This window comes from Physcomitrium patens, chromosome 17, assembly GCF_059467195.1.
Source record: "Physcomitrium patens ecotype Gransden chromosome 17, ASM5946719v1, whole genome shotgun sequence".
NCBI lineage: Eukaryota > Viridiplantae > Streptophyta > Bryopsida > Funariales > Funariaceae > Physcomitrium > Physcomitrium patens.
In genome coordinates, this window is record NC_143426.1 from 4395188 (window position 1) to 4467276 (window position 72089).

General features: G+C 34.3%; 6 protein-coding genes across 11 annotated transcripts in view; 3 read left to right on the top strand and 3 right to left on the bottom strand.

Moving 5' to 3' along the window:
- LOC112294547 (uncharacterized) overlaps positions 1 to 5890 on the top strand; it is a 9489-nt gene extending 3599 nt beyond the window's left edge. For 4 of the 5 annotated variants that reach the window (XM_024545107.3, XM_024545105.3, XM_024545108.3 and 1 more), the window contains exons 9-16: positions 213 to 417; positions 637 to 1346; positions 1759 to 2238; positions 2494 to 3054; positions 3526 to 3742; positions 4235 to 4500; positions 4729 to 4971; positions 5161 to 5890. In XM_024545107.3, coding sequence (XP_024400875.1) covers positions 213 to 417; positions 637 to 1346; positions 1759 to 2238; positions 2494 to 3054; positions 3526 to 3742; positions 4235 to 4500; positions 4729 to 4971; positions 5161 to 5262 — 2784 coding nt within the window. In that variant the 3' untranslated portion in view covers positions 5263 to 5890. Of the gene's footprint in view, positions 1 to 212; positions 418 to 636; positions 1347 to 1758; positions 2239 to 2493; positions 3055 to 3525; positions 3960 to 4234; positions 4501 to 4728; positions 4972 to 5160 lie in introns of all 5 variants that reach the window. The other variant, XR_016498130.1, reaches the window with a different exon arrangement.
- A 4793-nt stretch (positions 5891 to 10683) lies between these two features.
- On the top strand, positions 10684 to 15863 carry LOC112294732 (putative protein S-acyltransferase 22). Its single transcript, XM_024545498.3, has 10 exons — positions 10684 to 11629; positions 11912 to 12025; positions 12185 to 12505; positions 12773 to 12841; positions 12967 to 13038; positions 13139 to 13267; positions 13494 to 13574; positions 13741 to 13935; positions 14108 to 15032; positions 15140 to 15863. The coding sequence occupies exons 1-10, from the start codon at positions 11588 to 11590 to the stop codon at positions 15481 to 15483; spliced, it is 2292 nt and encodes a 763-aa protein (XP_024401266.1). The 5' UTR covers positions 10684 to 11587; the 3' UTR covers positions 15484 to 15863.
- A 6316-nt stretch (positions 15864 to 22179) lies between these two features.
- On the top strand, positions 22180 to 24174 carry LOC112294033 (uncharacterized). The gene is made up of 5 exons (XM_024544125.3): positions 22180 to 22707; positions 23244 to 23358; positions 23583 to 23664; positions 23759 to 23810; positions 24041 to 24174. The coding sequence occupies exons 1-5, from the start codon at positions 22282 to 22284 to the stop codon at positions 24101 to 24103; spliced, it is 738 nt and encodes a 245-aa protein (XP_024399893.1). The 5' UTR covers positions 22180 to 22281; the 3' UTR covers positions 24104 to 24174.
- A 2065-nt stretch (positions 24175 to 26239) lies between these two features.
- On the bottom strand, positions 26240 to 30573 carry LOC112294795 (developmentally-regulated G protein 3). Its single transcript, XM_024545637.3, has 10 exons — positions 30419 to 30573; positions 29847 to 29900; positions 29369 to 29542; positions 28917 to 28988; positions 28668 to 28727; positions 28379 to 28488; positions 27925 to 28224; positions 27534 to 27725; positions 27353 to 27404; positions 26240 to 27025 (listed from the first exon to the last, which is right to left on the bottom strand). The coding sequence occupies exons 1-10, from the start codon at positions 30458 to 30460 to the stop codon at positions 26975 to 26977; spliced, it is 1107 nt and encodes a 368-aa protein (XP_024401405.1). The 5' UTR covers positions 30461 to 30573; the 3' UTR covers positions 26240 to 26974.
- A 4209-nt stretch (positions 30574 to 34782) lies between these two features.
- LOC112294677 (uncharacterized) lies at positions 34783 to 37824 on the bottom strand. Of its 2 annotated transcripts, none has more exons than XM_024545402.3 (3): positions 36464 to 37824; positions 36127 to 36221; positions 34783 to 35950 (listed from the first exon to the last, which is right to left on the bottom strand). In XM_024545402.3, exons 1-3 carry the CDS (start codon positions 36614 to 36616, stop codon positions 34963 to 34965), a joined length of 1236 nt encoding a protein of 411 aa, XP_024401170.1. In that variant the 5' UTR covers positions 36617 to 37824; the 3' UTR covers positions 34783 to 34962. The 2 variants fall into 2 exon arrangements, with proteins under 2 accessions (XP_024401170.1, XP_024401169.1); XM_024545401.3 differs by having other exon boundaries at positions 34783 to 35962; positions 36464 to 37800.
- A 15385-nt stretch (positions 37825 to 53209) lies between these two features.
- On the bottom strand, positions 53210 to 56061 carry LOC112294106 (uncharacterized). Its single transcript, XM_024544276.3, has 2 exons — positions 54562 to 56061; positions 53210 to 54359 (listed from the first exon to the last, which is right to left on the bottom strand). The coding sequence occupies exons 1-2, from the start codon at positions 54958 to 54960 to the stop codon at positions 53874 to 53876; spliced, it is 885 nt and encodes a 294-aa protein (XP_024400044.1). The 5' UTR covers positions 54961 to 56061; the 3' UTR covers positions 53210 to 53873.
- Between the last annotated feature and the right edge of the window lie 16028 nt (positions 56062 to 72089).

The following is a 72089-nucleotide window of genomic DNA, read 5'->3' on the forward strand; positions in this document are numbered from 1 at the left end:
TAGTTTATCAAATGGCACTGTGACTCAGTCAGTGTCAAATTACTTATGCGATCGACAAAACCTTTGCTCATGAACCTGTGCTTACTGCTCCAGCTGACCTTATACTGAACTATAATATCTTTATCAAGTTTGTAAGCAATAAGGTTTGACTGTGGGTAGTTATTTTAGTCATCTAAACTCGTCAAATATCACTTTCTGTTGCAATGTACCAGGTACGGAAGGAGGTTCTGATCTACGACGGTATAATTCCAGCGTTCATTTCATTCTCGAATGTGAATGCTGCCAGTACGAACATTAAGGATCGAAGCCGAGTACATCGCGTGTGTACTTGGGGATTGCCACGTTTGGCAAGCAGTACAAGAAGAGGAGATAAAACCCAGCTGATTGTAGCAGCTCTGATAAAATTATTGCAGAAAAGTAAGAGTTTTCAAACCTAAATTCCGGGGTCTGGTTTCGAAACTTGTGGTTTTCTTTTGGTAAACTTTTTGTATGTGTAGTACTTGAAAGCTTTTGCTCATTCATTATCTTTGTTGCTCGAAACTGCTACTAGAAAGCATTTCCCGCCATTTTTTGACATGAGATGCGCAATTCGTATCTAAATTGAGCCCAGCTTACTGTTGACTTTCTCACCCGTAGGTCTCATCTATCCACCGGAACCGGAATACCTGGTGAAGGATTTACTTGTTGAGTTGGAGAAGCAGATCTTGGCATTGGACAATGCCACATCAACAAATGAGGTCTGCTTGCTAGTTTGGAAAGGCATGACAGATCTTATGAAGACTGAAGCATTGCATATCCATGAAAGTGTGTCTGGGAAGATGGCAATTATAAGGATAATGAGGAAACTTTGTGAAATGTACACAGACACGTTCGGAGAGCACAATGGCAAGTATTTAATTTCGTACCTTTTGTTTATGATCAGAGGTACTAGTTCGGAAAGGAAGAACCATTTGGAATCTTTACGACCTCATCCTCGGGAGAACATTGAGGAATTGACGACATTATTGCTTCATTCTGTCGAACTGCTTTCTTTCTGCGTGGCCCATGGACGGAAAACGGTACAACATGTGCTCGCCGAGAAGCTCGAGGACAGGAATACTCTTCGCGAAGTGTTGTACAGTGAAGAAACATCTTTGATTTCATATGAGTGCAGACTTGATGTTTTGAGTATTTTTGAGCAATTTGACATGGAAGACCCTGTTGGAGACGTTGCAATGGTGCTGAGATGGAAGAACTCCGAAAATCTAACTTTTCGACAGCTAGTCGCCAGTAAGTTACGGCATTGGATAGAGAAGAAAGATCGCTTAACTGAGATACAAGATGCCGGAGGCGTTGATGCTCTTCTGGTCAGTCAATCGCCACATTCTCTCATAGTGGAAAAAATGATTTCTAGCCTCTAAATGTCACGTCATATGTCTGATTTTGCGTCTTTATCGCATCTGGAAAGTTATCAGCTTTCTTTCATCCGAAGCCTGCGGAATGTGCTGAATTGATCGCATCAAATATTAATATATATACCCTGACTACACTCAAGAAGCTATGGCGCAGAATATTCTCATCAAAGTAGTGCTTTAGGAGGATCTCGATAGGATCTTGAGGCATCTTCGCGAAAAGCCCGGAGATGACTGTGTTTGTCTTGTACTCCTGAACTGATGATTTGTTCGTTGGATGAGTTGTGTTAATTGATTAAATATGCATTTTTGGCTTCTATATTCTTTTTGTGAAGATGAAGTGAGCTATCTGGTTCTTTTCTTGTAGGTTTTGTTGGAAGATAAAGATCTGACTTGCAAACAAGATGCCTTGGTTGCCTTGCAAGCTTTACCGTCAAATATTGCGGTCCCAATTGATCAGTTGCCGCTTCAAACAATTGTCGGTTTTCTTGATCAACAATGGCACAGCGATGTGTCAAATGCCGCTCTGGGGCTCCTTGACTTGATGTTAAAAAGTAAAGCAGATAGCACCAACGAGATTTTGGAGACTGAAGGAGCGCTTGATGCTGCACTGAATTTGCTTGAAATGAACCCTCAGTGCCCGAGCAGTGAAAAAGGTGCTTCGGCACTCCTCAAGATGGCACAAGATCATGCAGATGCACGCCACCGAATTGCCAATGCTCGTGTAGATGGCCTGGGTGGTCTGAATATTCTTGTGAAGTACGTAAAAGGGTTTGGTACAAGTGATTTCAAGGAGGTTCTAACTGCCATTTTGGTTTTGTTTTGCAAAAATGAGGAAACCAGTGAGGTACATCTTGCCCTCCTGACCATTATATCAGCTGTCAAATGATTTTGATGTGGAGATCTTCATGCAGACAGCTAGACGTTTATGGAAGCCAGCGTTTGCATTGTCAGTGCTATTAGCCGTCAAATTAGATCTTAGACCTAATTTCTAGAATTATATCATTCTCCAAGTTTTTATATGGATGATAACTGCAACTCTTGTATTTTTGGATAGAAAAGAGTGATCATTTACTTCTATTTCTTTTCTTTTTACTTGCAGGCTGTAATAGAAGCCGATGGTCATAGGTTTCTCTTGGCATCCCTTGAGGAAAATATTTCGAAGCAGTCCGCTGCAGAAGGCTTACTGGAGCTCGTAAAGAATGTCAAGACTCGACCGAAAGTCTTGGAGGCTGGCTTTGTGTCGACAGCATGTAAAATTGTCAGCGATGCAGGGAGGTGTCCTTGCACTGCCATCGCTCTTGGCTTAGAAATTATTAGCTCGACGCCCGAGGGACTCGACCAGATCTGTGCAGAAGGGTCCAGCGTTTCAGCATTGCTGACCCTTTTAGAAAATTGTTCTGGCTCTGATGGGATGGATGCAGCTGCAATAGTTATTTCAAGATTATATCCTCTCCTTGAGCATGAGAGTCAAGAGAGAATGAATCATGCATGCAATATTTTGGTCAGGTATGTAAAGAAGACGCCTCCCAATAGAATATCCCACGCCAAACCATTTTATCGGGCTCTTGCAGCCTTCGCCGTTAAGCCCATGGGGAAGCTAATTATTCATGAAGGCCGATTCCTCCATTTGCAACTCTCCATTACCGATTCTGACGTTCAGGTGAGGAAATATTTTAACAGTCCACTCTTGAGAGATGTTTTGTTATCAGCTATTCTACTGTATGTGTTGATTTGTTTTAGCGAGTGTAATTTATCCAACCCATGTGCAAGGATGCGCAGTTTTTACAAAACTGCGATGTAGAGATCACTCAGGTTATATTTTGTAGGTCCTGTATTATCCGTTTTATCCATCATCTGGTTTATGTGAAGTATCAATCTTGTCGTTGACCTGAGGTTTGTTGAAGACAAACAAATTCAAATCTAACCTACGTCTAATATTTTAAAATTAGATTAGATTTTAGTATTAGGTTCACGAACACTTAAAATTTTAATTTGTAGTGCTCTGGAAGTAATGAAAAAAGCACGATGGTTTGTTCCTCATACTGAACACGCAAATGTCTATGAGAGCAATCAGTGTTCGATATTTGTTGTTCTATTGTCAATCGTTGTCACTGATGCACTTCTCTTGCAGAATCTGGTTCTGAAAATTCTGGTGGAGATGAGTGCGAATCCTAGTGAAAATGGGACGGCCAACCAACATGCCACGATGATAAATAATTGTCTCATCACCGACGAAATTGGCGAAAACCTTTTTAGTTTCATTAAGAAAGAGAACTTGGACCAATTTGGGGGGAGAACAGAGAGTCTGGAGTGTGCACTTATCCTAATCAGAAATTTGAGTCTGACTGGTAGGCTAATCTCCCCATCCTTTTCAATTGAAATTTACGTATAACTCCAGCAAAGCACCAACTCTCAGGAGTAACAAAGACCTGATGTTTTAATAGAGGAATACGTGCCGTGTTGTACGCGTGTACTGTCGCATCAATTGATACAACTGCGAAGTACCTCGAACCCAGGAAAAGGAACCTTCTTGATTTTTCAGAAATGTACAATACAAGCAAGCAGGTCCGCTTTTCGGAAGCCTGTTTACATCCTAACATCGGTGGTCCTTACGAGGACAATAATCTAATGTTGTTTACCTTAAAGCTAGAGGTCAACAATGCTACTTTACATGGTCGAAATATGATCCTAGATATTATTCAAGACTTGTGTTGGATTAATTAGTATTAGACTTCTGTCGCAATGATGCAAATTAGCAGATGAAAATTAGAATATTTGGATGCCAACATTGGTTCTGAAGCGTTAGAAATTATTCGCTAATGTATTCTACTTGCATCCAGGGACAATGCATTGTGAGCAGCTATTACGAAATAATGCTGTAACCATTCTGCTTGATGTTGTCAAGCACCACCTGCAAAGCCTGTCCACTGTGATTGTGCTCAGTACAAAAGCTCTCGAAAAGTTTTTGGAGGTTCCTGAAGGAAGACAAGCTTTCATGATTCCTGAAGGAGGACTAGCTCGAGGAGTTCAAATTATAGTTTCTGTTTTGGAGCATAGTGTCCTTGGAAGATATGCTCAAATCAACTCGTCTTCGACTGCCCTACTGGTTAGTTATCCTCATCGCTTGCTTCCTTTTGGTGGATGCTATAATCTTTACCGCATCGCAGTTTTCATGTATTTGTCCACACAGCTGTCCATTATGTTGTGTTCAGTATTGTTGCTGATTATTTCGGATATATGAACTTTGACTCTTGAAGGCTTCAAAACTACAGTATCAGTAATATGGTTTTACCCAGCGCTCTATTGAAAGCTGAAAGACTTTCTGTGTAAGCAGGTGGCGGTCGCCAGAGATAAGAAATGTTGTAAAGAGGCCTGCAAACAAATGTACCGTCTCGGCATACTTAAATTGTTGAAGGAAATGGTACTTAGAGGTGCAACAAGTAATATCATGTGGCAAGCTGCTGCATTGATGAAGCTCTTGGCCATGTATGGACCAACAAGTGTGTGCAAGGATATGAAAGAGGGAAATTGCCTAAAAGCTTTGTTTGAATTACGCAATATAGATCGTTGCACTGAGGTAAGTCTATCATGACCCTGCATCCTTGCGTAATGGTTGTACTTTTGTAGGTCACTAAATCCTATTATCATGAAACATGCGATGATTTATCTGGATGAAAAACTTAGCATATTGTGATAATGTTATTAATCACATCACCCGTTCAATCTGGTACTACAAGGTAATTGATGCATGTGCTTTCTGTGACAGTTGGCGGAAGATGTCCTGAAATTTGTGGCGGAAAAAAACAGAGAATGCAAGAAGGCAATCGAATCAATGGGATTCAATGGTTCATTAACAGAAAGACGGTGAAAGAATCCTCGTCAACATTTGATTGTTACATCTGACGATTCCGGGCGTAAACCAGTCGAACCCTCTCTTTTGTGCAACTTTCAAATGTGAACCTTTTCCTGAACTAGGAACAGGCATCGGGCTTAGCCTGACACATGAGTTCAGAGCACCTGTTAGTAATACCAAACTGATCCTCAATCACGGCCAGGACATTGCTGCAAGAAAAAAAATTCAATCCAAAGTGCCACAAAAGAGAACTGCAGTTTAAGTCGGTTGCATGTACTGAGAAGGTCTTTGGAGGAAGTGCTCTACTAGACCTATACCTGTGGTTAGCAAATCCGATACAACATACTGCTAAAGAAGATGACCAGGTTTGGGGTTTTCTTCACCGATTCTAGAGGGGGAGAGAGATTTCTCTCATTGTACACTACAGGATAGAGGAAGGTGTACCTTACTTGATTAGCGCTCTTAGTAATTGTTCCTTAAATGGGTGATGTAAGTTACTTTGATGCGTGTCGTGGATCTCCATGTACAGCAGCAAATTGGGGCTAAGCTGAAGATATGTGTTTCAACATTAATGTTTTGACAATTGCTTTAGGTGATTTTGCTGAAGCACCATGTATTCATAATCTGTGGCTTCTACATGTAATGAGCTGTCCACTAGTGTGCCATTTTGCATGGAACTTCATGAAGTGATTTTCAACTGTCTAGTTACAGATCATGAGGAGTTCTGTATTGCTGTGTATTGTACCGTTCTGCATGGGCAGCTTAGACTCTGATGAATCTGTTTTTGCAAAACTTAAAGCTATTGGTTGGAGTGTGGAAATTAATTAGCCCGTTTATAATCGGTAAACAAATGGATGTCCTTGGAATTTTGCTCCAAGTGTTCTGTTTCTTAACTTCTGAAACAAAAGCGCACTGTTGTTGTTGTTTATATATATATATATATATATATATGTATATGTATATATTGGAGTCATTTTTTTAAAGTCATTTTTTAAAAAGTATTTATGTTTTTAGTTATTTTTTGGTTTTTTCACCATTTTTAAAACAAAAATCCCACTTTAAGTGTTCAGTTTCATGAGGTAAATGTGTTTTAAGACACTAAAAGTAAACATGATTCTACCATCAATTGTTGTATTAGGTTATTGGATTATTACATAGAGCATCTCATTAATAAATATCCTTAATTAAATAAAATTTGTTCATTTTTAAACCTTTGTGGATAGTTAAAACAAATATATGTATGTAAGTGTATATTTGTGCCTATATATATATATATATATATATATATAAATAAACATGTGAACATATAAACACTATATATAAAGTGTAAAAATATGTATATACTAGTGATGTACTTTTAAGGACTACACAACTCATGAATCATATATTTTGTTTTTATTTTAAGATTAAATGTACTGCATATATGAAATTTTCAAATATAGATTTTTAATTATTATTTTACATAGTTATATATTATTTTAAAGTTTGAAAATAATATATAATATATAAAATACTATAATTTAATTATTTATTAAATTACTTTGTTCATTAGTGTAATTCAAATGAATTGTGAATATTATCTTATTACAAGTACAATCCTAAATATAATTAATTTATACTTTCACAAATAAATTAAATTCTATATAGTTATTAAAATATTTATATTTATATTTTATTAAAAATAGTGCAAAATTGTATTATCAGTTTTAATTAAATGAAACATGTTTTTTTAAAAAATATGTGTTTTTTTAATTATATTTCATTTGGACTTTATGCATTCTTGTTATTCAAATTTTAAATAAAATAAACTTAGATTTTTTTTATGTAATATTAAATTTAAGATAATAATGATAATAATAATTATTAAAGCAAAGAATTAGTTGGAAAATATTGTTGACAAAAAACTTATATAGATTTTATTTTTTTTATAATTTATCAACATTAAATTTTATAAGTTATTTAACATATTTACATTGTAAAGATTTATATGACTTTTTGAATAATTAAGTGTTTAACACAAAAAAATTGTTACTTTATGATATGAATATTATTATAATAGAAACATTTATATGCAATGCGTAAAGAATGAAATTAATGTAAGATTCTAAACTAAGATTTATTTAATTATTTAAATAGTAGATCTAAACACTTTATTTATTTATATTCAAAAAAATTAATATTTAAATTAGATATTACCAAACAAATAATTAATAGATAGTATATTATATTGTCAGAAATACTCACTAAACATCAAATAATATTTTTAATGTGCAACCAACAAACAAGTTTTAAGTTTTTATTTAGTCATAAACATGCTTAGATAGCAAATGTACTGATTGTGCATGTGTCATCAATATAGAACATTTATTTACAAGTACATCCCAATAAAATTAACATAAACATGTGTATGTATATATATATATATATATATACACATACACACATATATTATTTCAAGCTTCAAACAATATTGTATTTAACCAAGACTCATGAAACTTTATTAATGTGAATATTTCAAAAAACGGTTATTTATTTATTAGTTTTTTATTTAATTAAATCACATCATGTGTATTTATATGTATTTAAAATCTTTTGTTGGAAAATCCTTTATTTTGTGAGTTTTTTTAATATATATAATTAAAAACGTTGAATAGTTTAAACATAACATAACTGTACAAAAATATAATTTCTCTTCTTTACAGGGTTTTTTGGATTTATTGAGTTTAAAAGCATTTATATCCCATTTAAATTGAAGGATATATAATATCTCAACTCATTGCAAAATCATGGTTTTAAATTCGTGAACATGTGATTTCATTATAGTTATAATTATTCTAACTGTAATTTGTATCCAATTTATTTTGATTTTTAGGCCAAGGCGTCTCAAATGCTTAAACATACATGCATTTAACTAATACCATGTAAATTATTTTAACTCAAACATCTAAAAGCTTTTCAATTATTTCAGTACTTTATTTCAATATTTATTAATTTTATGAAAGTAAAATCTATCAATCTTGTTAATTACAACTGCAAGTTGGATATATAAATTTACGTCAATACTATTGTGGCTTTTGAAAATATTTAAAAATATTTCGTACTTCATTAATAAACTTTAAACTATATATATATTTCTATATTGTCTAGTTTTAGTTAGTAAGTAAGTAAGTAAGTTAGTTAGTTAGTTAGTTAGTTAGTGACTAGTTAGTTAGTTACAATAAAAGGCAAAAAAATCATCTAAAACCCACACTAATTTATTAAAATGCAATAAAATAAATATATAAATAAATAGGAAAAGCAACAGCCACATCACCACCACCTCGCCCCAAAGCAAAAATTCCACGTGGGCACTCTCCAGCTTCCCGTGCCCCACCCCATACAATGTCCCTATAACCACATCCCCAACTTCCCGGAGCGATAAACCACCCACGGGAAGACACGTGGATAATCTAGTTTCTCCCGCCACAGAAAGCCGAATTGGACTAGTCAAGCAAATTCAAACTAACTAACTAACTAGTCACTCAATTGCCCCACATCACTCACTTCTCTCCCACTCCATCCAAGTTAAACACAAAATAAAAATATAATAAAACTATAAACAAAATAATAAATGATAGGGGGAGGGGCCCACCCTAATTCCCATTTTATTTCTTTTCCCAAACAGTCAAACTCTCTCTACATATATCTCATTCATTTAAGCTATTCTAAGCCCTGTCCCCCATTTCTTATATATCCCCGCTTCTCATTTCATGGCCCCTCTCATTCCTACCAACGTGGTGTTCATGCAACCCCATAACCCCTCCCCCCCAAACGGACCCCACCCCACTATTGATGTATGTCATCCACACCCGCCTACTAGTTTTTTCATTCGTGCGTTCGTTCCGCCATGTGGAACTTGCTCTTTCAGGACCGTTGCGTTTACCCGGGTACCAAAAGTCTGAACTACGACCAAACTATACGGTCAAGTTTTGTACAAACGAGATCGTATCTGCCCGTGATTTTTGGGACCATAATGGGTTTGCTGACCCAGCCTGGGGGTGACCGACTTTGCGTATTCTACCGAAGAGGGTAAAAATGAAAATTACTTCCGTCGGTATTTGCTGATGTCACTTGGTGTAGGGTGTGGTAAATTAGGTGGCGGCCCGGAAAACGGAGCTGGGGTCGCGTTGGGTGGAAGCTTCGTAGGGCTGCTAACTTTGGAGCCAATGGGGTTGGTAGTGGGTTCCTTTATGGGACACTTTAGGCCTTGAGACAATGTCAATGCGTTGTTAATTTGATAACTTCAAATTGAAGAAGTATGCGTAGCTATTTATATATTTATATATATATATGTATATAAGAAATCCAACAATGTTCCTTAATTTGTGCATTTTCTTGTTTACTTTACCACCGAATGTATTACATGGGATAGAATACAAGCACTGTTGCACCATAGTTAGGTGTGCATACTGGTATAGTGTAATGACAACAAACCCTCACTCTATTTGGTTGATCTATGGTTGCTGTGCTGTACACACATTATCATATAGCATGTCCAACGTGATATGCAAAATCATTCTTTTTTTCTTCTCACAGTCAAAGAACTGTTTTAAAAACACAATCTGTGTGTATTTATTTATTGTATGATAATATTTTAATAGTGATGCAGAACATGGTTAAAACAATTCAAAATAGAAACATACACTCTCTAAGTGTGCCTAAGTTATCAAATAGTATATCACTATTAGGTCAAAGATTATTGCATACTCAAACAATGTTTAACTTCCCATGCACAGATGCTAATCTGAACTTAAATACTCACTCAAAAATAAAAACCTGCAACCAAACCCTACCCACAAATTGTCTCTAATCACCAAACCCAACCACCACTTAACCCCAACTTAAAAACCTCTTAAGTTTCCACAAAAACGGATACAACAACACACCTCAACCCAATATGACAACACTTCAAAACATTTTTATCAAACGGATGAACAGAGAAGGAGATGAAAGGGTAGTAAAAAGATACCCTAAGGGAAGTCTGCACGAGCAGGCTCTGGAGGTCTGAACCAAGGGAGAGGGGAAGAATTAAGCAGGCAACGGCAGAGCTGGCGCCACAAACATGGGAGGATGATAAAATAAATGGGCTTCTTCAATAAAGAGGGGGGAGTGAGTAAATACTCCACACCGTGACTGAAGAGGGGGGGGGTTACAGGAAGGGAAGGAAGGCAAGTAAATTAGTTAGTTGGAGAAAGATGCCCCTCCCCTCTCAGTAAAGGCCACTTATACCCACATGGCACGTTCGGGCAGGGGACGACGTGGCTATGAAGAAGGACTTCGGGGGGGGGGGAGATGTGTGGGAACTTGGTCGTCTGGACGGCGACCGAAGGGTGCGAGGGCGAGGAAGAAGCTGATGACCGTTGCGGAGTTTTAGATCTGTGGCGACGCCCCCACCCACCATCGCCACGCCTCGCCTCCGTCGCCAGGTACCCACTCCCCACTCCCACCCGACCCGACCCGAGAGTGTTGATTGATTGCGGAGGCACGCATTCATGCTGTTGGATGTGGGAGAGAGAGAGAGAGGACGTTTTCCAGCGCTTTGGAACGGTCTTTGGCAGTGTTTGTATAACTGACTGACTGCTGTGGCAGAGGTGTGGCAGACAGTATCTTTTCTAGATGCGTAGCTTTCCTGAGTTAGTTCTGGGGGAGGAGGGATTGGGAGTCGAGGAGGCTTGTGTTGCCTGGATGTTTGAGTCTCTTGTGCTCTAGATGTTTGCCACAACTCGTTTCTTTCTCCTTTTTCTCTCACCTTTAGCCGTTGGAATTTCTGTCTTGGGACGATTCGACGAGCGTGCAGCGATTCGGGGTTTGTGAGATGGGGAGGTGGGTATGAGGTCGTATCCCTGGGGGTTTAGTGTTGGGTTTGTTGCTGGTGGTCGTGAAGGTGGAATCGGTGCGGTGAGGAGTCGGATTGTGGAGTGGGCAGATTTGAATTTTGGACCAGGAGCCATGAAAGGACAGCTTGTCGCGGCCAGATTGGATTTGTAACCGTGGATTTGAGATTCGACTTGAGCTGCCAACATGGGTCGGAGTTTGAAATTATGTCGCTGAGTGGAAGTGCGGTGCACAGGATAGGGGTTGTGGTGTAGAAGAGGCTGGTAGAAGGAGAGTGGGGGATCAGTGCGGTTGGGTATCCATAATGTCGCGGTGAATGCGCAACAGTGAAGCCCAAGCTGACCCTGGAGACATCGGGATCTCGACTGATTGATCACTTGTTGACAAATGCTAGTATTAGTTTTTGACCAGACTTTGATCCACTAGGTGAGATAGAGGGGCTGGCTCTCGGAGCCAGCGCCGCACAATGCGAAATCATGGTTGGCAGCCTCCGTTTCACCCTTTGCAGGCAAGTACTCTGTCTTGATTAGATTCGGTTCAGAATTGTGCATCCGCTTGAAGCCTTGTTCCATTCCCAGGGCACAGAATCAACAACAGGGTGGCTAGTGGTGTGAACATCCAGCAGTCTATCCTGCTGCTCTCGAGATTTTAAGGATTGGCCCAACTAACACTGTCTCGTTGTCTATCGTTCACAACCGGCACCACAGCCTGAAGTTCAATTTTGAGTACCGCTGTGTTAAGTACTCAATCTTGACGGATGTTAGCTTGCGTGTTTCTCTGTATTCTGCAGACGGTGGCAATTGTGGTCTTCTCTGCGCTGGCCTTCTCGTTCTATGTATTCTTTGCTCCGTTCCTGGGTACTAGAACCTTGAAATTCATTGTAATCGGTGTTTTCACGCCTCTGGTAAGTGAATGCTTCCTTCCCAATTGCTGTCTAGAACAGTGCTTTGTTAGAAAGGCGTCGAAGATTCCTCATTGCTCCGCTGCATAGCTCTGCAGCGAGCCTTTAGTTCACATTGTGTTCATTTGTTTTGTGTCGCTGATAATCCAGCTTGAGTTGCAGGTGGTTGCAGTGTTCTCGCTTTACATTGCGTGCACATGGATTGATCCTGCCGACCCAGGTGTCCGTCTAGAGAAGCAGAAAGACAATTCGAAGAAGGAGGTAGCAGCATCAGGCAGGTATGGGCAGCCAATGGAAGAACCAAAGCAAACCATAATGGATCTCCTAGCCAACCGAGAATCTGGCTATGGTACGATTGAAGAATCTGGGTGCAAGCCTATGTCGGAAAAGCTGATCGAGAAATCATGCTGCAAGAGGAAACGAGAGGACGAAGAATCAAGTCTCGACAGCCAGTCCCTCTACTGTAGCATTTGCGATGCAGAGGTTTGCCCTCCTTTGATTTTTACTCATCTGCTAGTCGTGGCGAGTAACTATGGACTGAATTTGCGCCAGCCTGTGGTCAATGGCGAGATATGATTGATTACTGTCCGACAAGACCTAAACTTCCACCTCAGAGTTAAGGATTAAGCTTCTTATTCTCATCAACTTTTATTCTCATGGCCCGAAGTGGATGGTGCATGTGCCAAGAACAAACGTGCGCTTCGCAACATACAAGCGCCGTACCTCTAACATTTTCCGAATTGCGTGCAGATATCAGTGCAGAGCAAGCACTGTAGGGCATGTGACAAGTGTGTGCACGGATTTGATCACCACTGTCGGGTGGGTTCGGCCTCCCCTCTCTCAACATGTATCTGACGTATCGCTGTAATAATTGATAGTTGAAGCGGAGGGGATGTAAGCTGCTGAAGTAATTAACAATTATAGTTTGTGGGTACTGAATGCAGTGGCTTAATAACTGCGTTGGCACGAGGAATTATAAGCTATTTGTGGCACTGATGGTGTCTTGCCTGCTCATGGTATGATTGATACCCTCTCACTGCTTATCCTTGGAGGAATTGTGTTAGAATTTAAGAGTATCAGAGTTTAACTGAGTGGCCTTGCCTTCTGTTATGGCAGCTTATTCTGGAGTGGGCAGTAGGCATCGTGGTGCTTGTCCGCTGCGTGAAATACGAGTCTGCATTTCAGGAGGAAATCAGAGACAATCTTGGCAGGAGCTTTCCTCGTGTGGCTTTCATGGTAGTGCTGGTATGTAACGCCTTGACGTGCTTCTGTGTTCTTGGACGTAACTACGAATCGATACCAAGAACGTCCGTTCAGTATCAGTATCTGTATGTAATAGTGATTGTCGTGTCAAGGACATTCTTGCGGCATGTAGCTACGACTTGTACACAACGTGATTCTATAACGACATCGGTGACGAAAAAGACATGCTTTTGAGGAATGTTCACATTTGAATTGGAAACTCCTGCAGGTTCTCTTGACCTTCCTAGCATTACTGGCGACTGCTCCTTTGACCCAACTTTTTTTCTTCCACCTCATCCTCATGCATAAGGTATATTTATACTTCTAAAATACGTTCGAAAAGTAAGACTCTGCTTCCGATCGACAGTAGCTGTATCTTCTGTGATGACGTGGTCTGGGTTCAGAGTTTAAAACATTATCGGTAGAATATGGCCGCCTCATTGGATCGTTCATTGATGAAGAGAATCGTTCTGCAGGGAATAACGACTTATGATTACATTTTAGCAGTCAGAGAGCAGAACCAAGAGTATTGGGATGAGGTCGGTGGATTGTCAAGTGTAACGACAACCCCTCAAACATCCACCGAGACAGGGTTTAGCGGCTATAACAGTTCAGCACCTAAACGCATTGTTTTCTGCACACCTCCACGCATGTTTGTTGATCAAGATCAGGTACAGCACCATCCAACTGAATCCGATCATTGAAGTTTTCACATCTGCAAGATAATGTGTTTGGGACATTCTGAATACAAATTATCAGCTGGTTTTCTGTATTCGTGATTTTTCGAAATGGTGAAGTTACCAAGTATGGATTCGGTACTCAGCGTCCATCATTCTGCTGCAGACCGTGATGGCATTGAGTGACTTAGAGGTGGGAAAGGTTGGTGGTGGTAAGATCATAGACGCCAAATCGCAACAGAGACCTGCACCAGTTGGTCTGAACCCATGGAAGCTGGCACGTGTGGACAGAGATGATGCTGCAAGAGCAGCAGCTCGGGCACGGGAGAAGTCTTCAATTCTTCGCCCTGTTAGACCCGGCGTAGACCCGTCAGCAAGTATTGATTCGGACAGCAGTTTGCAGAGCAGTCTAAGCTCAAGTGGAGAGATCAGAGTCGCTGGGAGCCGGCGTAGTAGGAAGAAGCGAAATGTGCCTGGCCTTCGAAGGGAAATGTGGTCTATAACTAAGAACAAATGGGATAGGATCATACCTCTCAGCGGTGAAGAGGACTTGTTTGCTCCACGCAGTGAAGGACTACAGCCACTTTCGCAAGAGCCCACTAGCCCATATCGCTCAAGCCCCAATGAAGCGTACTCTGGTGCTCCTCGGGCTTCTTTCCCTCCACCTGCTTCCTACCCCCCACGAGTCCTCTTCCCTAGGTATCCTGGCGACGCAATGCCTTCCAATCATGCGCTCCCAGGATCTGACAACAGTCGAGTGACACAAGGGATTCCGCACACCTCCAAACCTGACAAGGCTCTCACGGAACTGTCAGTGAACAGCGTCGACGTTCTGCGTATTTCTGCTAACAGTGATGGGTATGAGGCCTCGTGTGGAGAGAGTGGGGATGATACGAGCGACGCAGTTGGTCTCAGCCAGTCCTGGAATAATGCATCATGGAGCAAGTTTTCCATGAACAATCCCGCCTACGCCACTCCCGTCGTCATGGTTCCTGTATGGGGGCAGGAGAATTTTAAAGAGGAGTCCGCGAAACCCTGGGTTGTATTCAGTGCATCCAGCTTCAAGCAGGATGTTAAGGAAAGTCCTGGAGGTAACACCACATCCTACCTTTGGATATGATCATGTGGACTCCATGTTCTCGTTTGAATCCGATTGCTATCAAATCATCTCACGCTTTCTGGGATATTTTCCTTCCAGGGCAATCTGCATCTAGTGGGTCAAGAGTAGAGGCGAACATCCTGAAGATGAAGCCAGAGCTTCGAGATGCCAGGAAGCACACCTCCTCTCCAACAGTATACGAAGACTCTCCACTGCGTGAGTCTTCTGACTTTCTGTCCGAAGATACCACCACGAGCTATGGGGAGACTCCTGACAGAGGCTCAATGAGCTCATTCTTCTACAACGGCCCGTTGGATGTTAGCTTCAAAGCCCCATCTGAGCGGCACATGGTCTCAAACAGACGGCTGATGAACTCAATCATGCAAGGTCCCAGGCTTTCTCGGCCCACAGACGATCCTAAGCTGCTTGTAGAAACACCTTGAGTGACCACTCTGGCTTGTGCTCTGTACATTTCTCCCCGCAAGGAATGAATCCCTTGATCTGAGTAGCGACGCTCGGGTTCTCTGAAGAGACTCCGTGCTTGTGCAGAAAGGTTGAAATTTGCAATCAGATCCTTAAGTCTACCTCAGCCTGCCCACTAAAGCTACCATACCTTAGTAAGCAGCATATGGGCTTGAATCTGCTGCCCCGCCATCTAGTAGCAGTGATGGGGGGCACATCGTCTGGTGGAACAATACTAATGGAAAGATGAAGTTGGTTTCTGATCTTCGGAGGTCCTTGAAAAGAATTGGGGCTTGTAATCTTGTGCAGTATTACCTTCGTAGAAATTGAAACTGGAGACAGTCATTCATCCTTCCTCGTTCTTGCGATTCTCTTCTTTCCTATTCTTGAATGGGATTGTGTGAGACCTCTCTTCAATTCGTTACAAAAAGCTACCCGAGGTCTGGCAGGGCACAACGTGCACTCTTCGCTGCATCAGTGGAATTTTATTAGCCGGATTCATAAAAGCTTCATGCCCACTTCCCTTACCCGAGTGGAACGTTTCATTTTGAAAAGTACGTTTAAACCTCTATTTCTGTTTGAAACAGTAGTACAGTGGCGGTCATAATGATAGTGTTACAGACTGTTTTAATGAGAATGTTGGATCGACTCTGTGGATCTTGGATAAGTGTGAGATACGTGTGATCATGCCAAGTGGAAAATGCCAAGTGGATTTAGTTTAATACTTTTTATAAAAAAATTAACACAATACAGGGTATCATATGCTTTGATTAAATATTGTGATGTAGAAATAATGTTGCTTATGTCCTAACGTCCTTGGTGAAGTGCAACCCTAAGAGCTTGTAAGAGAATTTTTGCAATCTATTATTATGGATTGTTAGGTCACATTGTAGAAGTTGAGTTTCATCTAATTGCCATGTCAACTGTAATTATCAGTAGATTTTTTGCTACGCAGTTTTTAAAAGAGTGTTTTGCAATTATTGGACAATTTTTTATTTAATCCTTTCTAAAATTTGCTTCTGTTCAAACAAGTTGAACTAAATCAACTTTGTGGTAAAAAAGTCTTCACTTTTTCTTTAAAACTAAATTTTATTATTTTTATTCTTAAAGTTAATACACATTTATCTTTTAGCAAAAACTGCAAGATACAAAATTGTTTCAAGTTGAATAAAAGGTCAAAGGAAAAAAAAAATGCTATATAAGTCTTTTAGAATTTCTAACATATTGGGATTGAAGCAAGTTTGTGTAAGAGAGATGTGGCCTAATTCTAGATTCTTCTTTCTTGTGTGCATGCACTCATAAAGTACAATGGATATCAATATTAGAAAAGGTTTAATCTCTCCACATGTTTACTTGTGACTCTTCAAGACAAAATGAATCACCTGAGCATTACTTCTTTGTAAGCTCTAGGTTTGAATGTAACACTTTTTCAATGAAAAAAAAGTTTGAGTCAAAAATTGATCTTTATTTGATAATACTTAAATTCCAAGGTTGATGTTTCTTATAAATTAGTTCTCTATACAACTTTGCTATATAAGTCATTAAATTTGCTTCTAAGGACCAATACTTTATTTTATAATTAAACTATAATTATGTACTTGTTCAAAGAATAATTTTATTTTCTAATCTCTATCTTGTTTGAAATTATATTTTAAATCAACGTAAAAAAATCTAATAAAACCTTCTACTTTTATGTATTCATAATTCATATTAATAATAATATCATGAGTTTTATTGTCAAGAAAAATAACTTATTAGAATAATAATTTATTTATTTTAAAACCTATTCATGATGAAGTATTATTGATTGCTTGGAAATATGGGATAATTTTGGTTGATCTTAGCAAGATGAATCTCTTACTTTTACAAATATCAATATATCAAAGAATTTTATATTCAAATACAATCATTATTTGTATTTTGAAATGATTATATTTTTTTATTTTTTTATAATAATTATATGTATTTTAGATGTTGATAGTTAATATATACAATATTAATATAGTTGAATTACTTTCTCTAATTTTATGTTCATATTTATAAAAAAAAAATATTTATTTTATAATAATATAAAACAAAACTATTCTAAGCTTCATAGAAATAATTTTGTAATATTAGATGTAAAATAATTAATATTGTGGTCTACATTTTTTTTAATTTATTTTTATTTCAAATCTATGCTCTATTTATAATTAAGTATCAAAGCATATAGAAAATTTGACTATTATTTTTATCAAGCTATTGGTTTAGCTAACATAATTCTATACTTGAAAAATTAATAAAATTTGGACTTTTTAGAATGTAAAGATTCTATAATCTACTTGCTTAAAAGAGCCTTTGTATCTTCCTTTGAGTTAATAATCCTAAGACCTTGTTTCTTAAATTGATAAAAAAATTGATTGCTTTTAAAATGTATCTTATGTGTAGCTTTAATACGATCAAATATAGTTTAGTAAAATATTGGCAAAGATGGTGATGGGTATGCAAGAATTCATCTTCTAGCATCTAAGTTTCATATATCTTAAAAAAACAAGGGAGTATTGGTCTTTGTGAATGCATGGTTGGATATTCTACAAGTAAACTTTGTGTGCAATGATTGATCTTTTTTCAAAATATTGTTTAATTTGGTCATCTTTAAAGTTCTAACATAAATTATGGCTTAGGTGATAATTTGAGAAAGTTCTTATGTAAGCAAAGTGATAACAATTACTTCACCTTACTAGAACTTTTGGCCACCATATTAAATCTTCTATAAATCCGAAGCTTAGTAGATCTCATTAATTTTGTCTTCTTTAATTAAGCAATGCATCCAATTTAATGTTTTTTTCTTCTAAGATAGATATCTTTTTACTTTGTATATTAAAGTAGTATAGGAAGAATTGTCCTTATTGTCCTTCATCTTATGTAGAATTATCTTACTATTAATGGATTTAGAGATGCATGTTGCATATAATTGACCATCTAATAGCATTATATTTGGTGATGGAGTAATTGACAAAAAAAAATCAATAATAATGGCAGTAGTACATTCAAAGATTGCGATAGTGGTGCATTTGATAATATAGACAATGTTGTTGGTAATATTTGCACTTTGCCAACCAACAACTTTATTAACAAACTTTCTTGATGTGATTTTACTATTAAGTTGCCGAAATTGTCTCTTCAAAGTAGTCTAATACATTTATATTTCAAACATTGCTAAGTCAAGAATAGAATTGGAAATGAATTCATAGTTGTTATTATTTAAGACTAACAACATATGCATATACTTATTTGAATTTTCCATGATAGTATTCTAACAATGTTTGCTACTCATTTTGTTGAAATTAATGAATCCTTTATTGTATTATAAATAACTATGGAATAAAAAAAAAACAATGATTATATTATAGAAGAGCTTAATTGAAGATATAGTAGCAAATTATTATAGAAACATAGTTGAAAGTTATGAAGGTAGTAAAAAAATTTCAAAGCTAATACTACCTTCTTCTAAAAAAAAGGCTTTTATTTACTTGGTAGGATAATAAACTATACAAAATATAATAGGTTTATATATATATATAGAGGGAGAGAGAGAGAGAGAGAGAGAGAGAGAGGCATCTTAGGTAAAAGTGAAGAATAGCTTCTAACAAAAATTACCTAAAAAAACCTTTGATTAATACCCAAAGAAGATTAGTTGTGAAGCAGGATCAAAATTTGACCTTGAAGCACAAAATTGCCGACATACAACAAAAGAAAGATATTTTTTGTTGATTAAAGAGTGGAATAGAAGAGCAGACTTGATAATATTTCTTTGAGCATTAGCTTTGAGGGGTTTAAGAAGACATTGACTTTGTGAGAGTTTTACAAAGTAAAGGTTATTTTGAATGACTTTGTTTTCTATATTAAAAAAGATGTTACATTTTAGTAAACTATATGAGTATTATAACAAATCTATGAATTAAAATTTGTAGGTTTGTGAATGTAGTTGTGTTAAACATGTGTTATAATATTAAATTTAATTGGATGGTTAAATCTAAAGTAATTGAAGTTCAAGTCGGTTTAAGTCTAATAAGTAGGATTTTAAAGATTAGTAAGGATTTTTATAATTTTGAATAATTTTCCAATTGGATTGAAATAATTTTTTTCAATATTAATAGTTAACTTAGTTTTCAATATTTATGCAAATTTTGAGATCTAGTTAACATTTCAAATATATATATATATATATATATATATATATGAACACTAGGAGGTTGATATTAAGATTGAGACACTCCATACCCAAGCAAATTAAGAGCATTTTTTTTTTTTTTTTTTTTTTTTAATTTGTTAGTTTGTTTCTCTTCAAATTTTATATGCTTGTTATCAACTAGTTAAATGAGAAGAGTAAAAAATTTTAATTAAGATCAATGCTTAATTCAATAATCATTTAGATTTTAAACTTACTATAGAATTTACTTAAAGTTTCATTAGGATTTTTTAGGATTTTTTTAAGGCTTGGTTAAAGTTTTATTAGGAATTTTTAGAATTTACTAAGATCTTGATTAGGATTTGAGTAAGATTTGATTAAGATTTTTTACAATTTACTTAATATTTAATTAAGATATAATTAGGATTTACTTAAAATTTCTTTAAGACTAGCTAGTATTTGGTGAGAGTTTCTTTAAGGTTTCTTTATGATTTTTTTAGGATTTCTATAGGATTTCTTTAGAATTTAATTAGGATTGTTAAGGATTGTTTAAGATTTATCTAGAATTGATTAGAATGTTATAAAAAATTTCTAAGATTTCTCTAAGATTGATAAGAATACTTGGCATAATTAGAAGCTTACTTAAGTTGTTTCTAAACACCTTATGTAATGTTTTTGATTGTAAATCCAAGTTTAAGATAAGATCAAACCCTTTCACAACCAAATATCCAATGCATTTGTACACTAATTTTCACATGACACAATACTAAATAAATAAATAAATAAATAAATAAATAAATAAAGCTTATTGAATAATATTTTGTTATAAACCAATTTATTGCCAAAGGATTCAAATAGATAATGTTTTCATAGTCATAGATTAATTCTATTTTATCTTCTACTATATCTAAGATCTTGTAATGTGTTATATATTGATATAATTGAAAAAACCAAAATTTCAATAAAAATATGTAACAATCTATCTAAAAATGTAATAAGGATTTTTTGAATAAGATTAAATAATTTATTTTTCGGAAAATCATATATATATATATATATATATATAAAATAAAATAAAATAAAAATAAAAAAACTGATTTATTAAAAGAAAAAAGATAAAAAATTTAAAAAATGAAATTAGAACATATATTTATTAAGAATAAAAATAAAATATAAAGAGTACATGCTAAAAGATCATAATATTACTGAAAGATTCAGAATAATTTAATGTCAATAATATTTAGTCATATCAAAGAACTTCAGAAATAACATCTTATATTATATTGTGATATGATTAAATATTGTATGCAAGAAAAAGTAAAATATTCAAATAAAGATTTCTTATATTCTAATAAAGCATTAAAATAAATAAAATAAATAATCACAATAAAATATTTTAATTATATATATATATATAGTTTATTTATTTATTCTATTATTTAAGAAAAAAAATTGTATAATCATCACAAATGCACATTTTAAAAAAACACTACATACAACACACATTATTTCATGCAAATTCAACATTTTACAATTTTACTTTTGAAAAGAGTACAATTTTCTTTATCATACACATTGTCTAGATTGCATTAACTCCACCACTTTCTAAGTTGGCAACAAATAAATGTGTAATGATACACTTGGCTTTATTCTAATTTTCATCACAATAATCATGCATCACCATGTTGTAAAAAGAAAATAAAATAAAATAAAATAAACACTACACCTTTCATACACATGATTTTGCTTGCACTCATGAAGCACACACAAACCTTGCAAACTTCAAAACCAATCCTTCAACACGCCAATTTAACATTCAATCTTCACTCTCATTGATCCAAAAACAAGTATCAAACACTAGCGTTATTTGCTAGTGTAGCTTGAGCATGGTGGAAACTGAAGACCAGAAGAAGAAAAAAATTGCATGATTTGCAAGCCAGCTCTCAATCTTACCGAAATAAAGTGCAAAAATTACCCACAACTTTGTATTAATAAAACATTGAGCTAGTTAGTATTAAAATATAACCGAGAAAAAGCATGCAAACAACGGAGAAGATCCGCACAAGATCAGCACACAAAACCCACTTGGCAACAAAGGTTACTGACTCCGGTGCAGCCGTCGGCGTGATGCATGGCACTCAACGTCGTTGCAATGGAGCAGAACACCGATCGAACGCTGTGCACAATCTGGGTCGCAAGCTCTACGTCGCCGCAAGAGCAGCAGCAGCAGCAGAAGAGGCGGCGAGAGGGCCAAGGAATCGGAAGCTGAAGGGATGATGGTGTGATGGGAGAGTGAAGGGATTTGCGTGGTTCCGTGCGCGATGGAGATGTTGGGAATGGACGGAATCGCGCGAGAGGGCTTTTCATTCGCCACATGCGCAAGATGTGGCTGAAATCCGCGACCTCCGTGGTCTGCCTTCCACCGTTGTGTTAATTCATCCTCACATCGGAGAACAGCTGCTGCTACTTGTCTTCGTCGTTGTCCTTCATTCGTGGGGAAGATTGTACCAGTGTCGGGGTTTGTGTTCATGTCCGGATTTGTAACTACGTTTGTGTAGAGTAGATTTTGTTTTTTTTGGGTTGCGAGATTGTCATTTCTTCTGCATCCATGGCGGCCACTGCTTTCGTCGCTTCTACTGCTGTCCCTCAAGCAGTTCTGAAGCCTTGTAACGAGTACCCATCTGTTTCGGCTACGTCGGGTCCGTCTCAAGCTCGTCCGCTTGGGTCGAGAATTGGGTCTGAGTGGCCCAGCAGGGAGCTTTCAGGATTGCGGCGAATGAGGCCGTCGTCCACGTCGTCTTGGGATGGGGTAATAGCGGATTCGCGGAGGGCTGATGGGTTCGCAGTTGCAGCTTCTTCGACGTCGACGTCACCTGCTGCCGAGGCTGCTGAGAAGCAGATGGAAGCAGCTGTGATGGTGCAGGAGTTCTATGCCGCTATCAACAGACGTGAGATCACTTCAATTGGCGATCTGTTTGCAGATAATTGTGTCTACGAGGACCTCGTGTTTCCGACCCCATTTACTGGAAGGCAGGTAATATTCATCGAATGGCGGTGTATGTAGTGTATTTTTTCACAAATGTCGGCGACTGTGTCGTAGTTAATTTGCAATTTCATAGCTGCAGCTAGGAAAGTAGGGCTCAGTAGCTAAATTCAATTTCGTCAAAGTTTTGTTTCTCTGTTTTTCCCTGTCGTGCTAGTTGCAGAGATTTTCATATAGGAAATTTGGAACCCACCTGAATAGTATATAACACCTTGAGAACCTTCAATTAGGATGCACGATGCTATCCATGTATGTGCTTTAAATTCGACGTGAATCCTCGAATTCTCAAGTACCGTATATCATCGTGATACATTTTACGTGAGTGGGATTTACTGAAGAGTTGCAGTTCTCGCAATCGTTGCTGGGTCTATCTTCTATGGAGTCGATGAAGTCTCCACACTCCGATTCCAGTTCACCAGCACCTGGGCACGACGACAATGGCGAGTAATTAGTAGCCTTCTGTTTAGCTGTAATTGTTGACAATTTTGCAGCTACATTGACGCTGTTATTGTTGATCCTTCTCGCAGGCGATTCTTGACTTTTTTAAAAAATTCATGGATTCTGTGGGCTCTGAGCTAGAATTCCGAATAGATGATATAACCACTGGTGATCCCAATGCCGCTGGTGTCATTTGGCATCTGGGTAAGCACTAGAACACATTGTACCATTTTGTGCTAACGTTGATGAGTATTCTTGTAGTCGCGGATACATTTACAGTACCTGAATGATAGGTGACGAGAAATATCTCTACTTACCAGAGTGGAGACTACAGACCCGAGAAAACATGGATACTGTTACATCTTGTTGTTATAAATTTTCTTCAACTTTGTAGTCACCCTGAACGGTTGTTGTTGGTTACCAAACAGAGTGGAGAGGAAAGCCACTTCCATTCAGCAAGGGTTGTAGCTTCTACCGCTGCGAAGTACTCAATGGCAAACGACAATTCGTGTACACACCTCCTTCATTGATTTTTTTCAGCCGTTGTCTCTTGTTTTTGCATTTGATTATGGCACAAGTTTCTAATGTGGGGTAACGATCACAGGTATGGCAGAGATGCTGTGGAGCCTGCAAGTAAACCCGGTGATTTTACACTGGTGATTTGCCTTTAGAAAACTTCCTATACTGCCTGAATGCGTATATTCCTAGATCTGCTAAGACGGGAAGGGAGCTACTGCTTAACTTTCTCAACTCTCACATCCATCCATTAAACCTTATGGATTAGTGTGACTGTGGTTAGGTCCTATCTTTATTTTACATATGATATGGATGATCGGGCTGGAGAATTTGTACATACTAAGCTTCGGATTTGTGTCTTTGAATACAGGTGGCTTTGAAAGGGCTTGCCGCACTGCTCCGGACGTTCCCATCACTAGCAGATAGGTTTTGAGGATTTCGCATTATACTGTAAAACCATGTGAAAAAACTTGAATGTAAAGTTGTCCGTATAGTTTGATTCTATTCAGGCTGATCTCACTTCTCTTCACATTTGAGACCTGGTGCTCTAGTCACCAATTCTAGTTGATGGGTTGAGCTCACTAAACTTGGAGGTCTCAGCAACCATCTTTCATATGAGCTCATGAATTTGAGTATGCTGTTAGGGGTGTGAGTATACTAGATTGAACTACAGTGACGTGAACAAAACGTTTAATATGTGAGCACATATCTGAGAATTTTACTGTTCTTAATTTGGTGTTTCACGTAGTGTATGAGGTGATATAATGAATTTTTTTAATATTTTTTGAAAATTATGTAGTTTAATGAGGAAATTTATCACATCAGAAGGATATTGATAGTAATGAGAAGACTTGAGAACCTACTGCAAGTATGAGACAAGCATGAAAGCCTCCTGTGGTAAATACAAAAAAGAAAAAAAGAAAAAAATCTGGAACAATCTATTAAAAAGTATTACAGTATTCACATGATTATATAATTTGATTAAAATATAAATTACATTTTGAATATGCTCTGATTTTAACACAGATTTTAAAATGCTAATAAGTGGATTTTTATTTTGGTTTATTAAATTATATGCATTTGTTAATGAATTGCAAATACCATCAAACCAAAAGATGATTGTGAATAAGAGTTTTTAAGTGAATTGCTTAATACATATTTATATTGTTTTAGGTATGGGGAGTTTTAATTCATGATTTATTTTTTTATAGATGCTAAAAATTGAAAATTCAATAAACATATACTAATTGCATGTTGCTTGACTAAGCATTTAAAGGCTCTAATTTTTTAGTTCTTATGAAAATAAGGAGAATAAATAAACAAAACAATTTCAACCTCCCTTTGTTTGGTCACCAAGAATAAACTCCTAGACTAAAAATTAAAGATAAATTTTAAAATTTGGTGTTTGCTTAACAAACAATTTGGACAAGCCCACAAATTTCTAGCATATTTGCACAAGTTTGTAATCCATGGGAAGGTATAGTCCAAAAAAAGTTGCCAAAAGCAATTTCTCAAAACAATGTAGTAGCATTTGGAAAGTTTATGTGCAAAAAAGGTTATAAATAGGAAATGCTAATGAAAATTGAATTGAAGGTTCTATGGCTAATGTGAGGAGCTTTAACCATAAGTACCAACCTTTGTTGCAAATATCAATTCTTAAGAATAGAAGAAGATTTATTCACACAAAGGATTTTGTCATTTACATGTTGTCCATGAGGTGTCTCAAGATTGGGACAATGGGAGTCAATGGGCAAGGGCCAAAACTCTCAACTTAGACTCAAGTCCTTTAGATGATAATTCATTGGGCAAAATTCTTTTGTAGGGCTTAATATTAGATTTGTTTCATCAAAATACCTCTAATCTCTCTCATCCCTTTTACTTTGATCTTTTCATAAAATAAGATTATTGTTATAATAAAATATATACATATATATATATATATATATATTAGTCAATCAATAAAACTTAACTACAAAACTTACCTAGAACTAATTTTGTATAAATGTTGTTGGTTGTCTTTTTAAATTACCTTTTTACATAGAGTTATTTTCTATGGTATAGAATGAAGAATCAGATAAAGCAATTTTTTTAAGGTTTTGTGATGTTTCTTTAAATTTTACTATTCTATAACCTTATGGAGCAATATATTTCTGGAAAGAAATCTTTTCACAAAACAAACAACTCAGTATCTTTTCACTGCTTTCAATGCATTACGTAGTTATATAGATGTACGTGGACATACTTCATCTTTGTGGTATAAAGTTTTTCTTAACATAGAAATATTCAGTGCATTTAATCAGTAATACTTAGACAAGTGTGATGTGTATTTCTTAGATGTTTCTAATCCTCCACAAACTTCGTGTTTAGTGAATTTGCATTCACTGTATTGCACAGTATAAGATTAAAGCTTCAGAGCCTTCGTTTTCAGCCTCTTCTTAAGTCACAGCGAATGTAACAACGGAAAGAATCAATGGATATTTTCGGCCTTCACAACTACTATTTGAGCTGTGGATCAACAGTGCCCATTTCTACAGTAAAAAATAAAAAGCACCAATAGTTGTTCACAACATTGTCATACAAATACAATAAGGAGCTTCATATATTTCTTAGAAGGCTGATACGGATTGTTACTTCTGACTGAAGAAGAACGCAACGTACAAACCCAATAGCGACATAACGTTTAGCTGATGATCAACATCAATATAAGGTTTTCTCAGAAACAATGCAAGCATCTTTCTCCTGAAAGCACCATCCTTGTTCTATTGAACCAACTCTTCCATGCGAGTTTCACTTAAGCTGCAAAATTCTAGGGTGACGAAGCTACGGAGGCCTTGCCATCCAATTTACCATAACCCTCTTGCTTGACTAATACCCGTTGAATAGCCACAAACCCACACCGAGCAACTAATTGTAATCAAATCTGGAACTCTGAGGAGTCGATTGACACCTTTTCTGATCTAAAACCCGAAATCATCTACCAGCCCATCTATCTTAAGTTTAGGTAATGCCATACTCCATCGGATCAGACCAGAACTTGATGATTTCTGGATTGATGATCTGAACTGACCCTGGATGCCATCTTTACACAACGCTCTTGCTAAAGATCCATTCCTCAAACTCCAAAAGCAGCAACTGGTGCACACTTTGTACTTAAATTATTAGAGCATCGGTCAACTAGCTTGAAGTAGAGAAACTTGATCTTGGATGGCAGATCACTCACCGTCAAACATCTGAGAATCTTCTAAAACCTCTATGACGAACCGAACAAGTATTGAATGACCCATCCTTCAGCAGCCATAAGATGTCACACTTTTTTAATAATCTGGACAACGTCCTCGTCCTCCAAAGTATGTTCCTGAAGGATTCCAGTCCACATATAAGCGAGCATTTCAGTTCAACTCGATTGTGAAGGTGAAAATACGACCTAAAAGTACTTAAGAGCTGAGTTGACCAATGCAACTAACAGATCATAGCACCACAAAATATATCCAAATCCTCGACGCTAACAAAATAGTGGGGTGACGGTTGATACCAACTGTCAAGACCTCCTATTCGTGTCACATGTAGTATCCAAACACAAACTGGATACGATAGGCTGGACAGAACATGCAAAAGTCTTGGACTAGACATTCCATAAGGACAGCAATTCATACTATACAACGCAAAGACTTGAGAATCTCACCTTTCCCACTCTCTGTGGCTTGTGTTTTGCGCTTGAACCCCACACCAAAGCACTGTCATCCATATGATACTCATGAGTTGAATTCAGTGAATCACTATCAAAATAAGGATATAAAAATATGGTAGTTATAGAAAATGGACAATCAAGATAACATAAACCAAATGTCAACTTCAGGACTTACAACTTGAACTGCTTCACCATATCTTTGTGGATGCGTTCACAAAAATCCTCAACTGTACACTTGTTGGCTGACAGGATGACAGGGTCTTCATAATCGGGGCTGTTGCCCTTGGGTTTGGTGTATACTCGGATAAGATTCAAGTATTCCCAAATCTTGTCCAAGAGTCCATCCAGGTTCCACTCAAGATGGGCACTTCAAAACAGAACAGAAGTATAAGAATAAGCTGAGCACCTTCTCCTCCGATGATGTCAATTCAGAATAGATTCACAACAATACAACTTCCTCCATCACTAGCAATGCATCAACATACATTCGTCAAGCATAATAGAAGAGCAACCATTCTAAAATCCACATCAAAAACAAAACTCTTGAATATAATATCTTTCAATACCTGATTGGACAGTAGTGGGGTAATCTGTCAAGCACTTCAAGCTCTTCAACAGTAATTTGATCGATCTTGTTGACAACATAAATGCACGGCATGTAGATACGGTTCCCTTCAATCACGTCAATCAAATCATCTGCGGTGGCATCAAATCGCAGGGATATGTCTGCATTGTGAATCTTGTACTCCCCACATATAGCCTTGACCGTTTCCAGATCCAGATGAGTATTAGCGACGGTTGATGTAAAATTGATTCCACCTTTGTCTTTCCTTCTGAAACCCATATTTGGGGGTTCCTTGTTTAATCTGCAGAAAATTCAAATGTAAGCTCCCTCAAGTTGCATCGTTCGACACAATCGTTCACACTTAAAATAAGAGCACCGAATTCAACGCAAGCAATATCCAGCCCTTTGGCAAAAAAAATGGATACCACATGCAGCAAGGCACAATGAACATGAACCTGATGCCAAAGCCTTCCAGCTCTTTCTCAATCAGCCGTTTGTGGGTAATAGGTTTAATGGCATCCAAGACGATCAATATACAGTTGCACGTTCGGGCAGTACTGATGACCTGCAGACATCGAGCAACTTGATGAGTAAAAATTGAGAAGAGATAACCCCTCTGTGTTCCTACGAAATTTTAAGAGATAATTTGACACGGCAAATTGCTTAAAAGCTAGTCATATGAAAATTATCGTTGCTTGCAAAGATTCGAACGTAAGGTCAGGCACTGGAAGCTCAGAGACCAACCTGCCGACCACGACCTTTCCCATCTTTCGCACCTTCAATAATTCCAGGAAGATCTAGCAGCTGTGAACAGAAAACTAATCGGACTGCTCAGTACATTTCTCCAAAATTAGACAACAAAATATACGGTAGAATACACAAGAAAAGATAAAGAATTATACCATCACAGACCCTCTCAATAAATTGAAAAAGGTAATACAAACTTCAAGTGGTAGTCAGTCATCCCCTAAACAATCTCAATCCAAGCCTAACCTGTATTTTGGATCCTCGGTATTTGATAACACCTGGAACGCATGTCAATGTTGTAAACTCGTAGGAAGCAACCTGCGATAGGACCAAATAGAAAAGCCACATGTAGAATTCAGCAAATTTGTATTAGCAAGATATCACTAGCAACTTTGAAAATTCATCTTACGGCTCTGTGCTTTCTAACATCGAAGATTCGTTAGAATTATGTATCAATCCACAAATCTCAGTTACAATGACAAGTTCACCTGAAACGTTATTCTTCAGTAATCATAAGCTGCTGGTATGGTAGTTAACAAATACATGCTAATTTATCACAAAAGGACGTGTTCTCCCAGACTATAGATTGTACCAGAAGCATCCATGTCGCTGGAACAGGGACTGTCCAAGTCAGTGATACGGTAACATAACGGAACCAAAATTGTGCCAAGACAGCTCAAGTAGGATTGACGGCAAACCTCAGAAAAGGTTCCTGTGAGCTTGTTGAGAAGGGTAGATTTGCCAACAGATGGAAAACCAACAAGCCCAACTCGTGAATCTCCACTTTTAGTGACATCAAAACCTTCGCCTGCTCCTCCACCTTTGGAAGACGGTGGCGCCAGAATTTCTCGTCGCAACTTAGCCAATTTTGCCTACAAAATACGTAACATGTCACCCTTTTAATCAGACTTGATTAATTGAAGCCTAGGATTACATCCGAGCTTTGATGTAATACCAAAACTCTTTGAACTGCTTCTGACTGGTTCTAAGCTAACTGTTTGTTGGTGTAGAGAATTACTTTCTCAAGCTCATAGGTTGTAAAGATCCTAACTCATGAGCTCAACTTGAGATGCTTCCAAAGAAATAGTACTCGGTCTCCAAAAATCTAACAAATACATTGATGCCAAGTGTGCATATTCATAGCTAAACCCCGCAGGCTGTCAGTTGTCAACTGACCTTAAGGAGACCCAAATGGTGAGCAGTTGCTTTGTTCTTTTGAGTCCTTGCCATCTGCAACCAAAACATAATTAATTGCAACTTCGGAATAATCCTCCATCTCTTTCATACTCAAAACTAAGATTAGTATTTCTCCTCTCCTAACCTAACCCTAAAACCCTCAAAAAGGCCTCTCGCAGTTTCTACATAAGAATACAACTATAGTTATAGGCTCTAATCCAAATCATTAAAAATTATGGTTTGCCATAAGGACGATAGTCGGAGCAAAATTTGCGCATTTGTTTAAATGCACCAGTTCAAGTGTAAATCAAAATGAGAAATTTCAAAACTTGTTGTTGGGATTCATTACCAAGTGCCAAAAACACAACACTCATACAACAAACTAAAAAAACCTAACCAGCGCTCACAAAGGTTCTTCATCACCACTGTAGCCACATCAATTAACCAATACATGTATCTCGATCCTCCGGCACAAACCCACGCATCCTCTTGTTCGAAAAGCATCATCAATTCCTGATAATGGGCAGTAGAGAATGCAACCCCTGAGGCGAGACGCGGTGAGTGCAACTAACCTCATCTTCGATATCCTTGATTTTCTGCATGACGGTCGACATGGTGATTACCCACAAAAAGAAGAGCTGGATGTGAAGCGAACAAGCCTCTCTGGATCCTGACCTGCAAGGGGATTCAGAAGAAACAAGGGCAGAGACGAAATGAGAGCAATCGCCGCAAAAATAACGGCATCGACACAAGCGAGAAGAGGGCTTTCCCGAGCAGGGCTGGGCTGGGCAGGGCAACAACGCCACGAGGAAGACAACGAACGAACGTCCCCACTCCGACGTTCGTCCAAATTTGGACCCTCGTCCGACGCAAACATCTTCGTTTTCGCCTTCGTCCGTCGAGGGTACTTCGTTCGTTGTTTAGGTTGAGGGGATGGATGAATAAAATGTTTATTTTCATCTATCCATCTAGGTCTTTTTAATCATACATTGATTGCCTTTCCTTATCCGGGCGTAGTACTTTGCTTTAAATCTAGATTTTGTGATAAATCTAGTAGTTTTACAATTCAAGTTGGATGTTTTCTTACCAAATGATACTATTTTCGATTTTAGGGTTTGGGGATTTCTAGTTTTTTGGACTACAGAATGATATGTTGGTACAGAAAGTTTAGAAAAGTAGAAATTTTTGTACAAAACAAAAATGGAAATTAAAGTTTTGAGTTTAGAAAATTGGATGTTTTTTGTGTGACATGTAAGTGGATTCATACATCTAACAAGACATGTTGATGTTATGATTCTATTGGACTTGAAGTTGCATGGAATTGTGCTCTATTTCTCCGAATAGATTGTCTTTTCCATGATATTTATGCAATTTACTTGATATTTTTCTATATTATTGAGGTCTGTAGAATATCTCAATAATCAAATTGTTTCTTCAGGGTTATAGGCTTTCATTGTTCTACTGATTATGTCTTAACTTATGCATATTTGTAATTTTTTTATAAGCCACCAAATATTCTTGGCATTGTTTGTCAAATATTTGTATGTGTGTTGTGCTACCAACAACTTTTGTATGTACTCCAATGGCACAAACAATAAAATTCAATATGTTTATGGGTTGCTTAGGAGTTAGGTACTAGGACCTACTTTTCTATTTTTTTTAAACCAAAATTTACCACAAAAAAAAAATCAAAATCAATTTTTTTGTTGAACACATGTATAACTTTTTATTTGTTTGCATTCTAAATTAGTATGTATTCTTGAATATGTGTGTGTATATACATATATGTATATAAATAATATTAATGTTTAAACGACAATTTATACATTAATGTTAAATTGATACCATAAAAGAAAACATATCTCTTAAGTATGTAGCTCTTACAAATACATGGCTAATCACACTTATATAATTTACATTATTATTAATGGTAAAAAAAAAAAAAAAAAAAAAAAAAACACCCTAACTATAAATCTATTTCAATTAACTTACCATAATAAAATATAATATTAGATACTTTTTTGAAAGCACCAGATAAATACACAAATCATTGAAATTCTATGGTAGTTGGAATAAAACAACAATAAATTTTAATATGACTGAATGATGGAAGTTCATGATTTTAGGAAATCTAGAGGACTGCGTTAAAAAATTACTGTATACATATAATAAAAAGAAATAAATTCTATATGTAAAATTTATCATACAAGAAGATATGGAATTTTAATACTACAAATACAAGATATATATGTATATATATATATATATATATATATATACATACATACATATTCATAAATATATATATTTATAAGTGAGTTTTTGGAATTCATGTAACAGGAATTTAAAATAAACTATAAATTAATTAATCTCATAAAAATTCTTCAATATTTTTTGATATTTTGTATATGAAAGATACTAAAATTTAATATATGAAATATTAAATAAAATTTGAGGAAAATGTATATTTTCATAAAAGAAAATAATCTCTGAAGTTGTTTTATATTTATTAATAAGAAATTTACATCTTGTTAAGCTAGGTGTGATGATATTTTTTCATTCGGTAAAAGATAATTAGTGTGAGAGTAGTCTCATCATATGTAATATAATTAGTATGAGAGTATGAAAACATTTTATTAAAACATGTTCTTTTTACTATTATTATTTCAAATTAAGAGGTTTATCCTTCATTCATGTGATCTAATGTACGAAATTTTACTTTGATAGCCAACATGTATGATAAATTGTTTTGGTAAGATCAAAAAATATTAAGCACTAAGTGTTCCACATGACTAAACCAATTCAATTGTGGTGCTATAAATTAAATCAAACAAAAAAATGCGAATAAAAAAATAAAAATAAAATGTTCACAATTAGATATTTTTAAATGATTATATTTTTTAATGATATGATTTATGTTCTAAGATATATTTAAATGTTTATATATAAAAGCAATAGATATTTATATCATATGTTGAAATTTTATATTTTTCATTTCGATTTTTTTATATTACAGCAATAATTTTATCTGATGCTGATTTTGTGTTAAAGATGTTACAATTAGTTAATTTGGTACCACATATAATAAATTAATTGTGGATCTTACTTTTGTTATTTCTAAAACCATAGTATTGTTATAACTGGGTAGTTTGTTAGTTTAGACCCAATGTCCTTTTTCTTTTTGAAGTGTACATAATAAGAATCTCACACTTTTGTGAAAAATCCCTATTCTTTTTTGATGGCTTTGTCGTATACATGAACTTTTGGTTAGTAGGAAACTATTATTCTAGAGGGTGTAGTGTTTGATTGATTATTCCAACAATTGTTTGTAAATACTAGAGGTTGTTAGAGGAGGAAGATACGTTGGAGAATCATGTTCAAAGACTGCTATAATTATAGTAAGCCTCATATATGTGAATTCTATACGAGATATAATTTTCTTGTTTATTTACATATGTATATATATTAAAGAATAACTTTTTATTGGAATCTCAAAATTTACACATAAACATGTATTTTTGTGTGTCTAAATATTAACCAATATTAGAGCAATGTTGTAAAACATTCATATTTTATAGCATTTGAATTGGTGGCTTTTGGATTTTTTCATTACTGAAAAATTTAAGATGCCTAATCAACTAGAAGTAGACTGAATTATATGTGTTTTCTGCAAGATTTCTTTCTAATGTGTATTCTACTTTTATTCATATGAAAACATAATTTTAAGTGTTATTATAATTGTTTTATTAAGCTGTTTGAGAAGACATAAGAATGAAATTTTGATGGATGTAAATAAAATCTAACTAATAATTTTGTAACGAAATGATGTATGAAATAAAATAAAAAGAGTATTTTTTTATTTTTTTATGAAACTAAATTGACAACGGTGACAATATCAATAATCACAATGAAGTGTATGGGAAGGATAAGAAAGATTTATTACAGTATTGAAATTTGAAAAGTTACATTGTAAATGAAAAGCACACATGTACATTGTAACTATTGTTATAATAGAAAAAGTTAAGACAATGAATAAATTTTTTGAATTTAAAATAAGATTCATAATGTATTATATAAAATAAAATAAGAATGAAAAACATTTTAATTTTTTTTCAAAACTTTAAACCTTGTATTATCTTGTGAGAAGTAGATATTACAGAGAGAAAACATATATATATATATATATATATATATTAAGCATTACAAAAAAATAATAAAATAATAGAAAGTAACTACAAAGTTTGAGAATTTGAAACCTAGTTGTAAAACTTTAATACTCCGTGATGTTGTATTTCTAAAAAAAGAAAAGACAAAACATTGCCAACATTAGATGAATCAATTAGTTTTATCCTACATCATGTGGCCTATTTGACAAGAGTTAAGCATGGTAAAGGTTAGTGACTGGAGTTGATGCAAAGCTTGCTTTGTTGTCTCTACTACTACAAACAAGTCTTGAACTACACATAAATACAGGATGTTGCTTATGTCATCATTGTTTTTGTTATTGGCACAGCAACCCACCATACCCTAAATATGTTTTTTCTTAGTTTATCCTATTCCAATAAATAAATAAATAAATAAATAAATAAGATTCAATCAAATGATTTCAAAGATAATGAACAAAATGACACATGGTGAGGTGAGGGATGTGGTGACAGTAATAAAAATTGTGGTGACGATAACCATACCATAAATAGATACTAAATAGATGACAAAATCAGTTTATGGTGACACCAAAATAATAGCCTCAGGAATCAAGGTTTGTGTTCACATGCGGCTATGTTACAGTTTAGAACACAAGGCCAAACCCCCCAGGACTTGCAACATGACGCTGTCGGTGGGTTGTGATAAAGCCAGTTCCAGCAATGAACTGCGGCGCATTACACGCCGACCGGTGCAATAAAACAACCTGAGTTCACTACACAGGAACAGAAACTGAAGAAAAAAAAACACACACACACATACACCGTTGGAATGCTTCATATTACAATTTGAGCGTTCAGCACAATTGGGCACTGTCAAACGAATCCGTTTAAGCTAGTGAAGCAGATCAGTTGATAGTGTGCAATCAGAACTGTGTCGATGCTGCTCCATAGATTACAAGTGAGTTCCACACCTACAGCCGCTCCCACCTGGTGCTTTGGCTGCTTTCTACCTGCAGAGAATAGGTGTTGCAGTTTGAAACAACCCTGCTTGGCTTCTTCGAAGCTTCGGAAGAAGAAAAAGACAAGGTGAGATTCCCAGAGGCATCCAACGAGCATTGATCCTGCGGCCCCGTCGAAGTTTGATGATCCGCCGCAAAATGAACGTGCTCATCCTGCAGTTCCGAATGTGCGTGTCTGTCTTCGGTGCCTAGCCGATTGAAGCTACAACTGGCGGAGAATGAATTCGACAAGCGAGACCTCCTCGAGGTGCTTTGTGAGTATGTTTTACCTGAATTAGTGTCGCAAGCATCAGTCGTTGTCGATTCTCTGCTGCTGCACGGTGGCTTGAAAGGTATTGCCGGTGCAGCATCCCAGGAATCCTGCCCTGCACCGCTGGGTCCTGGGAAAGTGAAAGTGTCTGCGCTTGGGACTCCAAAGGAGAAGGAATCTACGCTTCTTTCGTTTGTTGAAGGCGGTCTTCTCTCGACTGGAATGTCGGTGTCGAAGGTGAAGCTAATGTCGATGCATTGCTCCAAATCTATATCTTCAACGTGGCTCCCGGTCATGTACTTCAACAGCGGAGACTGGCCTGAAGCGTTCAGGTCAATTTCAAATCGTTCCGAAGAGCTGGAGCGGCTGGTTACTACAGCAGTCTGCGGGAGGGGCACTGGTCTATTGATGTGAACCCAATAGGGCGGCATCGCAGGCGATTTGGGGGTGGAAGACGCCGAAGGGTCATTCGAGCACATGCTCCGAGAGGAATCCCGCTGATAGCTGGGGTTCCTTTCACTGAATCTCTTGGATGTGCCGAAACTGCCAGTCAGGATAACGCCGCAAGCAGGGCAAGTGATCTGTTCGTCAAGCACAGGATCGATACAATGCCTGTGGAAGACATGTTTACAATGGGGTAGCTGTCGCATAGTAGCTTCGTTTCGGAAGTCCTGCCAGCATATCGAGCATCTGCAATCCAAACTTTAAATGATGAAGTCAAATTTACTGAAACGGAGGATTAAAACAGCTCCCGGATCATCCCTAACTGATCTGAAGATTAGCCACTCTTAATTAATCCAGCTCGATGCATCTCTTACATGTGTAGCATTGAGCTTGAAAAGGAGACATGGAACGTCGATACTTACTGTGATTTTAATCCCTCGTCAACATTCACATCACTGGCTTTCACGATTGGTAATGCAATCACCATTTCTTTCTTCAACCCATTTCGAGTCCCACTCTACAGTAAAACACGATGCGCAACCATCAACAAATCGTTTGCAAGGTAAATGTCAATATAAGGGTAATACGCTTTTGGATGCAACAGCACACTGCAAGTAGCAGAAGTAAATTTTCTTCCTTTTGTGATCAGGTAACTTCAAAAGTGGGCGTACTCAAAGAACAGCATGGTTGATTAAGAAGGTCGCGAAAAACTTGGGACCTACGCGTGAGAGAACATAAAAAGAAAGAGAAACCACTCACAGGAATTTCCTCAGGGGTCGCAGAAATTTGGCCGGTGCTCCTCGTGCGGTGCCGAAACTTTCGTACACCCCAATAGACGAAGTAGCATAGAGCTAGAAGTGAAACTATTCCTACCCCGATCCCAATTGCTATTTTGGTCGATATGAACGCCATTACAAAATCCTACAACTCCGATCAGTACTATTGAATAAAAATTAACTACAGTGGCATACAACTATGCGTGGAAGGACATACACTCAGAAACCTTAAACCTCATATCAACTGACGAAAAATCTAAATCATACAAAATAACGGACCACCATTCCCTAAAATCCATGATACACCACCTAGCAACCACCGACCACGAAAAATGCCTTCGTTGTGCTATTCTTCGATCCTTCAAGTCCTTACTTTAAAACGTTGGGCAACCCTCGTGGTGCCTGTTTTTCAGATTGTACAGAGCGCTCCACCTCGTAAAACTTCTATGACAGCAACCGAATCGTTTTTGAGCCCAAATCACCTCCTCAAGAAGCGTGGCGGAAGCAACGGAAAACAGAGCTCGATCCCGTCTATCAACGCAGACCAAATTAAGCTCGAACCAAAGGGAGGTCAGTAGAAACGCGTCCGGACCGACCTTTCTTTCCATGCAACCTCGCGACCAAATTGGTTCAAATTCTTCTATAGAAGTTGTCAAAAACCTCCAAAACTGGCTTTCTACGAAATAACACGAATCCCCTCCAGGCAACAGCCTCCACCCAAAGCAAATATATCAACCACAACGGACAGATTCTATCAAAATTACACGCGACGAGAAACCCACCTCCACGTCCACCTCCGCTGAACCCTCACCCCGCTCTGCTGCCTACAACTCTCAAACCAACCCATCCCTGCAGGCGTTCCAACACCGAAATCTGCTGCCGGCATCACATCCCTAGCGAAACAACAACCATCACCGAGACTTGACAACATCTCGACCCTGCCTTAGGGAATGGAAGAGCCCGCCATCTAAAAGGCCAACTCAGCCACACTAATCCACACCTCTCTCCCTTCTCCGCACCGGTGAAACGATCCAAACCGTTTCCAACACTCAACCTCCATAGCCCTCCTCCTCTTCCTGCTCCCCTCGAACGCCGCTCGTGACTCCAGCGGGATCCACCCACCCAACTCTGCCGACGGAATTGCTGCTCATGGCGCAAGACAACCGTCAGTCCGCAACGCAGAGTGTGAACAAATTGAGGGAGGGCGACATGGATAAGAGAAATGGGCCCGATTCAAGTGGCTGCGCGGGGTAGGCCAGATTAATTTCGGGCCCTGCTGCGGGGGTTCGGCGTCGCCGAGACGACGGCCTCCTCCTCCACCGCAGTTGGTTTGAGGGCATCTCGACGAAAGCTGCTGGGAAGGAGCCCGCCCCCATCGAATAAGTCAACAACCCCGTGAGCAATGACGGGCTTCGAGGACGGGGGTCGTGTCACCCCCGCCGTGGGTGCCCACCGGACCCGTGGTGACGTGTAACCCACGATGGACTCGTTGCTTGCGTGGCATGCCAAGGATCTCAGAATCCGTCTACGTGTACATCATATCGAATCGACTCGTGCTGGACTGACTGTACTGAGTATTCAGGGGTTTGTGTGACGTGACACCGTGCCTCTTAAACGTATAGTATCAGCGTTTAATTTATTTTTTATTTATATATTTATCTCCAATTTTATCACATTTTTTTATGCTTTGTGTAATTGTGAATACATAATTAAATATTTCTCAGAATTGATTTTTTCCAATATTGGAATCTATAATTTTTAGAGAAGTATGGAAACAGCATAAACATCTCAACAATAAAATTATTTAACTATTTATTTATGATATATATATATATATATATATATATATGTTTGATGCAAGTTAAGCTTATTAAATTCATTTACATTTTCTTTGGCTTTCAAATGTATATAAATTTAATTTGAATTTTGAACTACAATCTGAAAATTCCAATTAAATTAAATTAATATACAAACTGTTTCGATTTTAAATATAACTTTTGTGTGTGCATACGTGTATACATATTTATAACATAATTACACAAAAAAGAATAGACTGAAGTTGTTTTGAAGTTGAATAAATATAATATGTATATTTGGTCATAACTAATGTCAGCTACATTGTGCAAGAAATAATATACACTTCTAATTTTAGTTACTTCTGATTATATATATATTCTTCAAAAGAAATTAACATCATAAAAAGATTAAAACTTTAGAAGTGAATATTATTATTCTTTTCTAGATATTGCAAAACTGTTGTTATGCTAGTTTTATCTTTAAAATTAAATGGAACATATATATATATATATATATATAACCTTCGATATAGCAATATTTTAATAAGATTCAAAAGTCATGCTCAGTTAAAGATTTGATTTCTAAAGCTTTTTTAAACTACAATCATACAAAATATTTTTGTAATTATTAGGATCATTTCTAGTCTATTAATATTATTACCTTTTATTGTTTAAATTTTAAATGGTCATAATAATTAATATGTATGTAAGAAAAACAATATAAAAATTATAATTAGATATATTCTAATTTTTTTAAAAGTACATCATGTCTAGTAAATATAAAAAAATTGATATGAAAATAACTTTTTGATTGAATACTTAAAATATTTGTGTTGCTATATATATACATATATATATATATGTGTGTGTGTGTGTGTGTGTATTTATTATATGTTAGAAAAAATATTAACAATGAATGTTCAATGAGAAAGCAAGTAATCTTTGAAAAAAAATAAGATTTAATTTTTTTTAGTTTTTGTATTTTTATAAATTGAAATTTAAACAAAATAAGCTCATATACATCTTCTTCTTTCTCTCTTGTTATCTCTAGTTTTTTCTTATTCTTTCTCTCTTTATTTATATAATAATTCAAAAAAATAAAATATTTAATTTAAAACCTGTAAATTATTGCTTATAGAGATGACAATCTTGCCATATTAATATTTTTAAAATTGAGTATAATACTACTTAGATTATGTAATTTGTTAATATAATTCATATAAAATAATACTTTTGATAATACCATTATGTTTATAAAACTAATTCAAGAAGTGAAAAATGTTTGTATAGTAATATTTGAAGAAAAAAGTGTATATTAATATGATAACTATATCAATTTATATTTAGGCTGATATACTAATTAATTAACTAAATCAAAGAACATTCTATCTCCCAGACTAAAGATAAATTTCAAATATTTTTATTAATTTAAAATTAATTAATTTCTCAAAATCTAATTGTATTTGATTTTTTTTAATTGAAAATTTATACTCAAGGAAGAACTAAATAAAGACAAGTACTAAAACATTTATGCTTGTAAGTATTAAGATCAAATAATATCATTTAAATGATATTAATGTTTATATATATATATATATATATATATTTATGTTTAAAAAAATATAGAAGAACTAAAAAAAAAAACAAAAGTAACTAATGAGGTTAAAGTAGCAATTTAATTTATCAATAAAAATTTTAAAATACCATTCAAGTATAATTCCTTTATTTTATCATTAAATTTTTATTTTTATTTAAAAAAAATTATTGAATTACAACCAATAGAAAATATTTTATTCTAAGATATATATAAAATTATCAATAATATTAATTATTATTAATTATTATTGGTAGTGTATATATGTTTAATAAAATTTATTATTGAAACTCATAAAATATATTTTAATATAATAAAAAATTATAATTTAAAAAATGTATTAAAAAAAATACAAATATATATATATATATATATATATATATATACATATGTATATATATGCATAACCATTATAGAATAAGATCTATTAACAAGAATACTTCTTTTCAACCTTCTTGGAACCTTAAAAAAACATTTTATAACTTTCATGAACTCCTTTACACTTCTATTACAAATTCTATAGGATTTTTTAGATATTTAATAGTATCTAGTAACATACTATAGAAGTTACAAAGAACTTAGATATTTTGGTATATATATGCAACAAGGAAAAAAAATTCCATTTAGTTTTGTCTACACTTTTATCATACTTAAAAAAGCAATTCCTCTGTATTTAAATAACTATTTAATTATATATGTATTTATATTTATTTTTTCAGATTTATCTTCTAAATATATTTTTTTATTTTCTTTTAATGAAATGGAAAAAAATCATAAATGCTACATTTAGAATTTATTTTTTAAAAAAATTACATATTTATTATTAATTTTTACTTGTGAATATTACTATTTTAAATTTTATTTACTATATTTTTTAAAGAATTTTATAAACATTGTAAGAATAAAAAGAAATTTTTAGTGAAAAAAAAGTAAAAAAATTAATAATAAATCAATAATTCTTTTCAGTTTTCCCATAGTCTTCTTAAATTCTCTCTCAAAAGCCTAAAAACATTTTGTTTAATCTTATGCCCAAGAATTATTAAAAACATTTGATTTTCTTTTTTCGGTAATTTAAAGCATGAGTGTTGTAATAAAGTATATTCTAAAATTACAATAATAAACCATTCAATAAGATTACCAAAATAAAAGAAATAAAATTAGATCACAATTGTTTTTGAAAAAGTGTGTCGAAAGCCAAGAGATAAAATTATTTCTTGTAATTGCATTTTGATCATTGTGTAGCCAATTAGCTAGATAATTAAATTTTTAAATTATTTTATACTTAAATTTTTATTTTTATGATAATTTTTGAGGTTTTTATTTATTTATTTATATATAGTTTGTAATTTTAACCACTAAATCAGATCAAATATAAAATAGAATCAATCTTAAAATATATTTATCAATGAAGTAATATCAATTGGTTATCTTTTTTTTTTTTTTTTGTGTATTATACTAGGAATAGCTATATTTTATGTGTCAAGGACAAAGACCCGATGAAGGAAAATATACACAAAAAGGATATCTCGATATAATAAGTCAAAATATAAACAAGTAGGTATATTAAAAGGAAACTGGAATGGCTATTGCCACAAGACAAGAAACTAAAGACTCTTGAACCTGGACTAGAAGCAAGAAAGGAGTTGACAAGAGTGAAGAAGCCTTCACTCTTATCTCTATATATACTATCTAACTAGGGGCTACGTGGCGACGTTCTATAGGACCTCCAATATGTGTTGACTTTGTAGCACACATGCCTTGACTTACAAAGCAAGTTTTTCTACGTGTGGGCCACATAGTTAGCTTGATCTTCAAGCTAACAACATGTGTGGCACATGGCCAACTTGTTGACCACGTTTCTAATCCAAAAAGTCAATTAAAGACACATATGAAGTCAAAGCAGCATCTAGGAAGTTTCTAGGAAGCTTCTATATTAAATATTATAGAATTAACTTACTTTTATCTACTTTTACTTACTTCTACTTATTTCTATATGTAATTATTAGCTTACATGATTATGGCCGTGACATTACCCCCCCTTCTAGAGACGAGTTCCACGAGGAGCGGTCATCATATGTTGAGGAAATCTATGATGCGACGAATTGTATTCGCCACATACCCTGATCTCTGTTTTCTTCGAAGATGATTGATAGGGCCTCTCAACCATCGGTAGTGTCCCATACTAGGTTGAAAAGACAATCCAGTTATTTGATCATTGTTGAAGCCTTCGTAACTTCCTTCGAATAGAATATTTGGAACACCATCAGGAGTTGTTCCTACCTCTAGCAAAATCACCAAACATCGGGAGTCTCTTCCCAAATCGTGATACCAAACGCGTTATATCTCACCATCTATTCGAGGAAGAACATGTCGTTCTTGAAGATCTTCATCTCGATTGCGTCGTCTTGAAGGTTGTGACAATCGTAATGTCACGTCCTACAGGTCAGCAAACGAAGGTTCTTGAGTTGAATCCGCTGGTTGTTGGCTCTACATCTAATTAGCGTCACAAATGCAAAGAAGTTACAAACAAGGATAGGAAATTGAATGTTATCTTGCCTCAATCTTGTCTCTTTTATAAGAGAGATTTTCATCTTGGTTTCGATGGATGTCGTTGATAAAAAACTTTGACTTTAGCTCATGCATTTCCTAGATTCCTGGATGGCTCCCATGTGCATTCACTAATATCATATCCGCGCCAATGAACAAGATATTCCAGCTTATTTCGGTGCCGCCTCGAGTCTAATATCTCTTCCACCTCAAATTCTTCATTATTATCTACTTCTATAGGAGGCGGTGGCATTTGTCTTCTTCCTTGTATATCCACTGTCTTATATGGTTCAAGAAGAGACACGTGGAATACAGGATGGATCTTCATTGACTCCGGTAGATGTAACCGATATGCAACTGGGTTGATCTGTTCAGAAACAGAAAAGGGGCCAAGCCTACGATAGTCCAACTTGTCACAAGGTCGAGTAGTCTTGATATTGCGACGAAGTAGCCATACCTTATCACCCACATTGAGTTGTGGTTGCTCCTTACGATATAGATCTGCGTTTATCTTTTGTCGTTCTTGAGCTTCCTTCAATTGCGTCTTCATTATTGCATATAACTTTGACAACCGATTTGCCATATCTTCTGCTGCAGGATTATCAACTTTTGAAAAATCAAAAGTATCAAGTCGTGGATGATAGCCATAATTGGCAAAGAAAGGTGTTTGTTGCGTGGAAGAATGTACCGTATAATTATAAGCAAACTCTGCCAATGGCAGAAGGGTTGTCCAATCATCTTGTTGGTAGTTGAAGGTACACCTTAAATATTGCTCCAAGACTTGATTTACATGCTCTGTTTGTCCATCAGTTTGAGGATGGAAAGCCGAAGATAGCTTTATGTCCACTTTTAAAATCTTGAAAAGGGTCCTCCAAAATCTCGAAACAAATTGAGTTCCCCTATCTGATAAGATATCTTTAGGTAATCCATGATAGCGATAGATATTATCAATGAAAAGCTTAGTTGTTTCTTCACCTGTGATAGATTATGTACATGGCACAAAATGTGCCATCTTGGTGAAACGATCTACTATCACAAATATAGAATCATAAGATCTTGAGCTTGGAAGATCTGTGATGAAATCCATAGAAACAGAAGACCATGATTGTTCTGATATAGGTAATGGCTGAAGAAGTCCATAAGGTCGATGACGAGGAATTTTTGATCTTGAACAAATATCACATGATTGTAGAAAGTCTTTGACTGACTTCCACATTTGTGGCCACCAAAAATCTCTTGATATGAGTTCCAAAGTCTTATTATATCCAAAGTGCCCTGCTGCTGGAAAGTCATGACGTGCTTGAAGAACACGTAAACGTGCTTCTCCTTCTAGAATATATAGGCGTCCTTCAAAATATAATAGATTATTCTTGAACTCGAACTTAGAAGGATCATGAGACTTGGAAGAATTATTCTCGATATCATAAACAAGAGGGTCTGAGGACATACTGGACTGGATTTGCTTGAGAAAAGTTGAATCAACAGTCAATGTTGATTTCATTGCTCGGAGATGAAATTGCTCCGGTTTCAAGAGGACCGTTCTTTGTTGCTCAAAAGCTGCATCTCCTTCTTTTGGTGCAAAATAAGAACGTCTAGATAGAGCATCAGACAAACCTTGTTGTTTTCCTAGCCAATAAGTGATAATGAACTCGAATCTTGACAAAGACATACTCCAACAAGCTTGACGACGATTCAACACGCGTGCTGACATGAAATACTCAAGGTTCTTGTGATCTGTATACACAGTGACTGGGCTAGAAGCGCCTTCTAGATAATGACGCCATTCTTGAAAGGAATCCACGATCGCAAGAAGTTCTTTATCGTGGATCTCATAATTGATCTCGGCTGTTGAGAATTTTCTTGAATGAAAAGCTATCGGATGAAGTTTGTCATCTGTTCCCATTTGTGATAAAACTACATCGAAGGTAAAATCAAATGCATCTGTTTCCATAAAAAATGCCTTAGAAAAGTCAGCACGATATAAGACTGGTGCAGAGACAAACGATGTCTCAAGGCTTCAAATGCTGCTTCCGCTTTTTGATTCCATTGGAATTTGTCTTTATTGGTGAAGCGTGTAAGTGGAGCTGCAACTCGTGAGAAATCTTTGATGAAGATCCGATAGTAATTGACAAATCCCAAGAAACATTGGACATCTTTTATTGTCCTTGGAATCTTCCAATCCATGATTGTTTGGACTTTCTTAGAATCGATCATGAGACCATCATTTGAAATGATGTATCCTAAAAAGTCAACTTGAGTAGTGTGAAATACACACTTTTCCATCTTGGCGTACAATCCTGCATCTCTAAGTTTTTGTAATACTTGACGAACATGTATTTCATGTTTTTCGACGTTCTTAGAATAGATCAGGATATCGTTTAGATAGTAGACGACAAAATTGTCTAAGAATTCACGAAATACATCATTCATGAGATGTTGAAAAGTAGCTGGTGCATTCGTGAGTCCAAAGGGCATGACATTATATTCGAAATGTCCATACCTGGTTCGAAACGCAGTCTTCCATTCATCTCCTTCTTTGATTCGTACTAGATTATATGCTCCTCTTAGATCTATTTTTGTGTAGATCTTAGCTTGATTCAACTGGTCAAGGAGTCCTGATATCAAAGGTAATGGATACCTGTTCTTGATTGTGATCTTGTTGAGTCCTCGATAATCAACACACATTCGTAAAGATCCATCTTTTTTCTTTACGAATAGAATTGGAGCTCCTGTTGGAGATTTTGAATGGCGTATGAAATTCTTCGCTAAATTCTCGTCAATATATGTCTTGAGTTCAGCCATCTCATCTTGCGATAAACTGTAAATTGGTCCAAATGGTGGCTGAGTTCGTTCCTTGAGGTCGATTGAACAATCATATGGACGATGCTCAGGAAGAATACCTACATTTTTTTTTTCAAAAACGTCTTGATACTCCTGATATTGACTTGGAATGCCACTTGAAGTCTTTACGTTTTCAGAAATAGGTGCAGCATAAATAGCAAAAGTTGATCCTTCTTTTGCTGCGTGTGTAAATGCTTTTGCACCTATCAGTACGGATTTTACTATACTAGACTTATAATTTTTTACTTGGTTGGTAGAACTATTAATAATACTTTGGAAAAAGTCAAGTTTACGCGAATTCCAATCTATTCGAGGGTTATATTTTTCTAGCCAGGATAAACCTAAAATAACTTGATTGGACGGAGATTTAATTATGTTAAAAGCTATGTAGCTATCATGACCGTCTATCGTTACTTTTATAGGATGAGTTTTATGAGTGACATCTCCAGAAGACAAGGGACGACCATCTATGACTTCTACATGTACTGGTTTAGGTTTCTGTACAAAGGGTATTTTACGACTTTTAACAAATTGTTCATCTAAAAAACATGCTGAGGCTCCCGAATCTAATAAAGCAGAGGCTTTGTAATTCTTAGGTCCTAAATATAAGTCTATTATAAAACAAGGAGAGGGTTCTGAGGAGAGGATAGGACCTTCATTAGGAATTGTACAAGGTTCCAGCTGCACTGTCCCTATTGTGGCTGGACGAATCCGTTTTCCGACATGTTGTCTTCTTTGACCGTCGTACCCCTCATTTTATAGTTACGTTGTTTCTTTGGATAATGTTGAGTAGTGTGCTTAGGTTCTCCGCAGTATAAACATAATCCTTCTTGACGACGACAAATCTTTTCTTGCTCAGTTAGGGGTTTAAAACGTACCACGTCAATTAGTATGTCTTCTACTTCCGAATGTATGTTTGGCAAAGATGTTGATGTTGCCATTGAGTAATAACGTTGAGATTCCCGTGAATGATTCTCAGATCGAAATTCAAAAAGTCGATTATCACATTTTACCACAAAATCGATTGCTTGACTCAAAGTTTGAGGATTAGGTAAGTTGAGCATCAATTTCTTTACTTCGTATTGCAATCCATAAAGAAATTGACTAATGAGTGCAGCATCATCCCACTTGATGTCAATTGCAAGTTGTCAAAATTGTGAAGCATACACTGTTACTGAGCGATTTTCTTGTCGCAGAATTCGGATCTTATTTGTTGCAACACGAGTTGCATCGTGTTCACCATACATAAATCGAAACTCCGCCAAAAAAGCTTCCAAATTGTCCAATATTGGATTTCGTTGTTCAAGAAAAGACGAAAACCATGATAATGTAGAACCAGAAAGTAGAGTGCCAATAAACCTGACTTGTGATCCTGGAGTTGGATAGCTTTGCGGTTGAAGTTCAATTGCTAATTGTACTTGATTGATGAACCCTCGAAACTTAGATCTCGTACCATCAAATTTCTCGGGTAAGGTAATTCTTGGTTATCTTGTGCTTACAGGGTGTTCTATAATTGGAGAAGGAATGTGATTTGTTGTAGATGTTGAAGCAGCTCCGATCATCTCTATATCCCCACTTTCTGCTATTCTTGTTCTTTCATGTGTTGGTGAATTGAGTTGATGCATTGGAAGCATTAACTCCCTCATTTGCTCTTGCATTTGTGCCATTGCACTCTTCATTTCAACAAGCTCTGCCATAATGACAGTAAGAAAAATTTGTTTGATACTGCTCAAGACAAAAGAAAAGAAAGACTTGATAACAAAGAAGATACTAAGAAGAATATCAGTTTAGAAGTGGGTAATCCGCAAACTTCTAATACGCTTATGTCTTGTCAAGAGAAAGGGGTAATCCACTCTCACTCAAGAAAAACAAAGCTCTGATATTGTAAGTGCACTCTTCTCAAACTGTCAAGGACAAAGACTCGATGAGGGAAAATATTCACAAAAAGGCTATCTCGATATAGTAAGTCAAAATATAAACAAGTAGGTATATTAAAAGGAAACTGGAATGGCTATTGCCACAAGACAAGAAACTAAAGACTCTTGAACCTGGATTAGAAGCAAGAAAGGAGTTGACAAGAGTGAAGAAGCCTTCACTCTTGTCTCTATATATACTATCTAACTAGGGGCTACGTGGCAACGTTCTATAGGACCTCCAGTATGTGTTGACTTTGTAGGACACATGCCTTGACTTACAAAGCAAGTTTTTCTACGTGTGGGCCACATAGTTAGCTTGATCTTCAAGCTAACAACATGTGTGGCACATGGCCAACTTGTTGACCACGTTTCTAATCCAAAAAGTCAATTAAAGACACCTATGAAGTCAAAGCGGCCTCTAGGAAGTTTCTAAGAAGCTTCTATATTAAATATTATAGAATTAACTTACTTTTATCTACTTTTATTTACTTCTACTTTTTTCTATATGTAATTATTAGCTTACATGATTATGGCCGTGACATTATGTTGTTATTATGATTTTTTTTTTTTAAGAAAAGAAAAATATATGTTGATTTTTTCATAAAAATTTATAAGAAATATGAAAGTGTGCTCTGAAGTTGCAGCTTAAATTCTCATTGAAATCTTTACTTTTCTTAAAACTACCTTCCATACTTTATTTGTCAATCAACAAAAAGAAATGTCATATATATTTTTAGATGTACACACTTAACAAAATAAATACAAATAAAGAAACAGCCTTTATTAAAAATTACGATTTGGGATTCATGCATTTTTTAAATATCACATATTTTTAAAGATATAAATAAATGTATTCTAAATACACATATGCCCAAAATTTTAAAAGCTATAGATTACTTACATTAATGTCTACAGTCTTAATCTATTTTAACGTAATTTTTTTTTATACCAATATATTTAGATGTATATTTCTTTTACAAGGTTTTAAACTATTAAAATTGTACATTACTTAAATTTCATAGAAATTTCTAATATACTTTTTAAATTTTGATTCTTTAAAAGAAATATTACATGAAGTAAATAAAAACAGTTTAACTATATGCTATATTCATATTTAATTTTATTCCAAGGTCATTATAAAAGATGTAAATTAAGTCATAAATAAAAAGTAATATATATTATCAGATGTAAATTTTTATTTTAAATGCATGCTTGTTTTTAGTCATAATTTTCTAGTGAGAGAAAGGTTTATGCTTTACAACAAAATTTGCAATAGTATAATTCCAGGTGCCATTCAAAAAACAACTTTTTTTACATTATGAAAAACTTATTTTTAATTACTTTTATTTAATAAATATTAAAAATAAATTGTAATTTTTTAATTTGAAGTTATATCAATATTATTATTTTTAAAAATATTTTGGATAATTTGTGTTGCATCTGTTAGTTGTATTCCTATAATGAATTAATAATTCTTCTCCATCATTAACTTTGCATATATCTTAATCTTACTTAGTACTTTGTGCAAGATGCTACTCATATTTAAATCTATGACATGCAATCTCTTTAATTTGTGATCAATAACATTTGACAATGTTACCATACACTTCAACTCCACATCTTCACATGATATCTGTAAAATCAATAATAGTTTGTAAATATTATATATATATACACACACACATATATTCACATAAACATTGCATATTTACATACCAAGTCTCAAAACTCTTTAATATACATGCAATAATCCTATCCATTTATTATAGACAAAAATTAACAAATTGAATGCATTTCTATTTATGAATAAAAAATCAATGATATTTATTTGATTATTGAACAGATAATTGCACTGTAATCAGACCAAATAATGGACCCTATCTCATCAATTAATGTATATACATTATTTTCAAATATTGGTTCTAAACTTCATTCACATGAAACTTCTCTCTGGATTTGTTAGTGAGCTTTTCTACTGCCTAACTAATTGGTTTTTTTGCTATGAAAAAGCAAGGGATTTGACATGAAGGGGTGCACTGACAAAAATAATTACAAGTAGGTAAACAAATAGAAAATAATTACAAGTAAGAGCACAAATTAAAAAAAATAAATTACAAAGAATTCTCTTCATCCTCTTTAATGAAGTGCTTTTAGGTAATATACTTATTATTTCTTCTATTTGTCTTTGGATATATAGCTCGTGAATGTCAAAGATTATTAAGTATCAAGATCTTGCTTAACATGAAGAGCTCCATTATGCTCAATATTATTGATTATAGATATAAGAATTGTGGCTATTTTGCCGCATTTTGAGCATCTAGTTTGATTTTTTGATCTATCTCACCACAATTGCGGAAACAATTTTTTTGTTGTTATCAAGACTTTTTTTAGTTTAGATGGAGGCAATGTGACATCATCAGCTACTACTATTACCGCTGTCATATTACATGTTGTCTTGTTTGGAAATACACTAGGTACTTTGTTGTGGAAGGTAAAGTTGTGTTTTACAAGTATCTAAGAATTCTAATAGATTTCATCTATATAAGAAGAATATAATTCGAATTTCAATTCAAAAGTGCTTAAAGCTAATACAAAGTTTTCAAAAATACTCTTTTTAGTCACCTTAATTATATACAAACTCCAATTGCCTTATTACTTTCATAATTAGATAATTTCAAATTTTCTATGCAATCCCTAATTCTACTTAGTGAGCTTCAACAAGTTGTAATTTTTAATTTGGCTATCCACTTAGTACAAAATTTTGCATATAAATGCCACTATAAGTCTTCTACACATTTAGAAAAATTTAGTCCAATTCAACTTACAAATTGTAAGAAAACATCCAAAAGACTACACTAATGTCACTCTACCTCAAACTTGAAAGTTAATGTAGATGTTCGAGTAGAAATTTCTCCTTTACCAACCATTTACTTTAGCTCAAAATTGGTATGTGACTTGATCTTTAAATCTTCTAAGACCATGTCAATTTTCTTTTTTTCTTTTTTTCTTTTTTTCTTTTTTTTATTAATAGATCTTTAAATATCATAGAAATCCTACTCAATTCCATACTACCAATTTTTGATACCTTCTTACACTAAGAACTAGATATCTCTCAACTACACTATTAGATTAACATATAATTTTATGCACAATTAGCACATCCAATCAACCAAATATTGTCAAATTTTGAATTATAGATGTTATACCAATTATATAAACTAGCCAAGAGTGCTAGCCTTAATTGTATTTCATAATTCCAAAGTCACCAAAACAAATCTTGACTTTGAATAATGATTGCAAAGTCATCTCAAACCCTATGAAAACAAGCCTTATGCCTTTAAAACAAGCTTAAAGCTACCTCTTCAATCCCAGCCATTGATCTCCAAATGTTCCTATATTTTGTCCTAGGCGGCCATTTTAGTGTCTAGAGGTCTGATTTTAACCTTGTGCCACAAAAGATCAATCTGCACATATTATTCTAACCTATCTTAGGAATTTTTAAGTCCAACGCTACCCTCAACTTAACCTTACTGTCAACCATATTGATTATTTACCTCTTCTACTATATTTTTGTCAATTTATGGTCTTTTGGAGATATTAAAAGAATTTCTACAGCTCAGAAGGTAAAATTACTAATCAACCTTTAATCTATTAGCTATTAAGATAAGAAAATAAACCAAGAGGCTTTTATAAAAGCCATGTTTGAATGACTTCAATTACTATTGAATCAAGATGATTAAATATTAATTAGAAATTTATTTTTGATTATATTTTTATCATATACCTATGTTACAACATGACATTGCATTGATGGAAGTAACAACATCAACATAGATCTTGTGCAACTCACTTGGGTATACAAAATATATGTGTATAGCTTTGGATTTTGGTGTAATTTTAGTGTACATGCAAAAGAATGAACTAGGATTGTTAGAAATTGCCACAAGAATAGCTACTATTCCTAATATTGACTATGCAAAATAAAACTATTTTGGTTGTTCACTTCAAACAAAGCATCATCTATCTAAACGACTTGATAAATTTATGCATATATCATGCACTTCTATATATTTGAGGTAATTTTAGAAAGAATACATATTGACATAGCTGCATATTTGATTTGTCAATCAAAGAAAAAGCCTTTGATTTTTTAAACAATAAAAAGAATGGAATTAAAAGGTTCTATGACATGTGCACCAAGGATCCTAGAATGTGTTGCCTACAATATATTTAAAATAAGGATTCCAAAGAACAGAGACCTAGTATGATTAAGTGACATCATTTTTTTTCAATTACAACATTCTAAAAAGCAACAAGTAGAAGATGACTTTTTCCATCTACTCCGGTGAGACTAAAGTGGACACCTTAATATCTTAAGTTTGAATAGATTGCATGTGCACTAAATACAAGGCAATAACTTATAGTTGTAGTCTTTTAAGCCTAAAGGTACAAAAAAATACTCTTATAAGTTGTTACCAATTGTCCTTGTCAAATGTCCTCATGCTACTAGGATTTATTGTGGTCAGTTTCTTAAGTAGTATTAGAAGCTTTTGAAATTCCCAACTGTAATCTTCTACCAAATGCTTTTGGTACAACTCATGGCTCCTCTATGAAGCCATGTATGTTACTTTTGCCTTAAGCTTTATCAATGCACAATTTGTGATATTGCATGGTTGTAGGCCTTATATGCCTCATGTAAGAGATTCATTGAAATTTGCAAGTTATTTATTTTTGAGACAAAAGAGTTTCAAAAAAATTAGACATGCTTGCAAATGATTAATAAATCTATCAATATGAAGCAATTCATCTTTTTACCAATTGATTATAATATAAAAAAGATACCTAATATTTATAGTCTTGTCTTATAATTCATTCTCTTTCTTGGAGGAAACAATTCTAATGAGTATAGGTTTGATCACTTTAAATTAGAAAGGAGTAGAAACGAAGATAGAATAACTTGTAATAGCACTATGAGCATCATTGGCTATGAAGAACACTATTTTAATAGTCAATTTCTCTCAAATTTTCATTGATTGATCTCCAAATAGTGACCTTTGGCTTGCTATACTACACAAAGAAAAATGAGGCAAATTAAAATAAAAAAAAAAAAAAAAAAAAAAAAAAATGACCACAGAAACAGAAGCAAGATAAATCAAGGAGGAAAACTATGTTCAAGGAGGAAGAGGAGAAGTAAGCCTCTCTTTGAAGGGAAAAAGAAGAAAAGAAGAAGATTTGTGCCCTTCTTTGTAATTGTCGGTGTGGATGCACCTCTCTTTGTTATCATTTTGATTTGTGCCCCTTATTTGTAATTATAATTGATATGTGCCCCTTATTTGTGTGTAGGTGCCTCTTTGTAATTCTAATTTATTTATGCACCTAATTGTGATTATTTCTGAGGGATCCCACAATATAAGTTCTTCCAAAAAACATGTGCATTGTTCAGTGTCAGTTCTGAATTATAGAAAAGAATAGAGAAATGAAAATCAAACAGTGAAGATCGCATGAAGTGCACTTCATCAGCTCTTCACTCTGCTAATCAGTGGACACTGCTCTGAATTTTGCTGGAGAAGATTTGTTTAAAGAAATCAACGGTGAATGGTATGTGTATTTAGCTATTTCACCTTGGAAGTGAAGTGGGTATGAGTCAAACTCAGTTGTCATGACTGATGTAGGATACATGGAACCATTTTTAGTTGGTCGAGAAATTGGTACAGTTTTCAAAGTAGAATTTCGCAGGTGATATTGGATATTTCCTGAATCATACTACTATTTACTAGTATGAATGTACGATGTAATACAGATGACATAGTCTGAAAAGAACTTCTGTTCCAAAAGAAAGATCTTATGTAGCTTAAAAGGCGAACACATAAGTGATTGAGAATAATGATCAAAGAGGACAGAATGTTTCGTGAGGCACAAAGGCATCCGTTAGCAACTGCCGAATGAGAGCAATAATGGGCATGCAGAGGTTAGAGTGCACAGATCATGACAAGTGCGATTCATGCATTCCAACAGCAACCCATATGATAATACCCTGGGCGACAAAATTTACATCAACGAGAACATTTAGTTGTCGATGTAGCGCTGGATTTGTTCCGTCCTCATGAAGACGCAGACTTGGCAGTTACATATTCTTTTCCAATGAGTTAATGGAAACCCACAGTCGACAAGTGAGAAACATTGACGAGACATCTATTCTTTTTCGGCTGAGTGAGAGACCCATGAACTACTAGCTCGTCGAGTAAACCAGAAGTTTTCTAATGCGAATGAATATCTTGTCACGGATATCCTGTAAGTCATATGTTTCCAAGCCAATACTGTTGCAGACCTTCAGCTATTACACTCTCTTGCCCAGCAAAGAGAAGCACCAAACTTCTGAATAATGGTCCTCGGGAGGGGCTTGCACCTCCGAACCTCACCCTTTTCAGAACAGTCGCACACTGCTTAGAGTCATTGTCATTGTCTTTTCCTGACAATGAGTGTAAGCAACATGATCTAACCTTGAAGCTCTTGACCAACTCTGTCCGAGATATGGTCGGTGATTGGAGGAGTAGAACTTGAGCAGTCGGATGGAGATACGATAGTAACCTTCCCTTCCGACTTTTCTTGCTCCAACATTGCTTAGAGTCATTGTCATTGTCTTTTTCCTGACAATGATTATAAGCAAAGCTTGTGTACAGCCTTCGCAGGTCGTCGCTCCTAGCGGATACCGCCGTGCTCTGACGGCACGCGAACTCCGCAGCTTGGGCACGCTGGTGATGACAAACAGAGCATCACAAACGCTGAGCAGCTATGACATCCAGACACTACCATGACTGTATGCTGACTTTTCCTCTCTTTTCTGCGGACATTGGTAGCATTCACTTCCTTACTGCTGCTCCTGCACATTAACCCACTGTTGCCAAGCTCCCTGTCTGCAGACATTTTGAGTGCAACAGAGCACACTTCACTGGTTCGTTCGCACACATCAGGTGGGCAACTTCCAGCTTCACTACTCACAATATTCTCGCCAGTCTCATCATTTTGCGATCTGCTCGTCATTGTCTGATCAATAGAAGTTTCTCCGCGAAGATGCGCCCCCCGCATGTGTTCTACAACATTTTTGTTGGCTTGAAGAATGAACTCCCTAGGATCCTGTTTGGTTCGCTTGCAAGAGCTCCAATTGAAATAGTAGAATTGACCCGTCTGTTACAACAAGTTTCTTTTAGACATCCTCGGAAAAGGGGGGGGTGCATATGGCATCTATTGTAACCCAAGTTTGATCGTCATGCATTCACCAGCAAATAAAAGCGAATTGCGGCGACACTGGAGTAATCTTGCACAATATCGTTAACAGAGCTCTGGAATATAAACAATCAAAGTGAAAACGATTCAACAAATTGGTTACCTTCAGGTCCAAAAACTGCTCCCAGTCCTCTGGTAAGGCAGACCGCTGCCTTAAAGACACTTCCAAACCAAAGGTATCATCGTTCTGCGCAGTCTCAATTGCCTTCTGCATCTCGGAACTATCCGGACTGCGTTGAGGTGACGCGAGTTCACTAGCTTCAACGGACTGTGACCGAATCGCTTCCATCTGCCGACGTATTACCTCCAGGGCATCCTTAGGCCATGCAAGACGAACAGGTCTAACGCTGGCTGGCGAACACTGAATTGGAGTGCCTGGCGAAGGTGGACTAACATCCCCCGCCTTGTAGGCAGTATCTGGAACTATAACAGTTGGAGAAGCGTGAGTTCGCAGTTCTAGAGTTGAACAAGTCCTAGGGGCAGCGAGTCCGGCTCTCCCCATCTTGAGTCTTCTTGGTTCCGCGAATGAAAAATTTCCACCAGCGTTTCTCCTCGAACTCTCCAGTGCAGATTTCTAATTCACCTCATGTCATCCGTGTCTGTGCTATGGCGTAGTTGGCAACAATTTTTTCTACTGCTCGGTTAAGCCCAGGCAATGGTAGACTCGCAGATAATTGCATGTACAGGCGGGAACACAGAACTAGTAGCCAACATCGGCCTGGGCGAAGATTAACTTCGCGTAGGATCAAATTTGATGATAGCCGGCATCAAGAGGCTTCACATAGCTAAGACGCATGCATTCAATTTCCACACTAATCCAAAGTTCGGTGGTAGGACAATGATCTTCGCGAGTGAAGCTTCTTGTTGAAAACTTCACACCTGATTGATACTAATCGAAGCAGAGACAACGCAGTGCAAAGTAGGGCCGACAAGAGATAACTAGTCCAACATTTAGCAATATCACAGCAGCTTTAAATACTACAGCCGCTAGAAGACTTGCACATACCCATGTCGCAATCACCCGCCCACAGAACTTTTGCACTTACCTACCTCTCCCTTTCTCTAGCTGGACACGCCCATACATCATCACACTCTCTCACACTCCCCCACTCATCCACACCACACCTGCCCAACCACTACTGCACATCAAGACCACGCCTCCACCAATGACATGCAGGAAACCTTAACCAAAAGGTTGACGACATAAGAGAGAACAAGAAAGAAAGCTACCAGCTAGGTAACGATAACTCACCGATCTCACACACCCGAGAGGCGCAGAGCAAACACGAACAAGACAAAGAAAAATTGGAATACAAGGAATAGGGACATCAGAAAGTCACGAATGCAGAAATGATAAACGAAAGTCGGAGAAGAAGAAGAAGGGGGGGGGGATAGAATGAGGACAATAGAGCTCAGCGGCGAACGGCAATCAAACAAAGAGAAAGAGAGGCCAAACATGCGCGGGTACAGTACAGTCAGCTGAAGAGAAGGGAGTGGGGGAGGAAAGAAGGGAAGCGCCGGAAGTGAGAGCGTTCAAAAGGGGGGACGGGGGCTGACTGGGCTGGGCTGAGGGGGTGTTGGCTGGCTGGCTGGCTGGCTGTGTCTGTGTCTGAATGATGGGAGTGATCGCCACGGAGCGCTATGAGTAGCCGCAGCGTGTGGTGGTACAAGTCCTAGCAGAGCTGCTGCAGCCTTGGGAAGTAAAGTTGTATTGTAACGTGGAATTAACACTTGCATGCCCGGCGGGGAGGAGGGAGGGAGGCAACTGTGCTCCTGCTTGTGGAGAAAGGAAGGAAGGAAGGAAGAAAGAAAGTGGTGGTGCTGCAGCAAAAGTAAAGCTTCATCCTCAGGGGAGGCTCTCTCTGCAGGTCGGGGCACTCGTCGTCCATCGAGAGAGAGAGAGAGAGGGGGGGGGGCGAGCTGAGGTGGCAGCGAGCATAGAATACCGTCTGGCGCAGCAATGAGCCCCACCCGCCCCCGCCCTTCCTATCCCCCCCCCACGGGTAACTTTCAAATTTGAAATGTTCCCCATTGTCAAGCCCAGGTGTGAAACGGGTTTCATGTTTCGTGCCTGCTCTGCATGCTCGGCTCTCAAGTCCCTCTGTTGTCACATTTATCACATTACAAACCAAAGAAATTTGTTGTATTGTGATTTTCTGAAATTTGACCCTCATACTCTGATAAAATATATATGTATATATATATATATATATATATATAAAGGGTTAAAAGCGACTTAATAATTTTTATGATATTTAATAACTCATGTTGAGCATTTAATTCATGTACATTGCTTTTCGAATGAATGCACATGATTTTCTTTTTCTTTTCTTTTTTTCCTTCTTTTTTATTTTTTTTATTTTTTCACTCAACCATGATTTTGTTTTGTGTGATTGCATCTTGTTTGAATTAGCTGCTAACTGTGTGTGTATGTGGCCCATTGCATTATACACTTTCAACTTATGCAATAAGAGTAATATTGAGTAAAACAAAACAAAATAAAATTATACTGTGTTCAAAAGAACATGTTTTTTAAAAAATTATCCGGTGAAACTATTCTTCAAAAAATTGGTTTCATTGAAATTAATAAATTTTAAATCTTTTACAATGTAAAATGCACTCTTAAAGCTTTGATGCAATAACAACAAGAACTCATATGCACATGAATAGTTTTGTGCATTATACAATATTTGAATGTTATGGGTTTGAAATAATATGTTAAACAAACTTATTTGGATTATTTGCAACTAAAATCCTTAAATAGTACAAATAGTTTAGTTTAGTTTGTTATTATTGTATGGTTGGACTTTACATTTCAATTAACTGGATATAAAAAAGGTTAAAATTTACTAAAAAGATTACAAAAGTTTAAAAAATACTATTGTGCTAATAGGGTTATGATAAATCAATCCATAAATTTTTCAATTTTATATTGAATTGCAGCCATATTATATGATAAGAAGAATAAAAAGATGGTTAATTACACAAATTTGAGTTTTTAGGAATATATCTGTCTACATAGGCAATGTATCTGCATGTCAAATAAGAATGTGTTGATTCTTGGTTAGTGTACTTGTGTGTGTATTCGAACCATTTTTAGAAAAAAATTAAATTGAATCAATTTTCACAAGATCAAAATCCAATTATAAACGTTCAGACCTGGTGAAGCTTTACACAGTCTAATTTTGTACAGAATGGCAGAAATATTATGATACATTTTGTAAGATGTTTCTCTTGTAGTTTTGGGCAATAAGGCCATGTAAAATGCATCACAACTTTGTAGATTTTAAGATTTAATCACAAGCTCCACACACATTCATACTCATTGTAAAACAGAAAGAAAAAAAACAAACAATCAAATAACAAATCAAAAGTAAACAAATAAAATACTACCTGTATATCAATCCATTGGTATGTTTCACAGCATTGTCATTGCCAGATCATTATTATACGACAACATAACAGACATCACTTTGTTTACACATGAAGACTAAGCAAACACTTCCTCTGTCACAACAATGCATTGTTAGAACTTATCCATATTTTTGATACTGTTGTTCAGTTGCTATTCAATAATATCTACTGTGACAATTTTAGTCCAAATTTTGTTAGAATATTTAAAAATAGGTTTAAGTATACATGCAAACAAAGAAACATGGCAACCTTGTGTTTGAAAGTTTATGAATATTTCAGTATTGCATGTGCACAGACAATGTAAATCATCAGTTTCAAATTGTGTGCCTCTACTTTATTTTATTCTTAATTTTCATTTTTTTGGTGGGTTTGTGGACTTATGGTGTGCTGCCCACAGTGTGTCAAAGAGAGAGAGAGAGAGAGAGAGAGAGCAAGTTAGTTCTCACACTCTCCCAGTTTTGAACTTGGTGGGCATAATGTTGAAGCCTTCTTAACAGGATCTAAGAATAGACAAGTCTGCTGACTGCAAGGTTAATTTGTTTCCATCACATTGGGCAGAGATAACTGGTGACTTCTTCTGTGCTGCAGCAGGCCCACAGCAAAATAACTAAAGATCCATACAATACAAAACAACCCATCTGCATATGGGGTGGGGTAATGGTGGCAGAAGAAGAACCAAGGCTCCCTTTCTCACTGGTATTGCAGGTCTGTGCCTTTCCTCAACCCCCCCCCCCCCCATTCCAAGCGCCACACTAAATCATGGTCTCTGGCTTGCTGAAGGGATCTTAGACTTATCTCCATGAATAAATGACAGCACTAATGCCCCACAAGCTTCATCAAGCCCCTCTTGTGCCCCACTTGCAGAGCAAATTAATACACCCTACAATGCTCTCAGGTTCACATTCTACAATCTTCATCCACATCATTCAATGGATGAAGAACTTATGGTGACCGTTACTCTATCCATCCATTTCAACCAGTCCTTTTTGACCAGGTTTGTATGGAGTCCCCAGATGTGGACTTGCCAGTACTTAAAAAATTACTTACCCTGTGTGTTTTACTACTTGTACCCTTTCTCCCTCTATAGCTCTCACTTGCTTGCTCCTCTAGCTCTTGAGCCATGAGTGGATGAATGAAACATGTACCGTAGATATTTGACTTCAATATCATATCAACACGTGGCTCCTACCACCACCACCTGCCCCCTTTTACTAGACTATCACAACAAACCATGATTAGTGTGACTATGGACCCCATGTCTCTGTACTTATCACTCATTTGGGTAACCCCTAGTTTAGGGTTGTCTAATCATGGATGAGAGTAATAGGTCGACATCTATTCATTGTTTGATGGATGGAAGTGATAATATGTTGGAGTTTCACATTGTAAGTAAATGGATTGGTCCCTCAAAATCACTTTTCCTTTTTTTCTCTTTTCGTTTCTTCCACTTTTCTTAATTGGATGTGACGTTTTACTAGAGAATTTTTCGCCATGTTATTTTGCTGTTTCTTCAAAAGTATGGAATTGACTCAAAGCTCTCTTGATAAAAACCAAACAGAATCCAGCTTCTTCATATGGGTAAGGCCAAGAACAATGAGTGAGAAACATTGAAAGCTTGGTCATGATTTATATATATATATATATATATATATGAAATCAATCAACCTAACAAATTATTTGACCTAGCAAGCAGCTGATGTTGTCTTGATGAAGGGAATGATCACATGTACACTAGGTCCTCATTCATTTGTAAAAACTAATTACAGGTGTTTGTATAGATACGTATAAATACACATACAAATACATACATATGTATGTAGTTGTGTGTGTATAATAAAATCAAAGAACAACTTTACATCACATCAAGCCCCACCCTCTCAAAGGAAGTTGGGTCTGCCCCAACTATGTAGAACCAGGCACTGCATCTCCAGGTGTGCGGTCATAAAAGCTAGCTCTCACTTTAAAGCTGGAAGTGAGAATACAATTGTGCCAAGTGTGGTAAAGATACAAATCTTGGATCATCAGTTCCTCCTGAGCTCTCTGCAGCAGTCAACAAGCTTCATAAACCCCACACTTGGTACCAGTCCAAGCTGATAAGAAAAAACAGAGGTGCTAACCCTAAAAGGAAAGGTATAGACAAAAGTAAGATGTGATTGCAAAAGGAACAAAAAACTTTAGAACTTCATGACTTCCAATGCTGCTGTAGCTGGTGGATAGCAGAACAGAGCAGGCAGGCAGTCTTAATTTGTTGTGTGTGTGTGGAGTCTGTTTTTTTCTTTATCTTTATCTTCTTATTTTTTTAACCTTGTTTTCGATTCCTCTCCAGTCTCTCCTTGCAAAAGAGTATCCACTCTCGATTTCTTATGTAGACAACTGTTTGGATCCTTGTATTGAAGTACTGGAGGGACACTTCTGTACAGAGTCATTCCTCTTGGCACCCTCTTCACACTTCACTGCAGGGGTGGATGATAACACGAAAATGGATGGATGTTAACATGAAAATGAATGGATGAATGATTCTCTAAGGCTCCCTTCTTGGTGAGGATTCTACTGAACACAAAATCTTTCATTCCAATTTATCCACGTCACCATCTGCCATGTCAGCCCTGTTCCCTTAACTCCCTACAATGTGTCATATCGTTTTTTTCTCTTTTTCTTTTGCATTATTTTTCATTTTGATTGGTGTATTTATTTGTTTTTTTCTTTTTCTTTTCCCCTCTCCTTCTTTATTACCCCTGCACCCACATGCCCCATCATCAAATTCACAACCCCATGAAGCCTCTTGACCCATTGATGAGTGCTTGAATGGGGGGCAGTAAAGGGCAGCATTGCCAATGAACACAGAGTGTTATAGAGGCTCTGATACAGGCACTCAAATCCCTTAATAGTGAAAAATGGTAGCAATATAAGTGAGTGTTGAAGATGGCAAAAATGGGGCAAATGTTCTCCTCCATTCTACATGGTTGCTTTAGAACCAAAATTGTCAATAATGGACCCCTTGAGAAGATTGAATGTAGCCCACCCTAGAAAGATAAAAGCTGGGACAGTATTGCTATTAGAAGAAGCCCCTACTCCCAACAAAGATTTGGCAAATGACAATACCTTCTGGCATTTGTGTTAATATTGTTAAGTCCATTTGGTCAAGCAGTCAAATTATGTAAAGATGGTCAAAGACTCCCTAAACTAAGCCATTCTTTTTAAAGTCATAGTGAGAAGCTTCATTATGCTCACACATACATAAAGAGACAAGTTTTGCTCTACAAGAATTCTGTAATCCTCTTAGAACAATTTCTGTATTACTTTTGCCAAGGTATCTAAATTTGAAATTTATCATTCAAACCTTTAGAGTTATTGACCCAAATGGGGTTTATATTGCATGTCATAGACATGTCTTGGATAATGAAATTCTAGTCTAAGGAGCTCTTTGTTTAGCCACAATATTATGGAAAGATTTTTAACAGTCCTCAGGACATTTATATAGCAAGCAAAGAGTCACAAAGGTCAGAAACTGATTCCCAATTGAATCCATTAAGTGATATGAGATCACATGGCTCTCACTTGTTGGAGCTTGATTTTGACAATATAATAAGAATGGTCTTACATTCAATTAGAAGAAGTTATTGGAATAGTCTAGTAAAGTATGGGAAGGTTTGTTGGTATAGAATTCTATAACTAATTAGAAAACAACCACACAGAATAATTACATGACTTCAAAAAGAAGTTGTCAAAATATGTCGTGTAAAAGTTAAAGTAAGATCTACATGTTAAAAGACAAAAAAGTAATGAATAGAAGAGCTACATTCCATCTCCTAAAATCTGTGTAGGTTACTCTAACTTGGGGCCCAAAAACAAATCTCTCCATCTTTCATATAACAACACAATTCTACAAAATTCTTAGCAAGAGAGTGTACCTCCTTATCACCCCCCCCCCCCCAAAAAAAAAAAAAAAAAATTACTGACTGTGTTACAACTATTTTTACTTGTTTGAATGGATGTATATATATAAACTCATACACAAAACACATTCATTGTTTTTGTTTTTTTTTTTGGTTTTTTTTTTTTTTGTTGAGATTTCATTGGCAGCTGTTATGGTGTTTTATTTTTATTTAAAATTATTATTATTATTATTATTTGGGGGGATCCTGTCAGTCACTAAATATTTGGTCTCCAACATTAAGTTGAAAATTTATCCTTTGCTGCTGATACTACAAAGCGGTTGGCAACAAATTTGGCTCTTTCTGTCTATAAAAAGGGGATGAAGCAAAGCCAAGTCCATGGATGTGTGGTTCTTTAAATAGGAATCCAAACAATGAGACAAAATGTTTCTTTGCATGTTGTCAGGCTTGACATTGAGCTCCCTTGCTGCCATTACTGCTGCAAGACACAACAACCTTTGTGAGCATGGATGGGTGAAGAATAGTAAATCTTTCTGTTGCCTGCATCAATTTTTTCTATTGAAATGTGCTGGTGTTGTTCAGTTGAGAATAAGAGTTTGGTTGTAGTAAAGTTTGAATGAGTGACTGAATGCATGTATGTATGTATTTGGCTCATGGATTTTGACATTCAATGGTAGAATATTCAGTTGTTAATAAAACTTGTTTACAAGTTATTCACCTAAGAACTTATGGCATGCATACAGAAAATCCTAATATATAAACACATGTCTAGATTAAAAGGCAACAAATAAGTATGTTACAGTTTCAATAAAAATAAAAGGTATTAATGAAACAACTTAATAGAACTTAAGATATATATATATATATATATATATATATAAATATTTTGATAGATGAAGCAAAAAAAAAGAGAATAGGCTATACATACATATCTATTATTTTTCTTATTAAATTCTAAGAGAATACAATTTTAATTTAAAATACGAGTCAAATTACATAATAATTAATACCATTGACTAAAAAAAGGATCTTAAAAAATTAAGAATGATCATGTTTTACATCTACTTAGATTTATCTTCTTAAAGATATAAAAATTTAAAGATTTTTATATAAATTTTAATTTCAGTTTTTTTGAAAATTTGATGTAATATATATATATATATATATATATATATATTTGTATCATTCAATGTTATTACTTAATAAAAATATAATATAAATTTAAATAAGAAAAAAATTATAAAATTTAAATAATTATAATGAAAAATACCTCAAAAGTATAATAATTTAAAATTTAGATAATGTTTTTATTAAGTTAACTAAATAATAGAATAAAATTTTATTTTAATTTTATAACATTAAAAATAGCTCTTTTAAAAATAAATAAAATTTTGAATATTTGAATTTATTAAATATAAATAAAATTTATAAAATAAATATTTTATTGGTTTTTTTAAGTATTCTATAATATTGATTAAATGTAGATTTAAAAATAATATATAAATATATGTGTGCATATATATATAATTTAAATTATATATATATATATATATGATGGTATCTCACATAATTTTTAATCTTGGTAGATGGAATTTTTATAAATTATGAAATTTTATATATTAAATAGGATGGAGTATAAATAATTGACAAACAACATCTTAGAAATATTAAATGAAGCTATCAAATGCAACTTGAAGCTCCAAAGGCTTAAGTTGAGCTAACGAGCATAGATTTGAGTAATAATAAGAATAAAAAAATTAATTATATGGTTTGTAATGGCGATTCTCTTTTTTACTTAATTAAGATAATATTAAGGATAAAAGCTCAAATAATATAAATAATTTAGCAAGATTTTTTTCAACAAAAATTGTCAAAAATAAAATAAGTAAATATGTATATTTAAGAAGAAAAAAAATAGCTTTTGTCAAAGTCTAAAAAACTAAGAATTCTTGAAATTATACTAGAAGCAAGAAAAGAATTAATAAGAGTGAAGACAACTTCAATCTTGTCTCTATATATACTATCTAATTAAAAGCTACTTGACAACATTCTAAAGGACTTCAAACATATGTCCATTTTGTAAGACATATATCTAACTTGTAAGACAAATTTGCTATATGTCTACCACATGGCCAACTTGTACTATAAGCCATCAACATATACTACACATGGCCAACTTTTTGGCCAAGATTTTAACCTACAAATCACCTAAAAATATATATAAAGGCAAAATTGTATATATGAAGCTTTTAAAAAGCTTTTTTATAAGTGATTATTAATTTTATTTACTTTTATATACTTCTACTTTCTTGTATTATTTAATTTATTATTGGAGTAAATATATATATGTCCATGAAATTATCTTCCTTCTAGAAATAAGTTCTATTAGGAGTAGTCATTATATGTTGAAGAAGTTGAAGATGCAACAAAGTGTATGTGCTACATACTCTAATATTTGTCTTTTTTGAAGGTATTTGATAGGTCCTCTAATCCATTAATAGTATTCTATACCAAGATATAAATACCACCTTGATATTTAATCATTGTTGAGGTATTTATAAATTCTTTCAAAGAAAATATTTAAAATACTTTTAAAAGTGGTTCTTACTTCCAATAATATTTTCAAACATAAAGAATTTTTTTATAGGTTGTAAAATCAAACATACTGTATAATACCATCAACTTAAAGGAAAATATATTATTCTTGAGGTTCTTTAGCTTTATTACATTGTCTTGAAGGCTATGACAATTACAATAATTTGTTTGATAACTCAACAAATAATAGTTCTTGAATTAAATCAATTGATTGTTGATTCTTGATTTTTTTATCACTATAAATAAAAAATTATAATAAAAATAAAGAATATTTTATAATATTCATTAAGCTTTTTTTTTGTATAACAAAAAATTGTTTGACTTTTTGTATTAATTTTGATGGATTTCATTGATAAAATATTTTGACCTTCTTTGCTAGATTTACAAGATTCTTAGATGGCTTCTATGTGCATTTAGTAATATCATATCTATGCTGATTGACAAGATTTTTAACCTATTTTGGTGCCACCTTGAATTTGGGACTTCTTCAACTTTAAATTCTTAATTATTATCTACTTTTATAAGAAGAGATGGCATTCATTTTTGTTCATAGTACAAATATGCCATCTTAATAAAATAATCTACTACTACAAATATAAAATTGTAAGAACTTAAAGCTAAAAGATTGTGATAAAATCCATAGAAATAAAAAACCATGGTTGTTTTGATATATGTAATGGTTAAAAAAGCCCAAAATATTGATTTCAAGGTATTTTTGATCTTAAAAAACTATCTCATAATTATACAAAGTTTCTCATAATTAATTGTCTTCTATAATTGAGGCCACTAAAACTTTCTTAAGATTAATTCTAAGATCTTATTCTATCTAAAATATCTTTCAATTAGAAAGTTGTAATGAGCTTAAAGAGAACAAAGTTATATTTCACCTTTTAAAATATATAAGTATATTTTAAAAAAGAATAGATATTTTTTGAATAAAAATTAGGAAGTAATATGAGATTTAATTAGATTATTATGATTTTCATAATTTATTTTTTGAGGATATACTTAATTGAATTTATTTAAAAAAAATTGAATCAAGTATCAATATTAATTACATTACTCAAAGATAAAATAAATTTGGACTTAAAAGAATTTTTTGTTATTGATTAAAAATTACATGTCTTTCTTTTGATGCAAAATGAGAATTTCTACACAAAATGTCTAATAAATCTTGTAGTTTTTTTGGCCTATAAGTAATATTAAATTCAAAACTTGAATTCAAATCTTGACAAAGACATGCTCCAACAAGCTTCATGATAATTTAAAATATATGCTGAGATAAAATACTTGAAGTTCTTGTGATTTGTATATAAGATGACTTGAGTTGAAGCACCTTCTAGATAATGGTGCCATTCTTGAAATGAATTCACAATTGCAAAAAGTTCTTTGTTACAGATATTGTAATTGATCTTTACTGCTAAATTATTTTTGAATGAAAAGATATTGAATGAAGTTTGTCATTTGCTCCCTTTTTTCATAATATTGTATTTGAAATAAAGTCCAATGCCTTTATTTCTATAAAAATATCTTACAAAAGTTGACATGAGAGAAGATTGATGTAGAAATAAAAGTTAACTTCAAAGCTTCAAATAATTCTTTTACTTGCTTATTTTATTCTTTTATAAAGATCTTCTTTGTCATAATTAATTACTTTATAAGTCAAAAAATCAAATTTTATATCTTTCAAACTCTTTGTATTATTTTTAGAAATTAGATCAATTTTTATATCATAAAGATTTTTAAAGTCTTTTAATAACTATGTATATATTTTTATGTTTTCTATTTAAAAGATACTTGTTTTTATATCAACATGGTTGTTTATATCTTTTATCAACATGTATATTTTGAATGTTGTATACTCAAATTCAGAAAATAATAGCTCATATTAGAATCATTTATTTCCAGAAGTTCTCATATTTTCAAATTTTATGATAACATAATTAAGTATTTTATTAAGATTTGTAAATTGATTCTTCTTAAAAAGGATTATTTTTTATATGAAACTTCTAATTTCTTTATTTTAAACTTAGAATTAAGAGAGAAATTCTCCAAATTTAACTTAACTTATTTTAAATTAGCTTCAATATTTTTGATATTTTAATTAAAATATTCCATAATAATTGAATATTTTAATATATAAAAAGTAGTAAGTAACATTGAAATATACTTTATAAATAATTTCAAAAGATTGGCCATAATAATTAATTGAATAATGTATATATTTTGCCTTCAGCTACATAAGCTAAATCTTATCAAAAACTTTGATCTACTTTCTATTTTTATGACTAAAGATCCTCTTTAATATAATTTAAGTATTATTAGAATATCTTATAAAAAAAATTTAAAAATATAATTTTAGATTCTTAAGAATTTTTTTTATTACCAATATTTATTAATAATACAACTAATTTTTATATGATAGAAAAAAATTACATATAAAACCTAAATTTAAATACCTAATCATCTATATTATACCATTATAATTGATATTCATATATTCTAAAATAATTGATATATAATTCATAAAAATTCTTCTCAAATTATTAATTTTTTAAAGTTTTATTATTTTTTTGGAATATTATTCAATTTTTAGAAAAAATATGCATAAAAAATATAATTATTTATAAATTAATTAAAAATATAAATCTATTAATATATACTATAAATAAAATATTTATTAATATTTATAATAATACTATATTAAGATATTTTATAATTTAATAATTGAATTGATCATTGGTTTTTTTATTCTAAATCTTTGATTAATATTAAAAATTAAAAATATGAGGTCTAAAAAAATATATGATAAAATATTTAGATATAATTATTATTATTTTAATTCTACATATATATTACATATTTAAATTATTTATTATAAAAAATTCCATATGAAATATTATCTATATAACACAATTTTTTATCTCTATATCTATACGATTTTAGAAAAATTCAATGATATATTTAAAATAGACAACTTCTTAGTAAATCTAATGATATTTTCAAAACTCTCAAAAGTGTTTTTGTAACAAAAATCAAAATCCTCTAACCTATGTCAAAGTTATTATATCTTACAAATTAAAGATTTTTAGAATAAGTTATTTGTATAATTAGAATTATAGAAAATAAAAATAAAAAGAGTATATTAAGTCATAATCTAAATCATTGAAATTATAATCAATAAAAATAAGAGATTAAATCAATTCAAAATCAAAAAGCAAGAGGATCAAAAAAGCATATACATCCATATAATTCTAAATGCTAAGTCCAAAAATTGGAAACACCAACATGATCTCAACTTTTACATGATAAATGTTTAATTTTTAATTGACTTCAAAAACTAAATATCTTTCATAATTTGAATACAACCTTATAATAATTTCCTTGTCTATTTTTTTCTAATATACTCTAATTTTTATTTACTTATGAATATTATCTTTTTTTATTATTTTATTTAATATATGATTTATCTTAACTTGATATTACATTTCTCACTAACTTATGACTATATTATCTATTAAATTTTAATATTTTTTGAAACTATAATTTATAAGAATGATATATTTTTGTAACAAGGATATAAAGTTTCAACAACTTTTCATATGAAAGATAAGTAAAGATGTGAAGATATCCAGTTCATATAGTAAAGTATTTAAGACATAAACCTCAAAGAATTAAAATGTCAATACACTCTTATGTTACTTGAAAAGACTAAAAAATTATTCAAAGATGATATAGTATTAAATTAAAATGGCTATTGCCAAACATAACAAGACTTAGAAAATCTTCAAACAAGACTAAGGACTAAAAAGGCATTAACAAGAGTGCAGAAGGCTTCACTCTTGGCTCCATATATATTCTTAACTAGGAGCTATATGGCAATGTTTTATAGGACCTCTAATACATGTTGACTTTGCAAGATACATATCTTAACTTGTACATCAAGTTTTTTACATGTGCACCATGTAATTAACTTATTTCGTGAACTATCAACACATGATTAATTTTTTGACGAAGTTTCTAACCTACCTATCAACTTTAGATATGTTTAAAGTCAAAACTGCATCTATGAAGCTTCTAGGAAATTAATCTAAAAAATATTATGTAATAAATCTCCTTTTATCTACTTCTACTTCATTATATAGATAATTATAGGAATAACTACATATGTTCGTAATATTATTCTCGCTTTTAGAAACAAGTTCCATGAAAAGTGGTCATCATATGTTGAGAAAATTTAAAATACAACAAATTATATTTGGTACATACTATGATCCTTATTTTCTTCAAAGAAGGTTAATAGGTTCTCTTAGCCATCGATAGTACCCTATACCAGGAGAAAAAGACCACCCTATCATTTGATTATTGTTGAAGTATTCATAACTTCTTTTAAATAAAACATTTGAAACATTGTCAAGAGTTGTTCTTATCTCTAATAAAATTACTAAACATTGAGAGTCTCTTTAAAAGTTGTGATACCAAATATATTCTATCTTGCTATTTATTCAAAAAAAGACATGTTATTCTTAAAGATCTTAATTTCAATTACGTCATCTTAAAGATTGTGATAATTATAGTATCTTGTGTAATAAGTCAATAAGTGATAGATCTTAAGTTGAATTTGTTGGTTATTGATTCCTTATCTCTTTAGTGTCATAAATACATAATAGTTATAAATAAGAGTAAAAGATAAAATGCTATCTTTCATAGATCTTATTTCTTTTGTAGCAAAAATTTACTATTTTTTATATTCATTTTGATAGATATTGTCAATAAAAAGCTTCAACCTTCTTTGTTGCATTTGCAAGATTCTTATTGGCTCTCATGTACATTCATTAATACCATATTTATGCCAACGTACAAGATATTTTAATCTATTCCAATGTTGCCTTCAATCTAAGACTTTTTTCACCCCAAACTTTTGAATATTATCTACTTCTATAGAAAGAGGTGATATTTGTCCTTTTCTTGAGATGTTCATTGTCTTATATGGCTCAAGAAGAGACATATGGAATTCATGATGGATCTTTATAGATTTTAATAGATATAATTCATAAACAATAGGATTGATATGTTCACATATAGAAAAATGTCCAAGCCTATAATAATCCAACTTGTCATAATGACAAGTAGTCTTGATATTATGACAACGTAAACATACTTTTTCATCTATGTTGAATTGTGGTTGTTCCTTGCAATAAGCAAGTGCATTGATCTTTTGTTGTTCTCAAGTTTCCTTTAACTACACCTTCTTATTGCATGTAGCTTTGATAAATAATTTTCCAAATCTTTTGCTATAGGATTATCAACTTTTGAATAATCAAAAATATCAAGTCGTAGATAATAACTATAATTGAAATAAAAAGATGTTTTTTGGGTAGAAAAATATATCAAATTATTGTATGTAAAATTTACCAATAAAAAAAAAATTATCTAATCATCTTAATTATAGTTAATGGTACATCTCAAATACTATTCTAAAATTTAATTCATTTGTTTTATTTGCATATCAGTTTGAGGATAAAAAGCCAAAGAAAGTTTTAAATCCATGTTTAGAATCTTGAAAAGGATTATCTAAAATCTTGATATAAATTGAGTCTTCATATTCAATATAAAATCTTTGGATAATCCATAATAGCAATAGATATTATTAAAAAATAACTTAGCCGTTTCTTTAAATATCAAAGATTTTATATATAGTAAAAAATATACCAATTTAATAAAATAATCTATTATCTTAAATATAGAATCATATAAACTTGAGAGTGAAAGATTCATAATAAAATCTATAGAAACAAAAGACCATGATTGTTCCAAAAAAGGTAATAACTAAAGAAGTCCATTAGATAAATAACAAGAAAATTTTGAATCTTAAACAAATATCAGATGATAATACAAAGTTTTTCACTACCTTTTATATTTGAAGCTACCAAAAATCTCTTGATATTAGGTCAAAAGTCTTATTGTATCCAAAATATTTGACTATTGAAAAGTGACAAAGACAAGAAATTGATAAAGACAAATAAACAAGTGAGATTTCTCTCAAAGAAAGATGACAAAATAGAAATAACTTGATATGTATATTAAGAAAGAAACTAGAATGGCTATTGCCAAAAGCAAGAAAATTAGAGACCCTTGAAACTAGATTAGAAGGACGAAAGGAGTTGACAAGAGTGAAGAAGGCTTCACTCTTGTCTCAAAATATACTATTTAATTAGGATCTACATGGCGATGTTCTATATGACTTCTAATATGTGTTGACTTTGTAGGACTCATGCAATGACTTATAAGGTAAGTTTTTCTAGGTGTGGGCCAAATAATTAGCTTGGTCTTCAAGCTAACAACATGTGTGATATATAGTCAACTTGTTGACGACGTTTAAAATCCAAAAAGTCAATTAAAGACACCTATAAAGTCAAAGTAGCATCTATGAAGCTTCTAAAAAGCTTGTATAGTAAATATTATAGAATTAACCTACTTTTATTTACTTTTATATATTTCTATTTATTTATATATATAATTATTGGCTTACATGTGTATTTCCATGACATTACCGCCCCTTCTAGAATGAGTTCTATGAGGAGCGGTCATCATATATTGAAGAAATGTATGACGTGACGAATTATATTTGCCACATACTCTGATCTTTGTTCTCTTTGAAGATGATTGATAGGGCCTCTCAACCATCGGTAGTATCTCATACAAGAGCAAGAAGACCACCCACTTATTTAATCTTTGTTGAGGCCTTTATAACTTCCTTCAAATAAAACATTTGGAACACAAGTAGGAGTTGTTCTTACCTCTAGTAAAATCACCAAGTATCGAGAGTCCTTTCCTAGGTTGTGATATCAAACGCGTTGTATCTCGCCATCTATTCGAGGAAGAATATGTCATTCTTGAAGATCTTCATCTCGATTAGGTCGTTTTAAAGGTTGTGACAATTGTAATGTCTCATTCGGCAGGTCAGCAAATGAAGGTTCTTAAATTGAATCTACCAGTTGTTGGTTCTCCATTTTCTTAGTCTCACAACTACAAAGAAGCTACAAACAAGGATTGAAAATAGAATGTTATCTTGCTAAGATCTTATTTCTTTTATAAGGAAGGTTTTCATCTTGATTTTGATGGATGTCGTCGATAAAAAGCCTCCATCACCTTTGCTGCTTTTTTAAGATTCTTTACTAGCTCCTATGTACGTTCACTAATATCATAATTTTGCCAATGGACAAGATATTCTAATTTATTTTAGTGCCGCCTTGAATCTAAACCTTCTTCCACTTCAAACTCTTCATTATTGTTCACTTCTATAGGAGGAGGTGGAGCTTGTCTTCTTTTTGGTATGTCCATTGTCTTGTATGATTCAAGAAGAGACACCTGGAATATTGGATAGATTTTCATTGACTCCAGTAGATGTAAACGATATGCAACTGGATTGATTTGTGCAGAAATAGAAAATGGTCCAAGTCTTTAATAGTCCAACTTGTCACAAGGACAAGTGGTCTTGATATTGCGACAAAGGAACCATATCTTGTCATTCATGTGGAATGGTGGTTGTTCCTATCAATAGACAACTGCATTGATCTTTTATTATTCTTTAGCTTCTTTTAACTATGCCTTCATCGTTGCATGTAGCTCTAACAAATGAATTACCAAATCTTTTGCCGTAGGATTATCAATTTCTAAAAAGTACAAAAGTATCAAGTCATGGATGATAACTATAATTGGAAAA

Coding starts and splice junctions, on each gene's coding strand:
- LOC112294732 (XM_024545498.3), top strand. CDS start 11,588: ATGCGAAATCATGGTTGGCAGCCTCCGTTTCACCCTTTGCAG. Junction 12,506..12,772: donor GTAGCATTTGCGATGCAGAG/GTTTGCCCTCCT, acceptor AATTGCGTGCAG/ATATCAGTGCAGAGCAAGCA. Junction 15,033..15,139: donor TGTTAAGGAAAGTCCTGGAG/GTAACACCACAT, acceptor TTTTCCTTCCAG/GGCAATCTGCATCTAGTGGG.
- LOC112294033 (XM_024544125.3), top strand. CDS start 22,282: ATGGCGGCCACTGCTTTCGTCGCTTCTACTGCTGTCCCTCAAGCAGTT. Junction 23,665..23,758: donor AATGGCAAACGACAATTCGT/GTACACACCTCC, acceptor TAACGATCACAG/GTATGGCAGAGATGCTGTGG. Junction 23,811..24,040: donor AACCCGGTGATTTTACACTG/GTGATTTGCCTT, acceptor CTTTGAATACAG/GTGGCTTTGAAAGGGCTTGC.
- LOC112294795 (XM_024545637.3), bottom strand. CDS start 30,460: ATGTCGACCGTCATGCAGAAAATCAAGGATATCGAAGATGAG. Junction 29,901..30,418: donor TCAAGGATATCGAAGATGAG/GTTAGTTGCACT, acceptor TTTTGGTTGCAG/ATGGCAAGGACTCAAAAGAA. Junction 27,405..27,533: donor ATGGTGAAGCAGTTCAAGTT/GTAAGTCCTGAA, acceptor TATGGATGACAG/TGCTTTGGTGTGGGGTTCAA.
- LOC112294677 (XM_024545401.3), bottom strand. CDS start 36,616: ATGGCGTTCATATCGACCAAAATAGCAATTGGGATCGGGGTAGGAATA. Junction 36,222..36,463: donor CGACCCCTGAGGAAATTCCT/GTGAGTGGTTTC, acceptor GTTTTACTGTAG/AGTGGGACTCGAAATGGGTT. Junction 35,963..36,126: donor GACGAGGGATTAAAATCACA/GTAAGTATCGAC, acceptor CATCATTTAAAG/TTTGGATTGCAGATGCTCGA.
- LOC112294106 (XM_024544276.3), bottom strand. CDS start 54,960: ATGGGGAGAGCCGGACTCGCTGCCCCTAGGACTTGTTCAACTCTAGAA. Junction 54,360..54,561: donor AGCAGTTTTTGGACCTGAAG/GTAACCAATTTG, acceptor TTGTTGTAACAG/ACGGGTCAATTCTACTATTT.